The sequence below is a fragment of the Silene latifolia genome, chromosome 11, assembly GCF_048544455.1.
Source record: "Silene latifolia isolate original U9 population chromosome 11, ASM4854445v1, whole genome shotgun sequence".
Taxonomy (NCBI): Eukaryota; Viridiplantae; Streptophyta; class Magnoliopsida; order Caryophyllales; family Caryophyllaceae; genus Silene; species Silene latifolia.
This window is the reverse complement of record NC_133536.1, coordinates 195,437,372-195,509,460: the sequence shown is the minus strand read 5'-3', so window position 1 is coordinate 195,509,460 and position 72,089 is coordinate 195,437,372. Positions and strand designations below refer to the sequence as shown.

Genomic DNA, 72,089 nt, shown 5'->3' with positions numbered 1-72,089 from the left:
GACCATTGAGCTAATGGACTTGGTTGCGAGGATTGAGGACCCGCAATGTGAGTTGCTTCTACTTCGAGCCTGTACTGGTATTTCTAAGCTCTATTTCTCACTTCGTACTTGCTCCCCTAGTGTTTTTGGGTCTGTCCATCTTCCTTTTGATGCCGCCCTTCGTTCCAGCTTGGAACGTATTGTCACCGCGTCCGGCCCGGGGTTTGGGGATTGGCAGTGGCGCCTTGCTACATTTCCTTTTCATCTTGGTGGTCTTGGTGTCTATGCGGCGGGAGATGTTTTATTTTATGCTTTTATTGCGTCCCGTTTGCGGTCTTTGGTTTTGCGAGGCTAAGCTCCTCGGCCCTTCTGGTATTGTAGCTGCTGGCCCTGCTTTTGATGATGCCGCACAGGTTTTTACTGCTACTACAGGCTCTGGTATTTTAGGTAACCCTAGTGAAATTGCTGCCCCCAAACTTATGAAGAAATTGGCAGACATTTATTTCGCGACGGTTGCTGCTGCCTCAGAGTCTGTTTTCACCTTGACACCACGACTGCTAGCTTTATGGCAGTCTCAGCAGGGTTCTCACTCCTCTGATTGGTTACGTGCGGTTCCTATCTCGGGGTTGGGTCAGACTATGAACGGGAGGACTTACCGTAGTGTGCTTGGGTATCGACTGGGTGTTCCGTTATTCACGGTATCTAGGCCCTGTCCTGCTTGCTCTCGGGTTTTTGTTGAGGATGGGTTTGGGGACCACGTTGTTTCTTGTCCGGTATCGTGGGCGTTAAACATCGGCATAACCTTGTCCGGGACACTCTTTTCGACATCTGCTTTAGATCTGGTATTACTGCGGGAAAGGAGGTTGATATCGGTTTGGTTGATGGGCATGGTGGCTCTCTTCGTCCTGCGGATTTATTGCTTTATTCTTGGGACAGGGGGCGTGATGTGTGCGTCGACTTGACAGGTTCTTCTCCTTTGACTCAGACTGGGATGACGGATTTTGTGCCTGGCCGGGTTGTCGCTGATGCTGCTCAGCGAAAGTGTGCTAAGTATGGGGATTTGTGCGCGGTAGCGGGTTATGGTTTCCTTCCTTTCTCTTTCTCTTCCCTTGGGGAGCTGGGTTCGGATGCTGTTGCCTTGCTCAAGCGGATCCAGAAATTCTCGGTTTCTCAGGATGCAGGGGCTCGGGTGGCCGCTTACATTTTTACTAGACTTAGCTTTGCTGTTGCTAAGGGTGTGGGAGCCCAGCTTGTTTCTCGGCTCCCCACCAATTTCATGTAAACTTCTGTTTTTCTTTTAATGAAAGCTGCGCGCATCTTATAATAAAAAAAAAAAAAAAAAAAAAAAAAAAAAAATAATAATAATAATAATAATAATAATAATATATCAATTTATCTAGAAAAACATATCTTGTACAATAAAATATGGTTTAACTGAAAAAAAGAACCCTAAAAAACCTACATTAGCAGTTATCCTAAGATAAAACCCTACTTTTAGCCCTTAAAAACCCTACTTTTAAGTTGAGATTGAAAGCAACTTTACAGCCGTCTGTAGATACCTCATTTCTGCACCTCTCGCAAACCACCCGGTGATGATTGGGCCGCATGTTTGCTACGCGGAACGATTTGTGACAGTTCGTAAGTTTATCGTCAAGTGATTGCTCAAATACTAATGTCTACCTCTTAGTTGTCATCTACGTGCCGATACGGTCGTTTTGACAGTAATTAGAGTACATTTGGAGTCCGGGCCTAAAACCGTCTTCATTTTCTGATAACCGTTAAATCCCGAGTCAGAATGTTCTGGAATGTTCCGGATATTTCTATTCCATATTTTATCAATATTTCACAATATTTATCCTTTGGCAAACAATTTCCCGTAATATTCACATAAAATATTAAGGAAAACCAAAATATTCCGTCCTACCATAACTTAAACACGGAAATCTTTCTTCCGCATGAGGAAACCACTTGGGAACAGACGCAGCAGGTGCTGCGCCTCTTCCAAGAGACGCAGTGACTGCTGCGCCTCTTCCCTGATCCTTTTCTGCGTAATATTCGTATCTTTTTCATATCTTTCCGAGATTCACTTCCAAAGACTCTCCGAAACCCTAATTCCTTCACGTGATTAGTATAAATAGGAGCCTTCGCTCCTCATATTTCTCACGCGAGTGTCCGCCCTTCTCTTCTCCCTTTGCATTCTACACCTTGTTCTTACTTTTTGGCATCTACGTGCTTGAACTTTCGACCACGTAAGCTCGGATCCTTCTAAGTACCAGCCTCGTTTGCATGACCGACCGATTTAACCAACTCCACAATCAATCAATTTAATTAATCTATTCGTTTTCCTCTTACGAGGGCACTTTCTTTACATTCGAGTCGAGCATCACTAATCGATATCTTAGTCCTTCTCGTTTCGTCAAACATGTAAGTCTGAGGGTGTAAAAACTCTCTTTTATTATTGTTATTTACTTTTTGTACCACTAATGTAAGGTTTATGCCGAAAATACCTTTTGAAACCGATTTCTAAAACCGTGCTTTAAAACCTCTTTTTACGGATTTCCAGAAGACAAACCGTCGAGAAAGGACGCAACAACTGCTGCGCCTCTTCGAAGGATCGCAGTTCCTGCTGCGCCTCTTCGTGAGGCTGCCGCAGTTCCTGCTTCCTTTCTTCTTCCTTCGTCCTCTGTAAATTTGTTCGTTTTTTGTTTGCTTCGTTTGTTCTTGTTGATTCTTCAATCACATGATAATCTCACATGTATATTATTTCATCATCATTAACATGTTTAATTCATCGTTAATCCGACTTAAATCCCTTATAATCTCATATTTGCGGGTTTTCGTCATTAAATTCAATCTGGGTTGTAGGAATTCGATCTGTTCATATTGAGTTTCTGGAATTCGACCTTTGATATATTTTCATCTGTCTATTGTCATATTCATCGCATGTTCGTCATTAATTTGTCATTAATTCGTCATGTTTAGTCTATTTTGTTCACCCATGTCACTAATCAATCATTCGTTCATGTAAATAATTAGTAATATTCCGTCTCATCCATGTTTTGTTGCTTTTATGACCATCAATCACATGTAAACAACCTGATAATTACTTCCATCCGAGTCGAATATCATAATCAATCATTAAATTAACCAATTAACATTAACGATTTGCAGTTCCGGCTTCACAGCCAGAACTCACCCTTGGGAATGACGCAAAGCATTTTCGCGCCTCTTCAGGGGCGATCTGCTGCGCCTGTTCCAGGTTGATTTCTGTCTCTGAATTCCGTTGTTGCTTGACCTAGTTTAATTAGCTTACGTATAATTAACTATTATCCGTATTATCGCCTTCTGATTTGTTCGTTAATTCATTCTTTTATTCTTTTTCTCAAATTATCCGTTTTAAAGGTATTTTCGACATAAATCGCCTGTTCCATTGTAATTATTGTAATTTTCATTATCGTAATTTTCTTATTTTATTTATCCTATTTCTTGTATCATTTGTACGTTTTCACATGTAATTGAACATTAAATCCTACTTCGACCCAATTGTTTGCTAATTACGTGTTAACCGACTTAGCCTAATTCTCACATGCTAGGATTAAAACTTGGATGTTGCATTGCATGCATATAACCGACGATATATAAAGTATAGATGATGTCCCTAATCATTAGTAGAGGCCGCTATCGAGGCGGGCGGGATTAGGTGTTCGATCAAAAGAGCTTCCTAATACGTACCCTCACCCCTTACTCCAGATCTCTGTGAACATCCGTGTTCATTGGCATCCACGAGAGTCATTCTAGACATAGAATGCTAAGGGTAACGATTGCTTGGTGTTCATGTCTCTACTTTGTGTCTTGACATGACACGTGGTATTCGAACGGTTCCAATTTCCCATAAAAATTGGTGGCGACTCCAACAAAAATGCAAACGCTTGTTCTCTTCCTCCCAAGCGCCCCCGTGGGCCCCCCGCTGTCCACAGTTTGGCGACTCCGCTGGGGATAATACACTTACGTGTAGCCAAGGGTGAAACTTAAACAAGGTAAGGGAATAATTTGTACAAGACAATTGTCGGTTTTTTATAACTCGGTCTTCCTAGACCGTTTTATTCGGCCTTCCTAGGCCCAACCCAACCCATTCGACCAATCGTCCCGTCTAAACGGTCCTAATTCTTATTTGGGCCTAAGGATGGATAGCGATTGACGTCATCCATACCATGATGCTTACTCTTGTTTGTATCAAGGGCCTTCACTACTTGAGGAAATGGACTAGGAATCGGCCTTACTCTTGTTTGGTACGAGCCTCTCCACAGACTTCGGGTTTGATGGTTCGGTATGACAACCCACCCTTTAAACCAAAACCCTTTTAAATGCACTCAGCATCCCGTTATAATGCTTGTATAAATGTTTGTACCTTACGTGATCACCATTTCTAAACGAAACCATGACGATCTTTGTAAAAAACCAAAATCCTTTTTTTAATCAAAATTTCGAAAAAGGCCATTTGATTAGCGCAAAACCCAGTCGAAACTCTGTCCATTTGTCAAGTCAAAATCCGGGTCACAAGCCCATTTCAAAACCTCACTTCGAGTCCACTCCTACAACTACACTATAGTTGACTAGGATACACATTTTCAAAATTCTTGTCCTTTCTTCAAAGCTCACTCAACACAAGTGGCACACACCCACTTTACGAGTCAAAACATTTCTTCTTTTAGTAAGTGTGTTAGATTGGTCGATCGTGTTTTGATTCGTCATCGATCTCTTATCCAGTTGTCAAGATGCCTGGATCCAGCAAAACAAACCTCCACCAACTTTAAGATGGTAATGATCGAATCCTACCCGCGCTAGCCCAAATCCAAGTTACCCAAGACCAAGTTCATGATCGCCTTGAGATCATCGAGGGCCGAATCTATGCCGTAGAGGGGAGGTTGCCTCCTCGTGAAAGTGAAGTAATAGGTGACTCCGCGGATGAATCCAGGGATGAAAATCCTCCCATGGGACTAACTGTAGCCGAGAAAAGACTCCAATACTTAGAGGAGCAATTGATGTACCTTAAAGGGGATGACATTTATAGGGAGAATAACCGCAAGTATGAGGCCGTCAATTCCAAATTGCCAACCAACTTCAATATGACGGATATCCCTAAATTCAAGGGGCACGAAAACCCTTTGAACCACATCCGTGCCTTCAAGGATTACATGTCTATCAAAGGCATCAAACCCGAGATGTTCTCAAGGATCTTTCCTTCATCTCTTGACACCATCCCGAAGCAATGGTTCTACTCCTTAGAACACAAGAAGGTCGCTACTTGGGAAGATGCCGCAATCGAGTTTGCTAAGCAATATGCGGATAATGCCGAGATTCAAGTTAACATGCGTACTCTAGAGGTTCTTACCCAAAATGACAAAGAAGGATTCACCGACTTCCTAAGTAGGTGGAGGAAGACTAGTACCCAACTAGACGCCCGGATGAGGCTACCCTTGTGGAGAAGTTTGTGGATAATCTCAAACCCATTTATGCCAACCATTTGAGATACCAAAACATCAAGACTTTCAAGGACTTAACCGTACTAGGGACAAGGATTGAAGATGACATCCGTAAAGGGCTCTTGTCCAAAACGGTAGGTCGAGGTTATCAAGGCTCAACAAGTCGTTCATACGGCTCCACTAGCAAGACCGATGAAGTTAACCTTCTCGAGCCATCCAAGAAAAGTACCCCACCAAGGAAATTCACAAATCTTGGGGACACTTGCTCCAACGCTCTAAAAAGGTTAATGAAGCAAGGCAAACTTCAACCCATTGGACCTACTCCAGAACCCGAAAGGAAATCCAAGTTCTGGGACGAGGACTCGTACTGTGAATACCATTGGGGCAAAGGGCATGACACAGAGAAATGCTACAAATTGAAAAATGTGCTTCAAGACATGATTGAAGATGGCCGACTACCAATACCGCCGGGAGGTAAACCCAACAACACTCAAAATCCTCTTGGAGTTCTAGTGATTACAAGTGACGAATCTACCTTTGATTGCTCACACCTCATTTCTCTAATTGAAGATGAAATCCATGAAATCGAGAATGAAGGGTTCTACTCTACTATCTCCCCTACCATTTCCGACTTCATCACATGGGCAAGGAGTGTGGATAGACAAGTGTTGGAATATGTGTCCTCCGACAATAATGCGATCACGACTGTTGATCATGATGATCACATGTTTAAATCTCATTATAAAGAATACAATTGGGAAGTAATATTGTTACTGTCAACTGGTCAACATATATCGGTAATGATTGGCTGACTAGAGTTTGACATTACTGTCGTGCGACGGTGGTGATCAGTTGACCCCCTAGGTCATACCTATAGGGCAACATTCTTAATTGATTATTTAATTAATCGTATAATGTTACGAGTTAATTAAATTATTTGAAAATTGATGGACGATTTTGGAAGTAAAATTTACGTATCATATTGAAATGTGATTAAATAAGATACGGTCTGAGTAATTGAATCGTATCATTACTCGGATGAAATAATTGTTTAAGGTAACAATTAAATTTGAATGAATTATTATAAATACAATCTGTTGTGATTTATAAATGGTAAAATATTTTGGTACAAGTAATTATGATATTACTGAGTCGATTTTGTATGTGACGTATTTTTATTAATACGTTGATTTTTAATTTGTTAAAAATACATAACAAATTTATGTTACATGGGACATGTGACATATTGACAATTGACAAAAATTAATATGGACTCCATATTATGATTGTACCGAAATTAAAGAGGTATTAGGTTAATATTGTGTTGTTTAATTTATTAGTAAACACAATGATTACCTAATTGTCTAGCCATGCAACCCTATTAAACATTGTTAAGAGCAACAATTGCATGCATTGGCTCACCCAAAAGCCCTCCTTCCACCCGGTTTTTGAGAAGAGAAAACCATCATGGTTTCTCATATTATTTTGGTTCAATTTTCTTCAAATTAATATTGTACTAGTTCCTATAATATTAATTTTATTAAGAGAAAGCCTTGGGTATTAAGCTTAGGGAGAGATCCTATACTTGGATCTTGGTTCTTCCATTTAAGGAAAGCTCAAGAACAAAAGAAAAGGAGATTTCTTTTGTGCCCATAAAACCGAAACATCCAATGTAAGAACATGATTTCTCCTCTATTTTGCTCTTTTGTTTGCATGCATAAAATCCATATTTAATTTTATGACAAATTAAATTAAATCATATATGAATATTTAATTATATAAATATACTTTTTCAACAATTGGTATCAGAGCCATGGTTGTTTGCATGCAAATCGGTTAAAAGTTTTTCCGAGTTATAAGAATAACAAATAAAACTTGTAAAATTTGTGTTATTATGATATATCACGAAATTAATTCATGCATGTTAATATTTCTGGTCCTAAAATGTTTTAGGATTTTTTGGTTAATTTTACGGATTTTTATTGTTCATATTATACATTAATGGCATTTAAATATGATTTTATGAGTAAAAATGTCATTTTCGGTCTAAAATTAGCTATACTTCGAATTTTCCATTTATTTTTTGATATGTTGTCACATATATTATTTTGAGATAACCTGTAAATTTTCATAATTTTTGGACTTGTTATGCTCAAAAAATGGATTTTTCATTATTAAATTCGGATTTAGGTGAAAAATAGGTTAATATGAGTTAAATTTCGAATATGATCATAGAAAATTAATATGTTGTCACATAAAATTTTACAAGATGTGTGTAAAATAATTGGCTATAAAGAAGTCTTTTTGCATGATTTATGGATTTTTGAAGAAAAATAGCATAAATAGTGACATTATTAGTGAAAAATTAATAAAACATAATATATGACTTAGGAAAAACGTCTAATGTTGCATTTTATTATCTTTTTCTGATCTAAAATTGAAAAGTTTATGAATATAATTTTTCCATATTTTTATGATTATTTTAGTTAAAACCGATAAACCGCAACATTGTTTTTCCGGAAAACTTTCGAAATTTTTGACCTAAGATTTTGAATATTATGAGTGTCATGGTATTTTTCCAGATTGTTCATGAATTTAAATTTTGAATTTATTTGAAATTTTGTGATTTATTTGAAGTTTATAGCTTATTTTTGTAATTTTTGGTCCATTAATGAACAATTTTATAAATATGAGTTAATTATGGTCAAATTATTAGTGAAGACTAGATTTTGAGTCCTAAGTGGTTAGGGTAATTAAATTATGCATAAATATGAATTTATGTAATTTTTTGTGATTGTAAAATGTTGAAATCACGCAAATCCGTAAAAACCGAGTAATATACGATATTGGCTAATTAAAGGCGATTTAGCATAAAATTTGGCATGTTCATACATATTATAATGCTGCATTTTCTTTATGATTGTCATAATTTTAATTTATGTAATTTTTGAATTATGTAATTTTACTTAGTATGGCCTTAGATTTTAATTGGTATTTCCCGAAATGTATGGGAATATCGATTCGGTTGTAATTTTATTGTGATCTCTATCTCCGTTTTGTAATTTAATAGATTTATTTTATTTTAGTTACAAATGTATAATAGGAAATTATGTAATTTATTATGTAATTTTATTTATCTCGGAGTTCCCAAAGACGGATTTCTTCAAGAATGGCGATACATAAAGACGGTGTTACCTCGAGATGCGTGCCACAACCGAAGTTCAAGGGACCAATGGAGTTGGTTTCCGAATATGTAATAGTTAAATAGTTTTTCTATTTTAGGAAAGGCCATACTAGGATTTATTTATTTTTTATGCTTTTATTTTATTTTATGTCGCATGCATCGCTAAATCGCCATAACTAAAACATGCATCATCATCTTTTTATCGAGTTTATCGACCGTGTCAATTAGAATTATCGTAGTTCACCGCTTTAGTTCACTTAAAACGTGATAGATAATAAATTGACATGACCTCTCGCTAAAACAATCAATTGAGACATAGCCTTACCAAATAGTAGAAACCATGAAAACCTATTTCGCGAGGGAGTGCACTCGGCCCTACCGGGGTACAAACCTTGTTACGTAGGGGAAGTGGGTGATGAATGTTAATCCACCGAATTCGTGTTGATAAGGGATGAATCAGCCCTACCGTGCCCAAGTTGATATGGATTTGGATCATGGACACATTTATTCGAAATTTGGATTGAACTCAACAAAAGTTTTTGATAAGGGATGTATCGGCCCTACCGTGCCCTTGTCGAATGTGTTTTGGGCTAAAGATAATTGTTAATGTAATATTATCAACCAAGAGTTCTAAAAGTAGAATCGATTAAACGTTAATCCACCGAGTTATATTGATAAAGGATTAATCGGCCCTACCGTGCCTAAGTCGATATGAATTTGGGTCTTGGAATCATTTATCTAGTTGGGTAGAGGTCACTAGAAAAATGCATAAAACTTGTTTAAATCATACATTTTTACGAGTATTTTTAAAAACGACATTTGTTTTACTCCTTATATTTTGTTTTGTAGACCACTTCTTTTTTATAACAAATGGCAACACCAACACCAACTCCTAACGCCACACCTCTCGCTATTTCGTCATGGCTCCGATCCTTTATGGATCGATGTAAACTTGAAAAGAATGGGTCAAATTTCTCCGATTGGGATGCCCAACTCAAATTAGCCGCCGAAGGTGACGACAAGCTTCGTTACCTTACCGAGGCCTCTCCACCCGAACCTACTACTAGGTCCACCGCCGCTACTAGGGAAGCATATGAGGCTTACCAAAAGGAAGTCCGCCGCAATGAAAAATGTCTTAATATTTGCGATGGAGGCGGACCTCCAAAGGAGAGCCTTTAAAATGGGCAATGCTAATGAGATTTACTCCAAACTTGTGACAATGTTTTCACAAGCTCCGCGGATCGTCCAATATGAGGCGGCCGCGGCATTCTTTGATTTCGACTTCAAAGAGGGCCAAAAGGTTAGCCCTCATGTGCTCAAACTTATGGAGCTTGTCGAGACCTTGAAAATTCAAAAGGTTGAAATCCCCAAAGAACTCATTGTGGATAGGATTCTACACTCCTTGTCTAAAGTCAAAGCATATGTTCAATTCCGGGTGAATTTTAACATGCAAGACAAGGATGTGTCTCTTGAGGAGTTGCACAAGTTACTTGTGCAAGCCGAGAGGGACATGGGGTTAAATGTGAACCCTCCCAAGGATGTGCTTAACATAAGCACCAAAAGTAAGGGGAAGTTCAAGAAGAATGGGAGAAAGGGCAAGAAGCAAGCTCCCACATTCACCAAAGCTAAGACTTGTGAAGCTAGCACCTCAAAGATCAAGAAGGGTCCTCTTGATAAATGCCATTATTGTAATGGTATGGGACATTGGAAAAGAATTTGTTCCAAATACCTTGTTGATATTAAGGCTGGAAAAATCACTCCAGTAGGTAAATGACTATCCTTCTTTTATGTTTCTAATTCAACTATGGTATTATGATGCAAAGTTGTGATAATGTATCTCCCTTTTTATTGTAAATAGGGCCTCCACCAAGCAAAGACAAGGGAAAGGAAAAGCAAGCATAAGAAACCACCGTGAAGCTAGGGATAGCTTTTATGGAACTTTGCTTTTCATTGTCTTATTTTAAATTATGTTTTGGATTTTAGAACTTTAAGTTTCCGTGTTCGACATGGAAAAGTATTTTGGATAATGGGTTGTATTTTGGATAATGGTGACTTGGTTTGCAACCCAAGTCACCCGTTTTATCATTTATCCTTTTATGTTCTAAAATTCATCTTTAAATGCTTGCTCTTAGAAACATAAGATCATTCGCTTAAAGTGATCTAATAGACAAATATAATGACGGGTTTCATTATATGTCCACATGCTTAAGGCTTGTGTATGATCATTTATAAAGCAATTTTGAGTCTATGAACTCTCTTAAAGGGATGTTAATCACCAAGTACACATATGAAATCTAAAACTATTAGTCAACCTATGAGGTAGTTCTCCTTATACTTCAACATCATTATTTGTGTCTCATATGCTATCTTTGAATCTATAGTGTATTTATTCTAAAGATAGAGTGGGAGAAAAATGAGGACACAACACACAAGGCAAGATTAAATTGTGTACTTGTGTAAATAAAGATCTACGCAAGAGAGAATGATTTGAATGAAGGTATATCTATTTACATAGTATACCGAATAGATGAGATCTATGGTTTCGAGTAAGTTCTATATGACAAAAGAGACCAAGTGAAGTAATCGTAAGAGTATATTCTTAAGATAACTACACGAGGAGACCAAAAGAAAGTTTTGGAAGAAAAATGACTAATGTAAAGTCTTAACAAGTTTTTGACTAAGTTTTATATGATAAATTTTGACCAATAGTTTCAACCTTGAGATTTACTTAAGAGCCTAAATGAATCATAGTAACATACTAGTTATGATCGAGTTGCAAAGATGATATACCGATATCTTCAATGGCCAAAGTTTTAACCACGCAAATGTCATTTCTTAACCTCACTATGAAATGGTTAAACCTCCTTCCAAAAGGGTATTTGCGAAGGACGTATTCTAGATATTGTTTATATTTGAATAATGACATTGCTACACATCATTATGACATGAGTGTGTTGGAGATTTAAAATCTCTTTCCGTAAGGTTAAGATGAGACCACTTCAAAATAGGTATTTTGAAAGGATATGATGGGAACATATATGGTTTTATCCTAATAACTTGACAATGCAATTTATATTTCAATTCTTGATAAAGTTTTCGATTGAGAAGTCAATTTCGAAATGTGTGAAATTGAGTGGGAGTTAGGAAATTCTCATGTGAAGACATGGAATTTAGTGGGAGTTATCATCCTTTGAATGTTTACAACTCATCACTCATTAAAGAATGACGAGCTAATACCTTCTTTCATAAAGAAGCATTTGAGTTTTCAATTCTGGATGAAAATGGACCATGATGAATCCAATTACATCAAGGGATGTTGGATTAGTATTAAGAGATACACATCGTATCAACATTCACATAGGTTATTCATGTAGATGAAAATGGAATTGCCATTAGCAGTCATGGTCGTTCATTGAATCTATGAACGGTTGATCTCATGATTATTAGTAACTAATGTTTCCGCCATTAGAATGATCATGTACATGTCCAATTATGAATCATATGCATAAGAGCATGATGATTGATTGGTAAGCCATAATAGAAACGTCATGAATTCTCAAGTAGAATCCGATGAGCGATTTCGGTGTTTGACGGAATACTCCATTATGTGATAAGAGGTTGCGCATATTATAGAAAGTCCGAGCACATGTAAGAATTTATGAGAATCCCAAATCTTTCAAGCCTAGAAAGAGAAATAAGAAGTTTTGGAAAGATGCTTGGTTGAATAAGAGGTTATTCAAAAATAATCTTTTCTAGTTAAGCTAGGACTTGTGAGAAGTGTTAAGCTAATAATCTTGACAAATTGTTACAAGATTCTACAAAACATATACCTAGTGCATTGTGTGTGGATGGAGTACTTGATCAGTACAAGTTATATCATTCATCGCAGATTCGTTCGTTATGAGATAATCGATAAGAAAGTTCTTTCAAGTTAAAGAACCGAAACCAAGGTCGGGAACCTTGATGTGTACTTGGTAAGATTCATGCTATGAGAGAGTACATGAATGTAAAGGAAATTGCAAGTTTAAGAAGTTTGAACATATGGACACATGGCATGTTAAACTTCTATTGCAATTAATAAGTGTTTACACTTACGATATACATCACAAGGTTGAAATATGATATTGACTACCCGAGTGTGATGTCGACATTTGTCGTTTGAGTTATTATTAACTCACCTTGTACTTTGTTGTATCCAAACGGGTTGTGGAGACAATTGAACCCCGTTAAAGTGAACACGGATTAACATTGTATTTGGCCATAGTTACTTGTATGAGGTGACGTCTCGAAGTGACTAGAGTGTGATGCGATTGATGGCAAGTTCAAGTGCCATAAAGTCATGTGAGATGACTAGTCGATCACATAGGCAGACTGTTAGGAACTTTTTGTCGGGCCTAATGACCGCTTATAGAGTTCTGGAAATTTATATAGCCTGGTCGTGGCGAGAGCTACTATAGTATTCAAATGAGTCAATTCTTTTGACAAAAGACTATTCACCTAAGATGGCACAGTTTCAGATTAACTTTGATTTATGTTACTACGACCTTCGTAAATGGGGTCAAATGGGCATATTTTGGGTTATGATGGCTGTGGCTAGTCGAAGGGAATGAGTGCGATAGGAATTGTCCACCCCTAGTCAGGGTTATAACAATATCTCAGGGCCACTCGAGGAGTAATGAACTGGAAATGCGTGGCCACGCTCAGAAAGTATCTATGATAGATAAGTCCGGTCAATCAGTTATTCTCCAGATCGAGGAAACCACTCTCGATGTGATCACTTGCAAGTACGACCTGAAAGACACCTTGCATTGAGTGGGATATAGTAATAGGACAAGAGAATTGGTGACGCACACTTGTCGAGGACAAGTGGGAGATTGTTGGAATATGTGTCTTCCGACAATAATGCGATCACGACTGTTGATCATGATGATCACATGTTTAAATCTCATTATAAAGAATACAATTGGGAAGTAATATTGTTACTGTCAACTGGTCAACATATATCGGTAATGATTGGCTGACTAGAGTTTGACATTACTGTCGTGCGACGGTGGTGATCAGTTGACCCCCTAGGTCATACCTATAGGGCAACACTCTTAATTGATTATTTAATTAATCGTATAATGTTACGAGTTAATTAAATTATTTGAAAATTGACGGACGATTTTGGAAGTAAAATTTACGTATCATATTGAAATGTGATTAAATAAGATACGGTCTGAGTAATTGAATCGTATCATTACTCGGGTGAAATAATTGTTTAAGGTAACAATTAAATTTGAATGAATTATTATAAATACAATCTGTTGTGATTTATAAATAGTAAAATATTTTGGTACAAGTAATTATGATATTACTGAGTCGATTTTGTATGTGACGTATTTTTATTAATACGTTGATTTTTAATTTGTTAAAAATATATAACAATTTTATGTTACATGGGACATGTGACATATTGACAATTGACAAAAATTAATATGGACTCCATATTATGATTGTACCGAAATTAAAGAGGTATTAGGTTAATATTGTGTTGTTTAATTTATTAGTAAACACAATGATTACCTAATTGTCTAGCCATGCAACTCTATTAAACATTGTTAAGAGCAACAATTGCATGCATTGGCTCACCCAAAAGCCCCCCTTCCACCCGGTTTTTGAGAAGAGAAAACCATCATGGTTTTCTCATATTTTTACCTAATAATATACAAAAATGTTGTGTATCATTATTCATTCTAACACTCATCCAAAATATAATTCTAGAGAGAAAAATAATTCTCTTCTTCTTCTCTCTACAAAACCGAAATATTCAAAGTGTTACATAATATTTTGGTTCAATTTTCTTCAAATTAATATTGTACTAGTTCCTATAATATTAATTTTATTAAGAGAAAGCCTTGGGTATTAAGCTTAGGGAGAGATCCTATACTTGGATCTTGGTTCTTCCATTTAAGGAAAGCTCAAGAACAAAAGAAAAGGAGATTTCTTTTGTGCCCATAAAACCGAAACATCCAATGTAAGAACATGATTTCTCCTCTATTTTGCTCTTTTGTTTGCATGCATAAAATCCATATTTAATTTTATGACAAATTAAATTAAATCATATATGAATATGTAAGTATATAAATCTACTTTTTCAACAAGTTTGGGAATTAGAAATTGTGGTGACAACTTTACGTGATCCCAACGCAACACCCAAGGAGCATGTGCCACTAATCTTCTCTCAAAACACTACTATGCAAGAAATAGTCGCCATGGTTGATAGACTAGTCAACCAAATCATACAACTAGAAGATGAAATCATGAGAATGAGGTCAACGTCATACCCCTCAAAACGGCATACAAATTAGGCATGAAAGAGTCGGATTGGACCTCTACCAATCAAGGTATGCGTGCATACGATGGTACACGACGAAAGGTGGTAGGACTTGTTAACCTAACCATAGCCACAGGGCCAACTGAGCGAAAGGTTAACTTCCAAATAGTGGACATCGAAGCTTCCTTCAACATACTCCTAGGAAGACCTTGGATTCACGTTTCCAAAACGGTAACATCCACCCTTCATCAAAAGATCAAGATCCCACTAAATGGCAAAGTGGTGACGATCACTTCGTCACCCATCAAGGCAATAATTGAAAAGAAGACGAACAATCAAGTCCTTGCAGATCCCGTATACGAACTTGGGGGCTTCCAAAGCATAAGTGTCATAGAAAGCGAATTGGCACCCTTATACTATGATCCCTACTCCAACTTGGTGGTCATCCACATATTCAAAACCCAGGGATACTTCCCTGGAATGCCTTTGAACCCTACTCGAAGAAACACCTTCGCACCATACAAGGAGGGCAACTCAAAGAGGATACCCCTTGGACTAGGGTACAAACCCACCAAAGAAGAGGTTCTCGAGATGCTCGCTCAAGTCCAAAACCGTAAGCATGTACGAGTCCAAATGCAACCATATCTCTCTACCCTAAATGGGTACTTTGTTGAAAAAAGAAGTCTAGAACTCTTTCACGGCTTTCCCGAGCCTTGGCATTATCTCGAGAGGAAGCTAGCCGGAATCGAGATCTTTCACGATTGCTACTTCATCCCTCCAGAAACGGTTCCTGCCGTCAAAACCCGTCAAGCACCTTGCTTAGACGAACAAGCTGTTAGTCTATTGTTCGGAGAAGATTGATTTGTTAGGGCCACGCAGGATGAGATCATTACCATGATACTTCAAGACGATCGCTTCAACCCCACCGCGTTAATCACAGAAACCAACGCAAGTCAGCAGAAAGGATGGAGAAAATCAATCAAGTGGACCAACAATCAAGGAAGACTCTTCAAGCTTACCACTGGAGAAGGAGAGATGTTCAAAGGAGAACCAGAAGACGATGAATTCGAGTCAGAGTCGGAGTCAGAGTCGGAGTCAAGAGAAGTCATTAGGGAGTCTCCTCCTGTCGTCATCCCCATTCCCTCTGTTTCTCCTAGCTTAGCCTCGAGTAGTCACAGTAGTTCGGGAAATGCCCCAACCACTGTCCCTTTGCCGCCACTGACCATAGATCAGATGGCTTCTTTATTTCAACTTTTCTCAAACCTTAATATGAATAAATCAGGTTCTGCTTACTCTTTGTGTTATCTTGAGTGCATTGCATTTACGATGATACTGAGGATGACCAAGACCCAGACTCAATCGAAATACCTCCCTACATAGCCAAAGAAATGCTACAGGAAGGGGAAGGGGGACCAGTAATAGAGGACACCGAACCCATCAACGTAGGAACCGAACTAGAACCCCAAGAACTTAGGATAGGGACCACCTTGAGCTCTACCGAAAGGGCCGATTTCATAGACCTCCTACACGAGGTCAAAGACGTTTTCGCTTGGTCCTACAAAGACATGCCAGGGATCGACAGGGATATCGCCGGACATAGAATTCCGATTAAGCCAGGTTTCAAACCTGTAAAACAGAAGCTTCAACGAATGAGAACGGAATGGGCTCTCAAAATTAAGGAAGAAGTTTACAAGCAATTCAAAGCCGGTTCATCAAATTTTCTGAGTATTCTGACTGGGTAGCCAACATAGTACCTGTACCCAAAAAGGATGGGAGAATCCGGGTTTGTGTTGATTTTAGGGACTTAAACAAATCCAGTCCTAAAGATGACTTTCCTCTACCACACATCGACATATAGGTGGACAATACTGCACACCACGCATTACTATCCTTCATGGATGGGTACGCGGGTTATAACCAAATCAAGATGGCCATAGAAGACATGCATAAGACCGCCTTTGTCACTCAATGGGGAACCTATTGCTATACGGTCATGCCGTTTGGATTGATCAACGCCGGAGCTACATATAAACACACCGCAACTACACTCTTACATGACATGATGCACAAAGAAGTTGAGGTATACGTAGACGACATGATTGTCAAATCCAAGGATAGAGAAGGGAATATTGCGAACCTTCGCAAATTTTTCGCAAGGCTACGAAAATACAACATGAGGCTCAATCCTCAGAAATGCACATTCGGAGTAACATCTGGCAAACTCCGAGGATACGTCGTTAGCCAACGAGGTATAGAAATAGACCCTTCCAAGATCAAGGCTCTGATCGAAATGCCACAACCTCAAACAGAAAAAGAAGTCAGAGGATTCCTGGGAAAAGTGCAATATATAAGTCGATTCATATCGAAACTCACCATGATTTGCGAGCCTATCTTCAAGAAGCTCAAGAAAACAGACCACACCATGTGGGATGATGATTGTCAAAAGGCATTCGACCGAATCAAAGAAATATTGGCTAAACCACCAGTGTTCATGCCACCTCAACGAGATCAACCTCTTGGTTTATATCTCACAGTAACTAAAATAGCCATGGGTGCCATGCTAGCTCAGACCGTAGGAAGTGAAGAAAGGGCTATCTACTACCTTTGAAGAAGTTCTTGGAGTACGAGTGCAAATACTCACAACTCAAAAAGACATGCCTCGCTCTTGTGTGGGCGACAAAGAAGCTACGCCATTACATGCTTAGCTACTCCGTCAAAATATACTCCAAAATGGATCCAGTCAAATACCTCTTCGAGAAACCCGTCCTCAACGGACGCCTAGCAAGATAGACTTTGATGCTCTCAGAATTTGACCTCAAGTACGTGCCTCTAAAAGTTAGAAAAGGGCGCACCGTTGCCGAATTCTTCGCAGAAAATCCCATCAATGATGCACAAACAATAGACACTTGGTCATTTCCGGACGAGGATATACTCCAAACTGATGTAGACTCCTGGGACCTTTACTTTGATGGGGCATCAAACTTAAGAGGATTTGGAATAGGAGTGTTGCTCATTTCTCCTGAAGGCGAGCATACACCAATCGCTGTCAAACTCGACTTCGAGGTGACAAACAATGCTGCCGAATACGAAGCTTGTCTCATCGGATTACAAGCGGCAGTGAGCTTAGGCATTAAAAACCTCCGAGTACATGGGGATTCATCATTGATCATCAATCAAGTTACAGGATCTTGGAAAATTCGAAGCGAAAGCCTAGCACCTTATCAAGCCAGAATAGACCAAGTTGCCCAATTCTTTGATCACGTGACATATCTAAACCTACCTCGGGAAGAAAATCAATTTGCAGATGCTCTTGCAAAACTTGCATCTTTGATTAATATGCCAGATGACATGATGGAAATGCCTTTGTGCATCGAACGACGGTCAGAGCCGGCTTATGTACACCAAATCACCGATGAAGAGGAAATCGCACAGGAACCCTGGTTCCAAGCAATCCTGAATTTCAAGCTCAACGGTACCTATCCACCCGATATGGACAAGAGGGGACAACGTGCTATACGCCTACTAGCTTCCCAATACGTTCTCATGCAAGGAGAGTTATACAAAAGAACACCTCTTGGTGTAATTCTGTAGACACCTCGTTTCTGCACCCCTCGCAAACCACCCGGTGATGATTGGGCCGCATGTTTGATTCGCGGAACGATTTGTGACAATTCGTAAGATTATCGTCAAGTGATTGCTCAAATATTAAAGTCAACCTCTTAAATGTCATCTACGTCCCAATACGGTCGTTTTGGCAGTAATTAGAGTACATTCGGAGTCCGGGTCAAAAACCGTCTCCATTTTCTGATAACTGTTAAATCCCGAGTCAGAATGTTCTGGAATGTTCCGGATATTTCTATTCCATATTTCTTAAATTTTATCTTTTGGCAAATAATATTCCGTAATATTTACATAAGATATTAAAGATAAACGAATTAATTCCGTCCTACCATAACTTAAACACGGAAATCTTTCTTAAGCAGGAGGAAACCTCCTGGGAATAGACGCAGCAGGTGCTGCGCCTCTTCCAAGAGACGCAGTGGCTGCTGCGCCTCTTCCCAGGCCCTTCTTTGTATGATTTACGTATCTTTTTTATCTTTCCGAGATTCACTTCCAAAGAGTCTCCGAAACCCTATTCCTTCACGTGATTAGTATAAATAGGAGCCTTCGTTCCTCATATTTCTCACGCGAGTGTCCGCCCTTCTCTTCTCCCTTTGCATTCTAGACTTTGTTCTTACTAATTGGCGCCTACGTGCTTGGACTTCCGACCACGTAAGCTCGGATCCTTCCGGGTACCAGCCTCTCCGTTGCATGACCGACCAATTTGACCACTACACTCAATCAATCTAATTAATCAACTTGTTAAATCGTTTTCCTCTTACGAGGGCACTCTTTCCTTGCAATTCGCGTCGAGCATTCACTAATCGATTTTCTTAGTTCATCTCGTTCCGTCAACATGTAAGTCTGAGGGTGTATTAATCTCTCTTTTATTTATTGTATTTTATTCATATATCATCGTTGTAAGGTTTGTGTCGAAAGTACCTCATTAAAACCGATTTCTAAAACCGTCTTTAAAACCTTTTTTTGCGGATTTCCAGTAGACAGACGTCGAGAAAAGACGCAGCAACTGCTGCGCCTCTTCGAAGGAGCGCAGCATCTGCTGCGCCTCTTCGTGAGGCTGCCGCAGTTCCTGCTTCTTTTCTTCTTCCCCGTCCTCTGTAATTCGTATCAAATTTGTTTCTTTTGTTTTGTTCGTCTGTTAATTCTTCATCATGATAGTTTAATAATTCACATGTATATTTAACCATCATCATTAACATGTTTTAATTGTCATAAATCCGACTCAAATCCCTTATAATCAATATTCGCGGGTTTTTCGTCATTAATATTCAATTCGGGTTTTAGAGATTCAATTCGTTCATATTGAGTTTCTGGGATTCATTGTTGATATATTTTCACCTGTTCAGTCATTAATCCGTCGTCATTCATCATGTTTAGTTAATTAATTTGTTTAGTTTGTAATTATTAATCATTTATTAACATCGACCCTTCACATAATTAATCCGTTTATTTCCGTCTCTTCCATGTTTTACTGTTTTATGACCTCAATCATATGTAAATAATCTGCTAATAACTTTCATCCGAGTCTAAAATCGCAATCAATCCATTAATTTACCAATTAACATTTAACGGTTTGCAGTTCCGGCTTCACAGCCAGAACTCACCCTTGGAAAGACGCAAAGAATCGCGCGCCTCTTCCAAAGGGCGCAGTGCCTGCTGCGCCTGTTCCAGGATGAGTTCTGTCTCTGAACTCCTTTTTTGCTTGACATAGTTTAATTAATACGTATTAATCAGCTAATATTCGTATTATCATCTTTCTGATCTGTCGTGTTTTATTCTTTTGTTCCTTTTTCTCAAATTATCCGTTTTAAAGGTATTTTCGACATAAATCGTCTATTCCAATGTAATTATTGTAATTTCCATTATTGTAATTCGTAATTATTTCTTTTATCATTTGTATGTCTCACATGTAATTGAATATTAAATCCAACTTCGACCTAATTGTATGCCTAATTAATTGTTCACCGACTTAGTCTAATTCTCACATGCTAGGATTAATCAATGGATGTTGCATTGCATGCATATAGCCGACAATATATCAAGTATGAATAAACTCCCTAATCATTAGTAGAGGCCGCTATCGAGGCGGGTGGGATTAGGTGTTCGATCAAAAGAGCTTCCTAATACGTACCCTCACCCCTTACTCCAGATCTCCGTGAGCACCCGTGTTCATTGGCATCCACGAGAGTCATTCTAGACATAGAATGCTAAGGGTAACGATTGCTTAGTGTTCATGTCTCTACTTTATGTCTTGACATGACATGAGGTATTCGAACGGTTCCAATTTCCCATAAAAATTGGTGGCGACTCCATACAAAATGCAAACGCTTGTTTTCGAGCCCCTTCACCAAGCGCCCCCGTGGGCGGCCCGCTGTCCACAGTTTGGCGACTCATTGGGATATACACTTACGTGTAGCTAGGGTGAAACTTGAACAAGGTTAGGGAATAAGTTTGTACAAGACAATTGTCGGTTCTCATGACTCGGTCTTCCTAGATCGTTTATTCGGCCTTCCTAGGCCCAACCCAACCCTTTTGACCAATCGTCCCGTCTAAACGGTCCTAATTCTTATTTGGGCCTAAGGATGGATAGCGATTGACGTCACCCATACCATGATGCTTACTCTTGTTTGTATCAAGGGCCTTCACTACTTGAGGAAATGGACTAGGAATCGGCCTTACTCTTGTTTGGCACGAGCCTCTCCACAGACTTCGAGTTTGATGGTTCGGTATGGCAACCCACCCTTTAAACCAAAACCCTTCTAAATGCACTCAGCATCCCGTTATAATGCTTGTATAAATATGTAAACCTTACGTGATCACCATTTCAAAACAAATCATGACGAATTTTCAAAAATCAAAACCCAATTTCAATCAAAAATTTCGAAATAGGGCCTTTAATTAGCACAAAATCCGGTCAAAACTCCGTCCATTTGTCAAGTCAAAATTCGGGCCACAAGCCCATTTCAAAACCTCACTTCGAGTCCACTCCTACAACTACACTACAGTTGACTAGGATGCACATTTTCAAAGACCTTGTCTTTCTTCAAAACTCACTCAACACAAGTGGCACACACCCACTTCACAAGTCAAATCTTTTCCTCTTTTAGCTAGTGTGATAGAATGGTCGATCGTGTTTTGATTCGTCGCCGATCTCTTATCCAGTTTCCAAGATGCCTGGGTCAAGTGATGAAACGAACCTCCAGCAAATTCAAGAAAGTAATGATCGAATCCTAGCCGCGATAACCCAAATGCAAATCACTCAAGAACAAACCTATGACCGCCTTGAGCTTATCGAAGGCCGTATCTTCGATGTAGAGGGAAAGCTACCTCCCCCTAAAAGTGGAGAGCCACAATTTTCCGATGACGAGTCTAAAGATGAGAGTCCTGTCCTAGGAACAACTGCAGCTGAGAAAAGACTCCAATACCTAGAGGAGCAATTGATGTACCTTAAGGGGGATGACATTTACAGGGAGAACAATCGTAAGTATGAAGCCGTCAATTCCAAATTGCCCACTAACTTTAGCATGACGGATATCCCTAAGTTTAAAGGACACGAGAACCCTTTGAACCACATCCGCGCCTTCAAGGACTACATGTCTATCAAAGGCATCAAACCCGAGATGTTCTTAAGGATCTTTCCTTCATCTCTTGACACCATCCCGAAGCAATGGTTCTACACTTTAGATCACAAGAAGGTCGCTACTTGGGAAGACGCCGCAATCGAATTCTCTAAACAATATGCGGATAACGCCGAGATCCAAGTCAACATGCGTACTCTAGAGGTTCTTACCCAAAATGACAAAGAAGGATTCACCGACTTCCTAAGTAGGTGGAGGAAGACTAGTACTCAACTAGTTGAACGCCCGGATGAGGCTACTCTCGTGGAAAAGTTTGTGGATAATCTCAAGCCCATATATGCCAACCATTTGAGATATCAAAACATCAAGACCTTCAAGGACTTAACTGTACTGGGAACACGAATCGAAGATGACATCCGTAAAGGACTCTTGTCCAAAACGGTAGGTCGAGGATATCAAGGGTCCACGGGTCGTTCATACGGCTCTACTAGCAAGACCGACGAAGTTAACCTTCTCGAGCCATCCAAGAAAACTAGCCCACCAAGGAAATTCACAAACCTTGGGGATACTTACTCCAACGCTCTAAAAAGGCTAATGAAGCAAGGTAAACTCCAACCCATTGGACCTACTCCCGAACCCGAAAGAAAGTCTAAGTTCTGGGATGAAAGTTCATACTGTGAATACCATAGAGGCAAGGGGCACGACACGGAAAAATGCTACAAGTTGAAACACGTGCTTCAGGATATGATTGAAGATGGCCGACTCCCAATACCACCGGGAGGTAAACCCAACAACACTCAGAATCCTCTTGGAGTTCTAGTGATTACAAGTGATGAATCTATCTTAGATTGCTCACACCTCATTTCTCCCACCGAAAATGAAATTCATGCAATTGAGAACGAAAGACTCTACTCTACCATCTCCCCTACCATTTCCGACTTCATCGCATGGGCAAGGAGTGTAGATATACAAGTGTGGGAACTAGAAAACATGGTAACAACCTTACGCAATCCCAACACAATGCCTAAAGAACGTGTACCATTGATCTTCTCTCAAAATGCTACTATGCAAGAAGTAGTCGACGTGGTCGACAAGCTAGTCGATCAAATCATACAACTAGAAAGTGACATCATAAGAATGAGAGAACTAGCTGCAATCAACGGGGTTTGGGCCGATGATGATGAGGACGAGTATCTCATTGAAAACTCCGTAGTCAAGGAGATAGTCCAAAATGGCAAAGACCAAGATGTGGATCACCTAACTCGTTCGGGTCGTCCATACCAAAGCACCACTCAAAACGGTCCAACCAATGTCATCACACCAAATGACAACGAAGACGACCCCACTGATCATTTGCTCAAGCAATTACAGAAAACCAAGGCTGATCTTTCAGTCTGGCAACTAGTAGCAAGCTCATTTCCGCATCGCCAAGCTTTACTGCAAGCTTTGGCCAAATTAAATGTAGCACATAACTCTACTCCCGAAGATGTAGTCAACTTGGTCTTCCAAGAATCACCGAAGCTAAGTAATCCTATTACTTTCTCAGATGAAGACTTGCCAGCTTTTGGCGCTAGTCACAATCTTGCTCTATACATCACTGTCATTTGTTTAAAGAAGAATGTGCCAATGACCTTGGTAGATGATGGCTCCGCGGTCAACGTCATACCCCTCAAAACGGCATACAAACTAGGCATGAAAGAGTCGGATTGGACTCCCACCAATCAAGGTGTACGCGCATATGACGGTACACGACTTAAAAGTGGTTGGACTTGCTAGCCTAACCATAGCCACGGGACCTATCGAACGAAAAGTCAACTTCCAAATAGTGGACATCAAAGCTTCATTCAACATACTTCTGGGAAGGCCTTGGATTCACGCTTCCAAAGCGATAACATCCACCCTTCACCAAAAGATCAAGATCCCACTCAATGGCAAAGTTGTGACGATCACTTCGTCGCCTATCAAGGCAATAATCGAGAAACAATCGAACAATCAAGTCCTTGCGGATCCCATATACGAACTTGGGGGCTTCCAAAGTGTGAACGTCATAGAAAGTGAGTTGGCACCCTTGTACTATAATACCTACTCCAACTTGGTGGTCAACCACATACTCAAAAACCAAGGATACTTCCCTGGAATGCCTTTAAACCCAGTTCGGAAGAACACCTTTGCACCATACAAGAAAGGCAACTCATCGAGAATACCACTTGGGTTAGGATACAAACCCACAGCTGAAGGAGTTCTCGAAATGCTCGCTCAAGTCCAAAATCGCAAGTATGTAGGAGTCCAAATGAGGCCATATCTCCCCACCTTAAATGGATACTTCGTTCAAGAAGGAAGTTCAGAACTCTTTCACGGGTTTCCCGAACCTTGGCATTACCTTGAGAGGAAGTTAGCCGGAATCGAGATCTTTCACGATTGCTACTTCATCCCTCCAGAAACGGTTCCTACCGTCAAAACCCGTCAAGCACCTTGCTTAGACGAGCAAGCCGTTAGCCTATTATTTGGAGAGGAACGATTCATTAGGGCCGCGCAGGATGAGATCATTACTATGATACTTCAGAACGATCGCTTCAACCCCACCGCATTGATCACAGAAATCGACACAAAGCAGCAGAAAGGATGGAGGAAATCCATCAAATGGACCAACAACCAAGGAAGACTCCTTCAAGCTCACTCTTTGGAGAAGGAGAGATGTTCAAAGGAGAACCAGAAGACGACGAATTCGAGTCGGAGTCGGAGTCGGAGTCAGAGTCAGAGTCTAGAAAAGTCATTAGAGAGTCTACTCCTGTTGTCATCCCCACTCCCTTCGTTTCTCCTAGCCTAGCATCGAGTAGTCACAGTAGTTCGGGAAATGCCCCATTATCGTCGTCCTTTACCGCCACCGACCATGGATCGGTTGGCCTCTTTGTTTCAACTTTACTCGAATCTTAATATGAATAAATCAGGTTCTGCTTACTCTTTGCGTTATTTTGAGTGCATTGCATTTATGATGATACCGAGGATGACCAAGACCCGGACTTGATCAAGTACCTCCCTACGTAGCCAAAGAAATACTACAGGAAGGGGAAGGGGGACCAGTAATTGAGGACACCGAACCCATCAACGTAGGAACTGAATTAGAACCCAAAGAACTTAGGATAGGGACTACCTTGAGCTCTACCGAAAGGGCCGATTTCATAGACCTCCTAAATGAATTCAAAGACGTCTTCGCTTGGCCCTACAAAGACATGCCAGGGATCGACAGGGATATCGCCGAACATAGAATTCCGATTAAGCCGGGTTTCAAACCTGTGAAACAGAAGCTTCGACGAATGAGAACAGAATGGGCTCTAAAGATTAAAGAGGAAGTTGACAAACAATTCAAAGCCGGGTTCATCAAAGTTTCCGAGTATTCTGACTGGGTAGCTAACATAGTGCCCGTACCCAAAAAGGATGGGAGAATCCGAGTTTGTGTTGACTTTAGGGATTTGAACAAAGCGAGTCCAAAAGATGACTTCCCTCTGCCTCACATCGACATATTAGTGGACAATACTGCAGACCACGCATTACTATCCTTCATGGATGGATATGCGGGTTATAACCAAATCAAAATGGCCATGGAAGACATGCATAAGACCTCGTTCGTTACCCAATGGGGAACCTATTGCTATACAGTAATGCCGTTCGGATTGATCAACGCCGGAGCTACATATCAACGCACCGCAACTACGCTCTTACATGACATGATGCACAAAGAAGTTGAGGTATATGTAGATGACATGATCGTCAAATCCAAGGAGAGAGAGGGACATATTGCGAACCTTCGCAAGTTCTTCGCAAGGCTACGGAAGTACAACATGAGACTCAATCCTCAGAAATGCACATTTGGGGTAACATCCGGCAAACTCCTAGGATACGTGGTTAGTCAAAGAGGAATAGAAATAGATCCCTCCAAAATCAAAGCTCTGATCGAAATGCCACAACCCCAAACAGAAAAAGAAGTCAGAGGATTCCTGGGAAAAGTACAATACATAAGTCGATTCATATCGAAACTTACGATGATTTGCGAGCCTATCTTCAAGAAACTCAAGAAAACAGACCACACCATGTGGGATGATGATTGTCAAAAGGCGTTCGACCGAATCAAGGAGATATTGGCCAAACCACCAGTGCTCATGTCACCACAACAAGATCAACCTCTTGGTTTGTATCTCACGGTAACCGAAACCGCCATGGGTGCCATGCTAGCTCAAACCGTAGGAAGTGAAGAAAGAGCTATTTACTATCTAAGTAAGAAGTTCTTGGAATACGAGTGCAAATACTCACAACTCGAAAGGACATGCCTCGCTCTTGTGTGGGCAACAAAGAAGCTACGTCACTACATGCTTAGCTACTCCGTCAAGATATTCTCCAAAATGGATCCAGTCAAATACCTCTTCGAGAAACCTGTCCTCAACGGACGCCTGGCAAGATGGACCATGATGCTCTTGGAATTTGACCTCAAATACGTGCCACTGAAAGTAATCAAGGGTCGCGCCGTCGCCGAATTCTTCGCAGAAAATCCCATCAACGACGCACAAACCATAGATACTTGGTCATTTCCCGACGAAGATATACTTCAAACAGATGTAGACTCCTGGGACCTATACTTTGATGGAGCATCAAACATAAGAGGATTTGGGATAGGAGTGTTGCTCATTTCTCCTGAAGGTGAGCATACACCGATTGCTGTCAAACTCGACTTCGAGGTGACAAATAACGCTGCAGAGTACGAGGCTTGTCTAATTGGACTACAAGCGGCAGTAAGCTTAGGCATCAAAAACCTCCGAGTGCATGGAGATTCGTCACTAATCATCAACCAAGTTACGGGATCATGGAAAATCCGAAGTGAAAGCCTAGCACCCTATCAGGCTAGGATAGACCAAGTCGCTCAATTCTTTGATCACGTAACCTACTTACACCTACCTCGAGAGGAAAATCAATTTGCAGACGCTCTTGCGAAACTTGCATCTTTGATAAACATGCCAGATCATATGATAGAAATGCCTTTGTGTATTGAACGACGGTCGGAGCCGGCTTACGTCCATCAAATCACCGATGAAGAAGAAATCGCACAGAACCCCGGTTCCAAGCAATCTGAACTTCAAGCTTAGTGGTACCTATCCACCAGATATGGACAAGAGGGGACAACGAGCTATACGCCTATTATCTTCACAATACGTTCTCATGCAAGGAGAGTTATACAAAAGAACACCTCTTGGTGTAGTCCTACGTTGCCTTGATCATTCACAGGCACGAAAGGTGATGGAAGAAGTCCACGACGGAGAATGCGGTCCTCACATGAGTGGACCTATGATGGCAAAGAAAATCACACGTCTCGGGTACTATTGGACCACAATGGAATCCGATTGCATCAAATATGTGAGACATTGCCACAATTGCCAAATCTTCGGGAATGTACAACATGTCCCTCCTTCGTTGCTCTACACGATGACATCTCCGTGGCCATTCTCCGCATGGGGAATCGACATAATTGGGAAAATAACCCCAGCCGGAACAGGAGGTCACTGTTTCATCCTAGTAGCAATTGACTACTTCACCAAGTGGGTAGAGGCAGCTTCCTACACCGCTCTTACGGCCAAAAATGTAGCAAAATTCATACAAAATAACATAATCTGTCGATATGGTTGCCCACATGAAATCATCAGCGATAATGGGTCCCACTTCCAAGCCGAAACCGAACAATTGCTAGCCAAGTACAAGATCAAGCATCACCACTCTTCGCCCTATAGACCACAGACTAACGGCGCGGTAGAGGCGGCTAACAAGAATGTCGTCACAATCCTCAAGAAAATGACTGACAATTATAGAGATTGGCCAAGCAAAATACCCTTCGCTTTGTGGGGGTATCGAACATCCGTCAGGACGCCCACTGGGGCTACTCCTTTCTATTTGACCTACGGCATGGAAGCCGTGCAACCAGTCGAGCTAGAAATACCATCCTTGCGTATTCTACTAGAGAGTCAAATCCCGGAGGCCGATTGGAAGAAGGATAGATACGAAGAACTCATCCTCCTGGATGAATGTAGGCTTCGTGCCTTACATAATGTCCAAACATATCAAGCACGTATCAAACGAGCTTTCAACAAAAGGGTTAGACCAAGAAACATCAAAGAAGGAGACTTAGTACTCAAATCGGTCAGAGCTCTTTTACCTGTTGACCCAAGGGGAAAATTCAAACCTAATTGGGCCGGACCATATCTAGTCAAATCAATACTCCCAGGGGGTGCGGTTAGAATCACAGACCTAGACGGGAATGAATTCTCAAACCCCACAAATCTCGACCAACTGAAACGATATTATGCCTAGAACAGGAACAAAAACGCGCCTCGCGTAAACCTACGTGTCGCTCTTGTGGCACTAAATAAACGGCCCCTGGCCCTTTTGAATGTCACTATGCTCTTGCATCTTGACAAACTTGTCATCCTCATATCATCAAACAAACTAAATTCGCACCTCCAGAGTAAGCAAAAGCTCATGCTTATTTTCTATGTTCATTACAAGCTCTTGCTTCGAACAATTATTCTTTTACATTTACTCGAACTACGCGCAAGGGTTTGATTTCGCTTTTTTAAGTGAATACGTAGGCAATCCTTCACGGGATTCAACCCACAATTATATTTAAAATGTAAATAGAAGGACACTTGCATTGCATTTGAAATTCGACAAGAATAATTAAAGAAAATCACAACGGTTTCATAACCACTTAACCTTTTTATTTCATTCAATTTCTAATAATAATACGGCAAATAATAAAAATAGACTAGGCTAGGATTCTAAAAATCCCTCCTTTCTTATTACAACAATAAATAATAATAATCAAATAATAAATAAGACTTGGGCTATTCCTCCATCTTTCCCTTGCCCTTGTCGTTCTTGTCATATTTCTTGTCACGACCTCGAGCCGGGCGCTCTTGCACCACTTCAGACCTAATCACCAAAGGTCTTTCTCGAGGCCTGACGCTTCCATTCTTGCCAACCACCATCTCTGCGACAGGAGTAGCTTTCGATTTCTTCGAAGGATGAATGACTTGGAACCCGGCTTCTTCTTCTCCTTCAGTCAGATGCTTCTCCTTCTCTTTCTCTCCCTCGCGCACCTTGTAGTCCACGGGCTCGCGCTTCCTCAGTTTTTTCGCGCTCTTCCGAAGTTGCAGCCTTTCTCCACCTCAGATAAGAGTCCGACACCCACAAGGCATTGGCGGAGAAGCTCAAGAACCACATGTTTCTTTGGGCCCACCTCATAGCCCACTCTCTTCGGCTCTCTGTAGTAAGCGCCATAGCGGTCATGCGCGGAACGGTGTCAAGCCTAGGGATCATCCGCTTCAACCCGACTTGCCTCATCAATCTCTCGGAAAGATGCATACCATAAACTCCAATCCAGGAATGCGCACGGACCTAGTAGGATCCAGAGAAGACACTCCATGGATGAGACTTGAGGTGCCACCACGGTACAACCCACCCGATCGGCGGGCCATCATCATTCTTCAGCTTGTTCTTCCAATAGTCACAGATCCGGGTGAAGTCCACCATGTACAACCGCGTCCTCATCGCAATCATACGGGAATGATAGGAAAGTGCATGAACTGGGGGCTCGAGCAATCGGAGCCGTTCCATAAGCCAAACCTACCAAAAAACAGGTATTAGACACCCGCACAAAAAAAAAAACGAAAAAAAAAACGAAAGAGAAAAAAAAAAAAACGAAAAAAAAAAGACAAAAGAAAGGTGTCTTTTACCTGTAGGATAACGGGACTCCCCAGAAATGGAAGATCGCGGTTGGATTTCCTATTGTCCAAGCCCAAGATAATCTCCCCTAAGCATAAACAAGCTGGGCTCCTGCGCAGCTCCATTTGCTCAATAAGACCCAATAGACGGGGATCACCTCGCAGTTCTTCATCAACGTGTCCCTGAAAGACATAAACATGAAGCAAACAGAAGCCAAATGCTCTCCTCCTAGCAACATAAGAGACAGTAGGGTCGGCCCTGTTGATGAATCGGTCTACAAAATCCAACATCCTCACGCCCTTCGGAGTAACGAGACGATCTACCTCAAGTCTAGTAAGTCCAAGCAGATCTCTGAATTTGGTCTTATACCCTTGAGCAGTAGAAGGGATGGCAGGTAAATGTTCAGGGTCCCACCCACCAATAGCAGCAATCTCCTCCGGAAAAGGACAAATATCACCTCCTGGGAACGCAAAAACATGATAATTTGGGTCCCAATAATCAAGGCAAGCATCTAAGAACGGTTTTACAACCTTAATGAGTTTCAAACTCAACAAAGACCCAAGGTTATAAGCACCCATATCGTGCTTCTCGATGTTCGAGAATTCATTAGTCCATTCCTTCAAGCGAATCTCCAAAGTATTCATGATGATAATTTTCTCTTGAAAATTTATTGAGAGTTTTTATGTGTGGATCGACGAAGAAGAGACGGAAGAATTATATGATTTAAAGCTTCGTCGACGCTCCTATTTATACTAATTCTTTGTTTCCAAAAATCCGTCGAACCGACGCTTGGGAACAGCGCGGCACTGGCCTTTGCGCCTCTTCAAAGGGACGCAGCTCATGCTGCGCCTCTTCCCAGCCTCACCTTCTGTGATTTCCGCGTTTGGATCTTTCCTAATCCTAATAAACGAATAATTTCCTATTCCTACGGGATTTTATTTTGGTAAATCCGAGAAATTTACCATGCTTCAGGTTTCCTTAATCCGCGGGCACGCATTTCGAGGCGACATCGACACCTTCGCCATTTTTATCGCACTTAATTCTTCTTTTCATTGTCACAAAAATTTCATTTTAATTACATTTCATTTCATTTTCTTTTTAGGAAATAATTCTCTTTTGTTTTTTCATTTCAACATTTTCATTTCTACACTTACAGATTTCTATTTTTTTATTTTTTTAGGGGGTAACCCTCCCTACCGTCCGGTCGTTTCCGGCAAAATTTTTGCATTTTTGCGTTCCTCTTGAGTCTCATTTTGCGCTAAGTAAAGGCCTTATGTGAATATAAAATGTATGTATTGCGGATTTTCTATGTAAATTTCTGCAGCATGACGGTGTAAACCGTTGTCTACCAAACCTGTTCAAAAAACTAACCTGCAGGTACAATCAACACAACCCAGCGGCAAAGGCACTCAGGCCATCATATATACACCAAATGAAGCAAAAATCCAAGCAAACTGGGGGCTTGCGCCCCGAGCAAAGTCCAAAATCCAAGTAAACTGGGGGCTTGCGCCCCAAACGAAGTCCAACATATCCGAATCAGAAGTCAAAATATACAAGTCTACAAAACTACACAAAACTACTGCTGGGCACCCTCCAACTCAGCAACCCTTGCCGTGAGAGCGGCAATCTCGGCATCCCGAAACTCGAGCTCCCTCAACAAGCGGGCTGTCTCCTCCCGAGCCTGAGTCAACTCTCGCTCCGACTCACGGCCAGCCTGTAAACAACAACAAGTTGGCTCATGTCAATCAATTCAAACAAAATTGGAAATCAAAAAAATCAAAAGAAATCAAACGAGGTTCATACCTGACGACCTCGACCACCGACAAGTGCCTCAATGGCAGTAGCTCGCAGCCGGTTGGCCACCCTCCATAGTGCCACGAACCGAGATGGCGCGACCTGCATTTCAAAGAAATTCTCAGCAAATTGAACAAGTTTAATCAAATGTGTTCTTACACGAAAGATAAATAAGCTGGAGGCTCACCCTCCGAATCAGATGCTGCCATTCGTCTAGGCCAGCGTCCGCCACCGCTACGTCAAAGTCACGCAGCTCGGAGATCGTCGTCCTCCCGGTCGCGTCAGTGTACTCGAGGGTCTCGGGATACACTGGGGGCTCGATGCCCGCCGCCTCAACCTCCTGAAAAGACAGATAACTCTCATTAATCGATGATCTTTCGTCGTAATTCCCGAAGTCAATCAAAGAAAAGTAAAGGATACTCACCACTACCGGCCAATACGCCAACCTCCCGTAAAGGAACGCCGAGTAGTCCTCGCAGCGAGAGAAGAAGGTCGTCGCCACGGCACCGCCCAAGTCCGCCTCCTCTCGGCCTCGCAGGCTCCCTGAACATCGTCCTCGGAGGATCAACGGGAACCGTCAACGCGCCCCGAAAGCACTGACGAGCTAGCCGCTCGCCCAGATACCATACAGGACCCATCGACGTCCACAGCAGCAGCCTGCTCGAGCTCCTAGGTCGAAGGACCTCAGCAACGAAAGGAGGCGCCTCAGCGTACTCCGCCCAAGGTCTGGGCACCCACTGCGGCAAGATATGAAGACAGAGATCATTCCTATGATCAATTTAAAACAAAGTATGAAAAGAATAAATGCATACAAATGGGATGCTTACGCTGCTCAGCTGAAGGGCGTTCACGTCCCGCCGGTAGACATTGTGAGAAGAACGCTTGCTCTTCGTCCGGCACATTACCCAATCCCTCACCACGGGATAGGCCCTCTCCAGCGGCTCCGTCCTCTTCGGCGCGAGACTCGGGAAGTAAAAGTACACCCACGCCTGTAAGCAGAATAATCAAGAACGATCCTTCGTAATCCGATAAAGAAAAGAATTTTGCTATTAAAAGGAAGGTTCATACCTCCAACAGTAATCCAGGTCCGACGGCACCAGGAGAAGTCCCCTTCTCCATCAACTCCGGACGGACCATGGCCCTCATAAAGCGGATGAGGACCGCAAAGCCAGCAGTGACCCAGTCCCAACGCCCTAGGGAGCTCAGGTCAGAAAGAAAGGGGAGAAGCTTCGTCGACAGCCTCTCACCCTTGTCTCCGAGGTAAATCGAAGACAAGAACCACCAAAGCCACAGACGAGCCCTCGCCGTTTGTACAAGGAGGGGGAGCCGTCTCCCTCCCATCGATCACCACCGATGCCGGGGTCTTCCCCGCAAAGTAATCTCGAACGTAGGTACTGGGTACCAAACCCGGCACCGCAACAGCCTTCGGCGACAGGTTCCAGCCGATCAACCTCCTCGCCTCGGCCGAATCCGCTCTCATGCCAGTCTCCGGCCACACCATCTCCTCGGTCCCGCACGGCAGACCAGAAATCATGCCGTAATCCTCCAGAGTGACTCCCACCTCACCAAAAGGCAGGTGAAACGTGGAAGTCGTGTCCCAAAATCGATCCAAGAAAGCGCGGACCAGGCTAAGGTTGGCCCGCAACTTCCTCTTCACGATGTCCCTCCAGACCTGAACCAGAGGACCAAACGCTCCGCGCTCGATCATGGCTCTCTCCTCCGCCGACAGCCGCTCGTAGTGCTCCATCGCCGTCGTGTACCCCGAGAACGACCTGATGTTCCCAGCCTCCTATTATGATTTGAAATAAAGCTATCTTTAGTTTTGAGTAAATTTGAAAGGAAATTTGAACAAAAGAACGAAAGGAATAGGTAATGAGTTAGGGAATTCCTATTTACCAAGCTCTTCACCGTCCTATAGGACAAGTGACCCTCTGCAGCCCACACAAGGTGCCTACTCTCCCGTGTCTCGGCCCACGCGGAGCTCCTCTCGGTGACGACCCCCTCGTCCGAGGTGGGTCCGTCTCGGAATCTCCTCCTCATCAGCAGCCTCCTCCTCGGGAACCTCGTCTGCAGCAGCCATCACCGCGTCGGTGAAAGCCTGCTCCAAAGCCTCCTCAACCACACTAGCGTCTACATCCATGGAATCCCTCCCAGAAGTAGAAGCATCGTCACCTGCAACGTTGAAGTAAATTTAGGCCGCGTCACATGACGGCGAGCCTTTGTTAAGAAGTTTTCGAGCCTTCGGAGCCCTGAAAACTGTACATTTCTGGCCATCCTTGGCCATGTTCTCACCAACCCGATCACTCATGTGACAAATTGGATCAAGTCAAGTCCGAGTCAAAGTCTAGTTCCGGGTTCAAGTCGAAAATTCAGCAGCATTTCGCTATAATGGCGGTTATGCCCTAGAAAAGTGTCCTGAAAAAGTTGTCACAAACCAAACTTCCGAGATGACAGGAAGTTTACCCATCATCCAAGGATTCCAAATATCAAATTTCATCGCAAATGGGTAATCCTAAGGCTATTTTCGAAGCAATTTGGGGTTTAGCTGTGAAACCGTCTCAAAATTCGCTCAAGGGCTCAAAACTCGATGAAAATTCAAAGTAAATACATGGTTATGTTCCTAACATTACCTATTATCCATGTCTAGCATCAATTTGGCAAAGCAAATCCATTTGGGGGAAAAGCCCCAAATTTTCGATCAAGCGGGTCGAAAACCCTAGTTCTTGCGGCTCGAAATTCGACAAATACGGATGATTAATGCAAGATTAAGACACATACCTCGATTAGTCATATTTCAAGCAAGCTTTTGAATCCAACCTTGACGGAAATGGTGAAGATTTGAGAGAGAAATTGAAGGAATTGAGTTTCGAATAAAATGAACATAAACCTTCTGATTTCGCGTTTTTACGCAGAAATTGCCAAATTGGGGAAAAGACGCAGCAGGTGTTGCGCCCCTTCCAAGAGACGCAGCTCTTGCTGCGCCTCTTCCTTTGTTTCCCTCCATACGGATTTTCAAAAAATCCGTTATGAGTTCGTTATTCGTGGGCCCATCTTTGGTGCGCCTCTTCCTCGATGACGTTTTATCATTTTTGGTCCGTTTTGACGATTTTCTTTCGTTCCGGCCCGCATTTTATCCAACGCAGCAGTATTTTGCAGTATTGCTCGAATCCTTATTATCCGACGCAGCAGTATTTTGCAGTATTGCTCAGTTCCTTTTATCCGGCGCAGCAGTATTTTGCAGTATTGCTCAGGATCATTTTATCCAGCGCAGTAGTATTTTGCAGTACTGCTCACTCAAGATTTCTCCCACGACGATCAAGATGTTCCTAGTCGTCAATTTAATCATCCAATGAGAGTTTGTTTGAGGACAGAGACAAGCAGATTCCCCAAAGTCATCGCTATATTCCCTAGCAAGAGTTCGCTTGAGACCAACGCAAGCAGATTCAACCTCAAATTTTGCCAGAGTTCGTTTGAGACCGACGCAAGCGGATTCCCCAGCAGTTTCTACCAACGTCCTGCTGCTTTCAACATTTCTTGTTTCCCGCGAAGTTCGATTAAGTCTCGTGTATGATCTCTTCTTGTGGTGGCGAGCTTCCTTACGTAGTCTAATGGACTTTAAACGACCCTCCCGATAGTCGGCAGACTCTAAAATGTTCCGACGACGGTCCTTGGCTCGGACCCCTTGAGCGCCTCGCGTCGCCATAGTCGTAAGGTTGTAATCTTCGATTGACTGATGGCTATACTTTGACTTTCGCCTTGTCCAAGCCTCGGTCAAAGTGGGGGCTCTGTAGACACCTCGTTTTCGCACCCTCGCAAACCAGCCGGTGATGATTGGGCCGCATGTTTGATTCGCGGAACGATTTGTGACAATTCGTAAGATTATCGTCAAGTGATTGCTCAAATATTAAAGTCAACCTCTTAAATGTCATCTACGTCCCGATACGGTCGTTTGGCGATAATTAGAGTACATTCGAGTCCGGTCAAAAACCGTCTCCATTTTTTCGATAATCGTTAAATCCCGAGTCGAATGTTCGGAATGTTCCGGATATTTCTATTCCATATTTCTTAAATTTTATCTTTTGGCAAATAATATTCCGTAATATTTACATAAGATATTAAAGATAAACGAATTAATTCCGTCCTACCATAACTTAAACACGGAAATCTTTCTTAGCAGAGGAAACCTCCTGGGGAATAGACGAAAGTGTTGCGCCTCTTCCAAGAGACGCATGGCGCCGCGCCTCTTCCCGTGCCCTTCTTTGTATGATTTACGTATCTTTTTTATCTTTCCGAGATTCACTTCCAAAGAGTCTCCGAAACCCTATTCCTTCACGTGATTAGTATAAATAGGAGCCTTCGTTCCTCATATTTCTCACGCGAGTGTCCGCCCTTCTCTTCTCCCTTTGCATTCTAGACTTTGTTCTTACTAATTGGCGCCTACGTGCTTGGACTTCCGACCACGTAAGCTCGGATCCTTCCGGTACCCGACCTCTCCGTTGCATGACCGACCAATTTGACCACTACACTCAATCAATCTAATTAATCAACTTGTTAAATCGTTTTCCTCTTACGAGGGCACTCTTTCCTTGCAATTCGCGTCGAGCATTCACTAATCGATTTTCTTAGTTCATCTCGTTCCGTCAACATGTAAGTCTGAGGGTGTATTAATCTCTCTTTTATTTATTGTATTTTATTCATATATCATCGTTGTAAGGTTTGTGTCGAAAGTACCTCATTAAAACCGATTTCTAAAACCGTCTTTAAAACCTTTTTGCGGATTTCCGGTGAGAGGGGACGTCGAGAAAAAGACGCAGAATCGCTGCGCCTCTTGAAGGAGCGCAGATCTGCCGCGCCTCTTCGTGAGGCCGCCGCATTCTCGCTTCTTTTCTTCTTCCCCGTCCTCTCGTAATTCGTATCAAATTTGTTTCTTTTGTTTTGTTCGTCATTAATTCTTCATCATGATAGTTTAATAATTCACATGTATATTTAACCATCATCATTAACATGTTTTAATCGTCATAAATCCGACTCAAATCCCTTATAATCAATATTCGCGGGTTTTTCGTCATTAATATTCAATTCGGGTTTTAGAGATTCAATTCGTTCATATTGAGTTTCTGGGATTCATTGTTGATATATTTTCACTGTTCGATCATTAATCCGTCGTCATTCATCATGTTTAGTTAATTAATTTGTTTAGTTTGTAATTATTAATCATTTATTAACATCGACCCTTCACATAATTAATCCGTTTATTTCCGTCTCTTCCATGTTTTACTGTTTTATGACCTCAATCATATGTAAATAATCTGCTAATAACTTTCATCCGAGTCTAAAATCGCAATCAATCCATTAATTTACCAATTAACATTTAACGGTTTGCGATTCGGCTTCATGCCTGGAGAACTCACCCTTAGAACAGACGCAAAGAATCGGCCGCGCCTCTTCCAAAGGGCGCAGCGTTTCGCGCTGTTCGGATGAGTTCTGTCTCGAACTCCTTTTTGCTTGACATAGTTTAATTAATACGTATTAATCAGCTAATATTCGTATTATCATCTTTCTGATCTGTCGTGTTTTATTCTTTTGTTCCTTTTTCTCAAATTATCCGTTTTAAAGGTATTTTCGACATAAATCGTCTATTCCAATGTAATTATTGTAATTTCCATTATTGTAATTCGTAATTATTTCTTTTATCATTTGTATGTCTCACATGTAATTGAATATTAAATCCAACTTCGACCTAATTGTATGCCTAATTAATTGTTCACCGACTTAGTCTAATTCTCACATGCTAGGATTAATCAATGGATGTTGCATTGCATGCATATAGCCGACAATATATCAAGTATGAATAAACTCCCTAATAATTAGTAGAGGCCGCTATCGAGGCGGGCGGGATTAGGTGTTCGATCAAAAGATCTTCCTAATACGTACCCTCACCCCTTACTCCAGATCTCCGTGAGCACCCGTGTTCATTGGCATCCACGAGAGTCATTCTAGACATAGAATGCTAAGGGTAACGATTGCTTAGTGTTCATGTCTCTACTTTATGTCTTGACATGACATGAGGTATTCGAACGGTTCCAATTTCCCATAAAAATTGGTGGCGACTCCATACAAAATGCAAACGCTTGTTTTCGAGCCCCTTCACCAAGCGCCCCCGTGGGCGGCCCGCTGTCCACAAATTCTACGTTGCCTTGATCATTCACAGGCACGAAAGGTGATGGAAGAAGTCCACGATGGAGAATGTGGTCCTCACATGAGTGGGCCCATGATGGCAAATAAAATCACAGGTTTGGGATATTATTGGACCACAATGGAATCCGATTGCATCAAATACGTAAGACATTGCCACAATTGCCAAATCTTCGGGAATGTACAACACGTCCCTCCTTCATTGCTCTATACGATGACATCTCCTTGGCCATTTTCTGCTTGGGGAATCGACATAATCGGGAAGGTAACCCCAGCCGGAACAGGAGGTCACTGTTTCATCCTAGTGGCAATCGACTATTTCACCAAATGGGTAGAAGCGGCTTCCTACACTAGTCTTACGGCTAAAAATGTGGCAAAATTCATACAAAACAACATCATCTGTCGATACGGTTGCCCACATGAGATCATTACTGATAATGGATCACATTTCCAAGCTGAGACTGAGCAATTTCTAGCCAAATACAAGATTAGGCATCACCACTCTTCGCCCTATAGACCACAGACTAACGGCGCGGTAGAGGCAACAAATAAGAACGTTATCACAATTCTCAAGAAAATGATCAACAACTATCGAGATTGGCCGAGCAAGATACCCTTTGCTTTATGGGGATATGTACATCTGTTAGGACACCCACTGGGGCTACCCCTTTCTATTTGACTTACGGTATGGAAGCTGTACAACCAGTCGAGCTAGAAATACCATCCTTGCGTATTTTACTCGAAAGTCAAATTCCAGAAGCCGATTGGAAGAGGGATAGATATGAAGAACTCATCCTCCTGGATGAACGTAGGCTACGCGCCTTGCATAATGTCCAAACATATCAAGCACGTATCAAACGAGCTTTCAACAAAAGGGTTAGGCCAAGAAACATCAAGGAAGGAGACTTAGTACTCAAATCGGTTAGAGCTCTTTTACCTGTTGACCCACGGGGAAAATTAAAACCTAATTGGGCCGGACCATTTTTAGTCAAGTCCATACTTCCAGGGGGTGCGGTTAGAATCACAGACCTAGACGGGAATGAGTTTTCCAACCCGACAAACCTCGACCAACTAAAACGGTACTATGCCTAGAATAGGAACAAAAACGCGCCTCGCATAACCTCACGTGTCACTCTTGCGGCACTAAATAAACGGTCCCTGGCCAAGCTGAAATAAGCTAATGTCACTTTGCTCTTGCACTTTTGCAATTTTTGTCGTCCTCACATCATCAAATAAACTAAATTTGAACCTTCAGAGTAAGCAAAAGCTCATGCTTATTTTCTAAGTTCATTACAAGCTCTTGCTTAGAACAATTATTCTTTTACATTTACTCGAACTACGCGCAAGGGTTTGATTTCATTTTTTAAGTAAATACGTAGGCAATCCTTTACAGGATACAACCCATTATTTTTTAAAAATGTAAATAGAAGGACATTTGCATTGCATTTGGAATTCGACAAGAATAATAAATAGAAAATCACAACGGTTTCATAACCATTTAACCTTTTTTATTTAATTCATTTTCTAATAGTAATAGTACGCTACATAATAAAAATAGAATAGGCCAGGATTCTAAAAAACCCACCTTTTTATTATAACAATAATAATAATAATAATAAATAATATATAAAGACTCAGGCTATTCTTCCATCTTCCCCTTGCCCTTGTCATGCTTGTCATATTTCTTGTCACGACCTCGAGCCGGACGCACTTGCGCCACTTCGGACCTAATCACCAAAGGTCTTTCTCGAGACCTAGGTTTCCCATTCTTGCCAATCACCATCTCTACGACAGGAGAGGTCTTCGGTTTCTTCGAAGGATGAACAACTCGAAACCCGACTTCCTCCTCTCCCTCAGTCAAATGCTTTTCTTTCTCTTTCTCCACCTCGCGCACCTTGTAGTCAACGGGTTCGCGCTTCCTCAATCTCTCGCGCTCTTCCGGAGTAGTAGCTTTCCTCCATCGCAGATAAGAATCTGACACCCATAAGGCATTAGCAGAAGAGTTCAAGAACCATACATTTCTTTGAGCCTATTTAATGGCCCACTCCCTTCGGCTCTCTGTAGTCAGCACCACAGCAGTCTGCGAGACAGTATCAAGCTTCGGGATTGTCTGTTTTAGTCCAACTTGTCTCATCAGCCTTTCCGGGAAAATGCACACCATAAATTCCAGGCCAGGAATACGCACGGACCGAGTAGGATCCAAAGAAGACACTCCAGTGACAGATTTGAGATGCCACCACGGCACAATCCACCTAATCAATGGGCCATCGTCACTCTTCAGTTTGTTCTCCCAATAATTGCAGACTCGGGTGAAATCCACCATTTAAAGCCTGGTCCTCATGGCAATTGAACGAGCATGATAAGAAGGAACATGAACTGGGGGCTCGATCAATCGAAGTCGTTCCATAAGCCAAACCTACCAAAAGCGGGTATTAGACATAAAAAAAAACACGAAAATAATACGAAAAAAAAACGAAAAAAAAAAGGAAATAAAGAAAGAAAAGTTCTTTTACCTGCAGAATGACGGGACTTCCCAAATACGGTAGGTCACGATTGGCTCTCCTATTATCCAAGCCCAACAGGATCTCTCCTAAGCATAAACAAGCTGGGCTCCTGCACAGCTCCATTTGCTCAACAAGGCCCAGAAGACGGGGATCACCTCTCAAGTCTTCATCAACATGCCCTTGGAAGACATACACATGCAACAAACAAAACCCAAATGCCCTTCGCCTGGCAACATAAGAAACGGTGGGGTCAGCCCTGTTAATAAATCGGTCAATGAAGTCCAATATTCGCACTCCCTTCGAGGTCACTAGACGGTCCACCTCGAGTCTAATCAACCCAAGCAAGTCTCTAAATTTTCTCTTGTACCCTTGCGAAGTAGAAGGAATGACAGGCAAGTGTTCAGGGTCCCACGCACCAATCGCAGCAATTTCTTCAGGAAATGGGCAAATATCGCCTCCAGGGAACGCAAAAACATGGTAATTCGGGTCCCAATAATTGAGACAAGCATCCAAGAACGGTTTGACAACCTTGATAAGCTTCAAACTCAGCAGTGATCCAAGATTATAGGCGCCCATATCATATTTCTCCATGTTGGAAAATTTGTTGGTCCATTCTTTTACGCGAACCTCTAAAGTATTCATGACGAAGGATTATTTGAGAGTTTTATGTAATAAGACGAAGAATAGACGGAAGAATTGTGTGAATAAAAGCTCCATCGACGTCTCTATTTATACTAATTTCTGTTTCCAAAAATCCGCCAGAACAGAACAACCTGGGAACAGGCGCAGCACCTGCTACGCCTCTTCAAAGGGACGCAGCTCATGCTGCGCCTCTTCCTCAACCTAATTCCATAACGAATAATTTCCTATTCCTACGGGTTATTATTTTGGTAAATACGTGGAGGTTACCATATTTCGGGTTTCCTAACTTCCGCGAGCACGCATTTCGAGACAACATCGACATTTTCGTCATTTCACCACACTCGTACAAATTCATTTTAGGAAATAATTCTCATTTGGATATAATTCATTTTAAGAAATAATTCTCATTATAATTCATTTCAAAATTTAAATTTATTTCATTTCTTTTTTTTTAATCATCTCATTTCTAACTTATAGATTTCTATTTTTTCTTTTTTTAGGGGGTAACCCTCCCAACCGTCCGGTCATTTCTGGTAAAATTTTTGCATTTTTGCATTCTTTTGAGTCACTCGTTTTGCGCTAATCAAGGCCATATGTATGTTTTGCGTGATTTCTATGTAAATTTCGGCGGCATGACGGCGTAAACCGTCATCTACCAAACCTGTTCAAAGCTAACCTGCAGATACAAGCAGCACAACCCAGCAACAAAGGCACTCATGCCATCTCATATACAACCAAAAAGGGGAAAATGTACAACAAACTGGGGGCTCGAGCCCCAAACAAAGTCCAGAATGTTCAAAATGAAGGTCCAAAATGTACAACTGTGCAAAATACAGCCAACAAACAAACAAAAACTAAAACAAAACTACTGTTGGTCGCCCTCCAGCTCTGCAACCCTTGCCGCAAGAGCAGCAATCTCGGCGTCTCGAACATCGAGCTCCCTCAACAAGCGAGATGTCTCCTCCCGAGACTGGGTCAGCTCTCGCTCCAACTCGCGGTCCCCCTGAAAACAACAAAATTGGCTCATGTCAATCATTCCAAGCAATTACAAGAAAAGTTGGAAATCAAAAGTCAAAAATGAAACAGGCACAAGGTTCATACCTGACGGCCTCGACCACCGACAAGTGCCTCGACGGCAGTAGCTCGCAGCCGGTTGGCCACCCTCCATAACACCACGAACCGAGACGGTGCAACCTGCATTTTCAAAAAGAAGCTCTCAATAATTGAATAAACTCAATCAAATGTATTCTTATACAAAAATCACACAAAATTAGAGGTTTACCCTCCGAATCAAATGCTGCCAGTCGTCCAGGCCAGCATCTGTCACAGCCACGTCAAAGTCGCGTAGCTCGGAGATCGTCGTCCTCCCGGTCGTGTCTGTGTACTCGAAGGTCTCGGGGTACTTTGGGGGCTCGATGTCCGCCACCTCAACCTCCTGGAAAACCAAATGTTTCTCATTAATCGGTGATCTTTCATCGTAGTTTCAAAAAATCAAGTAAAGAGGAAGAGTAAAGATGCTCACCACTATCGGCCAGTACGCCAACCTCCCGTAGAGGAACGCCGAGTAGTCCTCGCCAGGAAGAAGGAGGGCGTCACCACTAGCGCCAGCCAAGTCAGCCTCTCTCTCTGCCTCAGAAGGCTCCATGAACATCGTCCTGGGAGGATCGACGGGAACCGTCACTGACGAGCCAAGCGCTCGCCCAAGTACAACACAGGACCCATCGACGTCCTCAATAGCAGCCGGCTCGAGCTCCTAGGTCGAAGGACCTCGGCCACAAAAGGAGGTGCGTCAGCGTACTCCGCCCAAGGCCTAGGCACCCACTGGGACAAGATAAACAGAGGAATCATTCTTATGATCAATTTAAAGGCAATATAGAAGCAAGTGAACATAATTGAAATGCTTACGTTGTCTAGCTGAAGAGCGTTCACGTCCCGCTGGTAGACACCGTGAGAAGAACGCTTGCTCTTCGTCCTGCACATCACCCAATCCCTTACCGCGGGATAGGCCTTCTTCAGCGGCTCCGTCCTCTTGGGCGCGAGGCCCGGAAAGTAGGAGTACACCCACGCCTGTAAAGCAAGATAGTCAAATAACGATCTTTCGTGTTTGGATAAAGAAAGGAATTGATTTTGGTCTAAATGAAGGATCATACCTCCAGCAGTAGTCTAGGTCCGACAGCGTCAGGAGAAGTCCCCTTCTCCATCAACTCCGGATGAACCATGGCCCTCACGAAGCGGATGAGGACTGCAAAACCAGCAGTGACCCAGTCCCAACGCCCTAGGGAGCTCAGGTTATAAAGGAAGGGAAGAAGTTTCGTCGACAGCCTCTCTCCCTTGTCTCCGAGGTAGATCGAAGACAGAAACCACCAGAGCCACAGACGAACCCTCTTCTCAGATGTACAGGGAGGAGGAGCCGTCTCCCTACCGTCAATCGTCACCAGCGCCGGGATCTTTCCCGCAAAGTAGTCTCGAACGTACGAGCTGGGCACCAAACCCGGCACTGTGACAGCCCTCGGCGACAAGTTCCAGCCGATCAACCTCCTAGCCTCGGCCGAGTCCACCCTCATGGCAGTCTCCGGCCGCTCCACGCCCCTCGGCCCCGCACTGCACGTAAATCATGCCGTAGTCCTCCGAGTGACTCCCACCTCACCAAAAGGCATGTGAAACGTGGAAGTCGTATCCCAGAATCGGTCCAAGAAAGCGCGGACCAGGCTAAGGTTAGCCCGCAGCTTCCTCTTCGCGATATCCCTCCAGGCCTGCACCAAGGCACCGAACGCTCCACGCTCGATCATGGTGCGCTCCTCCGCCGACAGCCGCTCGTAGTACTCCATCGCTGTCGTGTAACCCGAGAACGACCTGATGATTCCGGCCTCCTATTATGATTTAAAACAAAAGCTATCTTTAGTTTTTGAAAAAATTGGAAGAGATATGAACAAATGAAAGAAAAGAAGATGAGTGATGAGTGGTGAATTCCTATTTACCAAGCTCTTCACCGTCCTGTAGGACAGGTGACCCTCTGCGGCCCACAGCAAGTGCCTACTCTCCCAGGTCTCAGCCCACGCGGGTGCTCCCCTCAGCTGATGACCTCCTCGTCCAGCGTTGGCCCATCTCGGGGCCTCCTCCTCCTCAACAGCCTCCTCATGGACCTCGTCCCCAGCAGCCATCACCGCAGCGGTGAAGGCCTACTCTAAAGCCTCCTCGATCACAGCAGTGTCTATCTCCATGGGAGTCCTCCCAGAAGTAGAAGCCTCATCACCTGCAACGTTAAAGCAAATTTAGGCCGCGTCACGTGACGACGAGCCTTGGTTAAGGGATTTTCGAGCCTTTGGAAGCCCTGAAACCGCTCTTTTCTCGTCATCTTTGGCCATATTCTCACAAACCCGATCGCTCATGTGGTAATTAGGGTCAAGTCAAGCCTAAGTTGAAACCTAGTCATGGGTTCGAGTCGAAATTTCGGCAGCATTTCGTTATAACGGCGATTATGCCCTAGAAAAGTGTCCTGAAAAAGCCGTCACAAACCAAAATTCAGAGATGGTAGGAAGTTTACCCATCATCCAAGGATCCCCAATATCAAGTTTCATCGCAAATGGGCAATCGTAAGGCTGTTTTCGAAGCAATTTACGGTCTAGCTGTGAAACCGTCCCAAAATTCACTCAAATGCTCAAAATTCCACGAAAATTCGAAAAAAATACATGGTTGTATTCCTTATATTACCAATTATCCATTTCTAATGTCAATTTTACAAGGCAAATGCATTTGGGGGAAAAGCCCCAAATTTTTGATCAAATTGGGTTGAAAACCCTAATTTTTCGATCCAAATTAAAGCCGATATGGAATATTAATGGAAGAATGAGACACATACCTTGATTATTCATGATTAATGCAAGCTTTTGAATCAAACCTTGGCGGAAATGGTGAAGATTTGAGAGAGAAATGTGTGAATTATGTTTCGAACAAATGATTTGCAAACCCTCTGATTATCGCGTTTTTACGCAGAAAACACACCCTTGGGAACAGACGCAGCAGGCGTTGCGCCTCTTCCAAGAGACGCGGCTCTTGCTGCGCCTCTTCCTGGACTTCTCTTCATACGAATTTTCAAAAATTCGTTATGAGTTCGTTATTAGTGGGCCCATCTTTGGTGCGCCTCTTCCTCGATGACATTTATTCTTTCTGGTCCGTTTGATGATCATTCTTCGATCGGATCCACGTTTTCTAAACCAACTGCGGACTATTATACGTTATTTATCACTTCCAAGACTTTACTTGTCGCAACGAGCAAGTATTTCTCGACAGGTGTTTCGACACGCCTTCTCTTCATTATCTTGCCCCCAAGCGAGAGTAAGCGGATAAACTTTCCCTCTCAAGGCACAGAGATAAAATTCCCGATTACGTTCCCCACACGAGAATTCACGACCGACATGGAGATAAACATTGTTTTCTCTCAGCAGTTCCCGCCTGTGTCCTGCTATTCGCAATTATTTCTCGAAGACTACCCAAGCAGTTTTCTCTCAACAGTTCCCGCCTGTGTCCTGCTACTCGTAATTATTTCTCGAAGACTACCCAAGCAGTTTTCTCTCAGCAGTTCCCGCCTGTGTCCTGCTACTCACCTTATTTAGCTCCCACGCTTGACCTTAGCTCCTATAGCTCCTATGCACCTCCGGAAGCGTCTCTTAAGAAGTTTCAGGTATGGTCTCTTCTTATGGCTGGCGAGCCTCCTTACGTAGTCTAATGGACTTTAAACGACCCTCCCCGATAGTCGACAGACTCTAAAATGTTCCCGACGACAGGTCCTTAGCTCAGACCCCTTGAGCCGCCTCGCGTCGCCATAGTCGTCAGGTTGTAATCTTCGATTGACCTGATGGCTATACTTTGACTTTCGCCTTGTCCAAGCCTCAGTCAAAGTGGGGGCTCAGAGATACCTCATTTTCGCACCTCTCGCAAACCACCCAGTGATGATTGGGCCGCATGTTTGCTACGCGGAACGATTTGTGACAGTTCATAAGTTTATCGTCAAGTGATTGCTCAAATACTAATGTCTACCTCTTAGTTGTCATCTACGTGTCGATACGGTCGTTTTGACAGTAATTAGAGTACATTTGGAGTCCGGGCCTAAAACCGTCTTCATTTTCTGATAACCGTTAAATCCCGAGTCAGAATATTCTGGAATGTTCCGGATATTTCTATTCCATATTTTATAAATATTTCACAATATTTATCCTTTGGTAAACAATTTCCCGTAATATTCACATAAAATATTAAGGAAAACCAAAATATTCCGTCCTACCATAACTTAAACACGGAAATCTTTCTTCCGCAGGAGGAAACCACTTGGGAACAGATGCAGCAGGTGTTGCGCCTCTTCCAAGAGACGCAGTGATCGCGCGCTCTTTCCCAAGTCCTTTCTCGCGTAATTTTCGTATCTTTTTCATATCTTTCCGAGATTCACTTCCAAAGACTCTCCGAAACCCTAATTCCTTCACGTGATTAGTATAAATAGGAGCCTTCGCTCCTCATATTTCTCACGCGAGTGTCCGCCCTTCTCTTCTCCCTTTGCATTCTAGACCTTTGTTCTTACTTTTGGCGTCTACGACTCTACGTGCTTGAACTTTCGACCACGTAAGCTCGGATCCTTCTGAGTACCAGCCTCGTTTGCATCACCGACCAATTTGACCAACTCCACAATCAATCAATTTAATTAATCTATTCGTTTTCCTCTTACGAGGGCACTTTCTTTACATTCGAGTCGAGCATCACTAATCGATATCTTAGTCCTTCTCGTTCCGTCAAACATGTAAGTCTGAGGGTGTAAAATCTCTCTTTTATTATTGTTATTTACTTTTTGTACCACTAATGTAAGGTTTATGTCGAAAATACCAAAAATAACAGAAGTCAGCGGTAAGTAGGGTCGATCTCCACAGGGAGGCGGTGTACTATCTATTTGTCTATTTATCTGTCTAAATGTCACAAATGGGGGTTTTGATTGATTTAACTAAACTAGAGATTAAGGCAAGGGAAATGAATAAGAGAATTAACAGTAAGAGAAGGGAAGTATGTTAAGAGTCGATCCACCGTGGCAGCTATCAGATCTTATACTATCGGGATTACTAAGGCGAATAGACTATTGATAAGAAGAACTATGGTCGTCACCTTTCGGTCCTTAAACCGCCCTAGAGCGTAAACAGCTTAACTTTCGCCCTCACTGCAATTCCCTATTAAAATTAAGCAAGCCTTCCCTTTCAATCTTTCGATCTAGGTCGGGGTTAACTAAATTTATGGTCTCCTGCATGCATTCATTCAACCGGATAACAATTATATTGCCTAATACAATTCTTATCGCAAGACTAATCTAATCAAGTCAATTAAAACATCGCTACCACGGCTTCCCTAATCCTAACATACTACGGGGAATTAGCTACTCATAATAAAATAAGCAATGACAATAATTAAAGAAGAAATAAGCATTAAAAGAGAATAAGGGAAGAAATTACTGAATTAAGTGATCCGGAAAAGAAAGAGCAAAGTAACAGTGTAAAAGTGACAGAGTATTAAGAGTAATTGGAGAGGAGAAGCCCCCTCATTATGTCGACCTCCTATCCTATTTATAAGAAAAATAGGATTATTAACCTAATTGCGGAAAATAAAGCTTAAAAGCCCAGCCCGTCAGCAAAATCCACTCGATCGAGTAACTAAATCACTCGATCGAGCAAAGGCATAAAAGGAACTGGTCGATCGAAAGGAAACATAGTCGATCGAGTACTTATTCATCCTAAAACCACTCGATCGAGAAGAAGTGGCTCTCGATCGAGCAAATGGGCTCTCGATCGAATAGAAATAGTTCTCGATCGAGCACTTCTCAGCGCGTAATTCCTGCTTCGCGCACTGAACTTCAAACAGCTGCCATTTCTTCGTTACTTGGACAAATAGGGCGTGGTTGGTGGCGTTGGAAAGCTAAGAGGATAAGCTTTCACCTCCAACTGGAATCACCTTAATAACTGTTGTAGAACTCGAGATATGGCTCTTACAAGCAGGAACTAGCAAATTGAAGCACTCTCTTGGCTCGCCTAACTTCCTTACTCCAATGCGCATCTCAAAATAGTACTTTCCAAGCTCCGACTCAACTCATCTCCTAAATGCGTGCGTAGGGACATGTTTTAGGCTTGTTTTCACTCCTTTCGGGTTCATCCCTGCAAATAAGACAAAATAACCCAAAGTAGCATATTCGGGGCATTTCGTAGCATAAAACCACGGTAAAAGCATAGAGATGCGTGCATAAAATAGGCTAAAAAGACTATATAAAATGCACGTATCAAATCTCCCCAAACCAAACCTTTACTCGTCCCCGAGTAAACTAAAATGCAACTAAAGGAACGGAAAAAGATAACTCAGAGCCAGCTACAAATGCCCACTTAAGCCAATTTAATGCAAGCAAACTAACACTTATAGCAGACAGTCAAATGCAAACGAGTTGTAAGATGTTTATAATAAAGCTGAACCGTCGACCTTGCAAGACCTTTAACAATGGACTCTCATGGGTCACTCTTTCTCTCATGAAGCAAAGGGTAAGCATATGAATGTAAGAGAGAGGGAGAAAAATAGTCGCTCACCTAGACTACGACCCACATAAACATGCATGCAACTAATATGATAGACAATTCTATCTACCAAACGTACATTCCAACCAACAAGGTCCTGTCACAGCCGAGGGCTTACAAAAATATGGTAAAGTGAGGCAATGGGTAAGAAAAGGCAAAACAATTATGGGAATGTGGAGGTATAGGTGATCAAGCTAGTACCTAAACAGAACCATATATCAACATCCATTTCCAACTCAATTATGAAATAAACACATGCCCTTCAATTGGCATAAAATCTCACCAAACCAAACTGAACTAACTCCTCAAAAGATATAGATAAAGCATAGGAGTGAAACCGACTAACAGACAACATTTTTTTTTCTTTTTCTTTCTTTTTCTATTTCTATTTTTTTTCGGTTTCTGTTTTTTTCTTCAACTTCTTTTTTTTTTCATCTCACGTCTTATTTTTCTTTTTCATTTCTTTTTTTCTCATCCTCCTTCTCTTCATAAATTACCAACTCCGAATCAATAGATATAAGCCAAACTTGATACAATAGACAATATACCGCAGAAACAATCTAAACTAGCTTGACAAGGCAGGCTAAATTTGGATGTAGCTAAGGGTCAACTGGCAAATTTGGCTAATGTGGAGTTTATGGGTAAAAATGAAAGAAAGGGAAATGTAAGCACCTCCCTGCATGTGACACCAACCACTAACCCGAATGTATGCAGGCAAAAAGCAATTGAATTTCATATACGTGCAAATTGATCAACATGTTATGCAAGGAGTAACTACTCACAATCCTACATGAAATCGGTCATAAATGACACCGACTTATAAGGCTCTAAATCTTAGAAATTATAAGTAGGTTGCCAAAATTTCATGTCAAGTCTATTCGTTCAAATGAAATTAAACATTAACTCGTAGATTATGCAAAAGACAAAGCTAAAAGATAACAGTTTAATGCAAGGCTTAAGCAAAAAGACAATCGCAGTGCAATATCATCATTGAAATCTACCGTTCCGACTCAACCTATATGCTAAAATAAACGTGAAATTTTTTGAATTTTAACAATTTTTTTCAATTTTTTATGAGATTTTTGATTTTTATGAAAATAAACAACAATGCATACTGAAATTGAACGTGATAACAGAAATGCAATAAAAACAAGATGCAGACACAGATATGGATGCATAACCTCCCCAAACCAAACCGTACAATGCCCCCATTGTACCAAAACATGGAAAGGAAATGCAAACTGAAGGAGAAAGAGAGTAAATGCGGAAAACTCACAAGATTGCGCGAATAAGGGGACCTCCCCAAACCGACCATGAAATGGGAGGTTGCTAAGGGCCTGGAAAACCGTCTCAGGAAGCTAATCCAAGTCAATAGCACTCGATCAAGAGGAATAGTAGCTGATCGAGTGAACTGGGCATTCAAAAACTGCTCGATCGAAAGGTAACTAGGTCGATCGAGTGGTTCTCCTTTTGCAGGTGGTCGATCGAGTAGAGGAAATGCTCGATCGAATGGATTTGGCAACAAAAGTGCTCGATCGAGTACAACAAGTACTCGATCGAGTGATCCTCAGCGTATTCCTGCAAAATGCAATGAAAAACAGCCCGCAATCGACAAAAACAAGCATATCGAGATAGTCTATGGTATAAAAACCATTTACTACAATCGAAATTAAATAAAAGCAAAATAAAATCGCCGGGTTGCCTCCCGGGTAGCGCTAGCTTCGTCAGTCCCAAGCTCGACCTTCTTTTTCTTCGAGCCTCTCTAATTAGTCACAATCAAAAACAGCTCAAAGCGCAGAACTGTCAAAAAAGCTGCGCATGTGCTACACAAAAGAGTAAGTAGCACCAAAGTGGAACAGAGAAGTAGGAAATAAAAATGTTTAACTTTTTAAGCCGCACAAATTTCCTATGTGAGCTCCTAAATTTATCCACAAAATAAAGGAGCGGCGGAGCAATTGACGATAATATAGGGCTCCAATTCGATTAACAATTTTATAATGATAAGGACGGTGAAAAATCGTTAATTTGTGCGTCCACATATGAGGGGGTATAGCTCAGAAAGAGGAAGCGTGAATAAGACGAGGCAATTTACAAACAATAATAAAATTACCGTTTACTACCTCAAAGTTGATCACTCTTAACGACGGAATCATAGATAAAAGAATGCATTACCTCTTCCGTGCTAGGAGTAATTACCGACTCATTTGTCCTTTTTCGCCCTCGGTGGAATTCGTCCCGTAAATCTCACCTCAAGCGCATCCATTCGGCCTTGAATAGGTAAGATTCACCGTGAATCGTTGTCATAATCAAAATCGTCATCTAAATCAAGCCCAAATGACGAATCATAGTTCCCAATGGCCAAATCATCGATCGAGCGAATAGCCACTCGATCGACCAACTTCCTCCTCGAATTCCACTCGATCGAGTAGCAATTTCACTCGATCGAATAAGTTTCTCCGGCAAATCACTCGATCGACCTATATAAGTCACTCGATCGAGTGATTCCTCCCGTCTGGGCTGAAATCTTCGCGTGGGCAAGTGAAATATGATAGGAACTCGTCGTCCGAATCATAGAAGTCATCTTCAAAGATTGGGCAACACGGTTTCTTCAGGGAAAACCGCTCTCAAAGAAGGTATACCTTTTCTTCTTGCATCTCACCGCTAATCGAGCAACTACTGACCTCGAGCTCATGGAATCGAGCGTCCATATTTTTGTTGCACTCTTGCATTTGTGATACAAGCGTCGCCATTGAATATGTCCACTCCGCGATCTCTTCTATCTCCATCTCACCGCTAATCGAGCAATCGCAGACTCGAGCTTATCAATTCGCGAGAAGTATTCTTGCGCTTGGAATGCAAGTGTCTCCATCAAGGATTTCAGCTCCGCAATCTCTTCTTCTTGTATCTCGGGAGGATCTTGTTGCGGTGGCCATTGATAGGGTGGATGTGGCGGCACAACTACATACCTGCATTGTGCTCGCAGACCACATCTCTCCGCAGCAGATCACCATTGTTCCATATAATGGGACATCGGTGATGGGTCAAAGGTACTCAAGCCTTCCCTTTGACGGTCTTTCACCTAGAACTGTCTAGGTAGTACCTATAAGGCCTATCAAAACAGCACTCAAGGAAAAAGATCAGAACGGCCTCAAGGGAAAAATCCCCTGAGGCTAAAAACAGATAAAATTTAACAAATAAATAAATAGATTGCCTCCCCGGCAACGGCGCCAAAATTTGAAACGACCGTACCAAAATTTGATACGGTCGTTTCGTACCAAAAATAAAATACCTAAGTACAACTAACAGAAGTCAGCGGTAAGTAGGGTCGATCTCCACAGGGAGGCGGTGTACTATCTATTTGTCTATTTATCTGTCTAAATGTCACAAATGGGGGTTTTGATTGATTTAACTAAACTAGAGATTAAGGCAAGGGAAATGAATAAGAGAATTAACAGTAAGAGAAGGGAAGTATGCTAAGAGTCGGTCCACCGTGGCAGCTATCAGATCTTATACTATCGGGATTACTAAGGCGATTAGACTATTGATAAGAAGAGCTATGGTCGTCACACCTTTCGGTCCTTAAACCGCCCTAGAGCGTAAACAGCTTAACTTTCGCCCTCACTGCAATTCCCTATTGTAATTAAGCAAGCCTTCCCTTCCAATCTTTCGATCTAGGTCGGGGTTAACTAAATTTATGGTCTCCTGCATGCATTCATTCAACCGGATAACAATTATATTGCCTAATACAATTCTTATCGCAAGACTAATCTAATCAAGTCAATTAAAACATCGCTACCACGGCTTCCCTAATCCTAACATACTACGGGGAATTAGCTACTCATAATAAAATAAGCAATGACAATAATTAAAGAAGAAATAAGCATTAAAAGAGAATAAGGGAAGAAATTACTGAATTAAGTGATCCGGAAAAGAAAGAGCAAAGTAACAGTGTAAAAGTGACAGAGTATTAAGAGTAATTGGAGAGGAGAAGCCCCCTCATTATGTCGACCTCCTATCCTATTTATAAGAAAAATAGGATTATTAACCTAATTGCGGAAAATAAAGCTTAAAAGCCCAGCCCGTCAGCAAAATCCACTCGATCGAGTAACTAAATCACTCGATCGAGCAAAGGCATAAAAGGAACTGGTCGACCGAAAGGAAAAATAGTCGATCGAGTACTTATTCATCCTAAAACCACTCGATCGAGAAGAAGTGGCTCTCGATCGAGCAAATGGGCTCTCGATCGAATAGAAATAGTTCTCGATCGAGCACTTCTCAGCGCGTAATTCCTGCTTCGCGCACTGAACTTCAAACGGCTGCCATTTCTTTGTTACTTGGACAAATAGGGCGTGGTTGGTGGCGTTGGAAAGCTAAGAGGATAAGCTTTCACCTCCAACTAGAATCACCTTAATAAATATTGTAGAACTCGAGATATGGCTCTTACAAGCAGGAACTAGCAAATTGAAGCACTCTCTTGGCTCGCCTAACTTCCTTACTCCAATGCGCATCTCAAAATAGTACTTTCCAAGCTCCGACTCAACTCATCTCCTAAATGCGTGCGTAGGGACATGTTTTAGGCTTGTTTTCACTCCTTTCGGGTTCATCCCTGCAAATAAGACAAAATAACCCAAAGTAGCATATTCGGGGCATTTCGTAGCATAAAACCACGGTAAAAGCATAGAGATGCGTGCATAAAATAGGCTAAAAAGACTATATAAAATGCACGTATCAAATACCTTTTGAAACCGATTTCTAAAACCGTGCTTTAAAACCTCTTTTTACGGATTTCCAGAAGACAAACCTTCGAGAAAGGACGCAAAGAATCGTTGCGCCTCTTCGAAGGAGTTATTCTCTTTGCGCCTCTTCGTGAGGGCCGCAGCAGCCTCGCTTCCTTTCTTCTTCCTTCGTCCTCTGTAAATTCGTTCGTATTTAGTTTGCTTCGTTTGTTCTTGTTGATTCTTCAATCACATGATAATCTCACATGTATATTATTTCATCATCATTAACATGTTTAATTCATCGTTAATCCGACTTAAATCCCTTATAATCTCATATTTTCGGGTTTTCGTCATTAAATTCAATCCGGGTTGTAGGAATTCGATCTGTTCATATTGAGTTTCTGGAATTCGACCTTTGATATATTTTCATCTGTCTATTGTCATATTCGTCGCATGTTCGTCATTAATTTGTCATTAATTCGTCATGTTTAGTCTATTTTGTTCACCCATGTCACTAATCAATCATTCGTTCATGTAAATAATTAGTAATATTCCGTCTCATCCATGTTTTGTTGCTTTTATGACCATCAATCACATGTAAACAACCTGATAATCACTTCCATCCGAGTCGAATATCATAATCAATCATTAAATTAACCAATTAACATTAACGATTTGCAGTTCCGGCTTCACAACCAGAACTCACCCTTGGAACAGACGCAGCATCTGCTGCGCCTCTTCCAGAAGGCGCAGTCCTGCTGTGCCTGTTTCAGGTTGATTTCTGTCTCTAAATTCCGTTGTTGCTTGACCTAGTTTAATTAGCTTACGTATAATTAACTATTATCCGTATTATCGCCTTCTGATTTGTTCGTTAATTCATTCTTTTATTCTTTTTCTCAAATTATCCGTTTTAAAGGTATTTTCGACATAAATCGCCTGTTCCATTGTAATTATTGCAATTTTCATTATCGTAATTTTCTTATTGTATTTATCCTATTTCTTGTATCATTTGTATGTTTTCACATGTAATTGAACATTAAATCCTACTTCAACCCAATTGTTTGCTAATTACGTGTTAACCGACTTAGCCTAATTCTCACATGCTAGGATTAAAACTTGGATGTTGCATTGCATGCATATAACCGACGATATATCAAGTATAGATGATGTCCCTAATCATTAGTAGAGGCCGCTATCGAGGCGGGCGGGATTAGGTGTTCGATCAAAAGAGCTTCCTAATACGTACCCTCACCCCTTACTCCAGATCTCTGTGAACATCCGTGTTCATTGGCATCCACGAGAGTCATTCTAGACATAGAATGCTAAGGGTAACGATTGCTTGGTGTTCATGTCTCTACTTTGTGTCTTGACATGACACGAGGTATTCGAACGGTTCCAATTTCCCATAAAAATTGGTGGCGACTCCAACAAAAATGCAAACGCTTGTTCTCTTCCTCCCAAGCGCCCCCGTGGGCCCCCCGCTGTCCACACCGTCAAACTTCATACTTCGAGTTTTCTAGTGTTGTGATATTGAAGAGTTTAGGATTCTAAGTACCTAAGAAGGGAGGGATGAATTAGGTACTATTTTAAAATTTTAACTTCAATCTTTATTGTTTAAAGATAAGTTGATTGAACAATGTGAAGAATAAGTGGATACATCAATTAAATTAAATGACTAAATGTGTATCACGAAAGCTCTAGGAGAAAAGTGAAGTTTGGAAGTGACAGTTGTTCTGACTGTTACCTGATGGTCTTAGTTTATGAAGTAAAAACTGATGACCAGGAGTGACAGTATTCAGGACTGTTACTGACAAAACCATAAAAGAAGAACGAGTACGTAAATTGCAGCGGAATTAAAAGCGAAGAAAAGATCAACACAGTCATTTTGAATTGGTTCGGCCGACACTCTAAAAGCCTACGTCCAATCTTCTTTTAATTATAAGTGAAGTGATCTACTCCGACTACTTAAGACACCTACAATAAAAGGACCAACAACTTACTCCGGCTGCGATACGTGTTCAAACACTACTCTGTCTATGAACTCTACACTCTAACTAGAATGTTTACAAACCAAGTTTCCTTAGACTGATTCTTATAAAGAATTGAGAAGGACAACTTATTGTTACAAGATGGCCATTCCATTATCATCCAAACTGCAAGCCTCTCAAACTCACCCATCTGATATTTGCAGATGACCTGCTGATGTTTTGTAAAGGAGACCCTCCTTCTATCATGCTGCTGATGAAAGCTTATACTTCTTTTTCTAATGCATCTGGTCTCACAATGAACAATACTAAATCTGAGATTTTCTTTAATGGGATGCAAGAGGAGATCAAGGAAGGTATTAAATCAGTGACTGGTTTTAAGGAGGGGGTCATGCCGTTTAGGTACTTAGGGGTGCCTATACAACCTGGTAAGATATCCAAGAAGGATTGCATCTCTCTTACTGAAAAAATGGTCTCTAGGATAAGAGGTTTGGGAGCAAAGAAGCTATCTTATGCTGGCAGGATCACCTTAATCAATTCTGTTCTCAATACATTGTATAACTACTAGGCTCAAATGTTTGTAATTCCTCAAAGTGTCATTAAACGTATTGAAGCTATATGTAGGAATTTCCTATGGGATGGCAGCCTTGATTTCCATAGGGTTCCTTTGGTAGCTTGGGACACAGTGACTACTTCAAAAAAGGAAGGTGGTTTAGGGATCAAAAAAGCAGGCATTTGGAACATTGCCACTGTTGGGAAACTTGTCAACTGGATACACTCAAAGGCTGATAGACTGTGGATCAAATGGATCAATGCTATATACATTAAAGATCGAATCGGCGGACTACTCCCCTCCCGCCGACAAAGATTGGGTTTGGAAGAGCATCCGCAAAGTGAAAGAGAAGTTAAAGGAAGGGTTTGTGAATGGCAACTGGGATCACCACCCTAAGGGATATACCATTAGAAGTGGATATGATGGTTGTGCTCGAATGTAATACAGATCGGTCACTGTGGTTTGGAACAATTGGAATGTCCCTAAGCATTCCATTGTTACTTGGTTGATGATGCATAATGGGATGAATGTCAAGGAAAAATTGTTCAAGTATGGTTGCTGTGATGATGATTTATGTGTGATGTGTGAGTCCCAAACCGAGACCGTACATCATGTGTTCTCTCGAGTGTGTTTTGATTCTGAGAATTAAAGCTCGGCTAAGCCAATGGTTTGGAGGACTGTTCGATACGATACTGACTAGCTATGGTGTATCGTAAATCGATCCTTTGGAAGGCAAGAGCTGCTTGCCTAACTGCTTACCATTACCATGTTTGGTTCCAACGAAACAATGCAAGATTAAACTCTTGTTTGTTGCGCCCTGAAGTGGTAGCCAGGAGAATTGGGGAAGAAGTCAGCAGAAGAGTAACAGCTAAGCTAGGAGGAGCCAATGTGAATTTAGATTGCCTTGCTTTGATTCAGGGACATCAGGCTTAGTTTGTTATATGTTTGTGTTTTTTTTTTGTCTTTGAAGGGGCTTGAACCGTGATCAGTTGTGTATTTTTTGTATATTCCTTGATATTTATATATTATATTCACATTTTCACCAAAAAAAAAAACTTATTGTTACAAACGTTTCTAGATGAGAGAGTATAATACTATGAAGTAACAGTGTTAAAGACTGACACACTTGAAGACTTGGAAGATTTTTTTCAAGTGAAAAGGTTTTGAGTTCTTAAAACTGATTTTGCAAAAATGCTTTGATTTCCCAGTAAAAGTCTTGTTTTCAAAGTGAAGGGAGGTGCTCCTTTTATAAGGAAAAAACGAGTGGGTGCATGGGGTTTTTAGTCAAAACGTTTGGTCATGAGACAAAAATGTTGACCTTCCCAAATTAGCACCAAAAGGACTTTTTTCTAAGAAGTATAAAGAAGAAAAAGAGGTTTGTAATTATCCTTAAAGAGCCATGTATTTTTCAGAAACAAAGTGAAGAGGATATTAACAAGAGGACAACTCTTGATAATAGAAGGAAAGAGCTAAACAAGATTTCATAAAAGACAAGGCAAAGTTGTAGCATAAAAGAAGAAATCTTTTGAAAGCAAATTACAATCTCTTTACAAAGATCACCTACCCTTCCAATATTTCAAGTTTAAAAGCTGATGCATGAAAGCCCATTTGATAAAAGGTGAAATATTCAAAATGAAAGATTTGCTTCAAGTGTGACGTGTCAAACGTGACAGTCAAACACACTACTATCCGTGATAGGTAACGGTATGCTTGACTGCTACCATTACATGTATTATACCCTTTCATCTTTACATAGATTTACAAAACGACTCTACATCTTGGGTAGCAAGCAATTGACGAACCTTGATTGATTAAGACTTGCAAATTACTCGATTAATCCTGAAATAGTAAACTAAAAAGACACACAAGTTAAATGGATATATCATCATCAATTAAGAAAACCAACAGATATTACTCCGTAACATAAGAGTTGTTGATTTTTATTCTAAAAATTCAAGAACATGTTGATGATAGACTTTAATTGTGAATAACACGTGTTTGGCAATGAGCACTAGTTTGATGGGATTATTGTAACACTGACACATACTTTAGATGTAATTGCTGTAAATCTGCCACTAGTCATATCCCTATTTTATCTAATGGTATGTTCTACTCCGTACATCATAATGATTTAATGCATGATACATCATACATATACCCCGTTAAAATGAATAAGTAGTAAACGTTCAAGTGCACACAAAATGATACGCACGTCGAATGGTATATAAATGATATGTTCGGCAATCGGCATCAGTAATCAGTTGTACAATAAATATTGTTAAGAATATCGTGGAATGCTTTCTCTATTGTATCTAATGCTTGATAAATACGTATTTATTTCAAGGGCTAGTAATGTTGATGGAACACAAGAAAATGTTAATGAGCAAGTTGTAGAAGATGATCAAGTGCCTCGTGGTGATGACGGGAGAAAGTTACGAAACTTATGATCAATCGTGTGGAAATATTTTGAATGATATACGATAAATAGACAAAGGAAGGCCGTTTGTAAGGCATGTGATAGCAAATTGACTGCTAAAGGGAAGAGCGGTACTTCACATTGAAGTTCACATCTACAGAGATGTTTAAAAATTAAAAATAAGGTAGATGTGTAACAACTCCTCCTAAAAGTGGGTGCTTGTAAAGAAGGGGTTTTTACTCTGACTATGGGAAATTTTAAGTTTAATGCACAAGTCTCTAGAAATGAATTATATAATATGATTGTGTTGCATGAGTATCCTCTTGCCATAGTTGATCACATAGGGTTTAAGAGATATTCAGCGAGTTTAAGCCATGAGTTTAAGGTAGTTACTCGAAACACTTTGAAGGCCGATATTCTAAGAGCTTATAAGGAGGAAAGAGCTTTTTTGATGAGAGCACTGGCTGAAAATGAGTCGTGTTGCTATCACCACCAATATGTGGACGTGTAGCAACCAAAAGAAAGCTTACATGGTTGTTACAACACATTTTGTAGATGATGAATGGGTCTTGCAAAATAGACTCATAAGGTAATTCTACTTTTACTTATTTAGTTTTAAGTTTAAGGTCGTGTCAGTTTTATAAGAATTAAATGGTATTTCGTTATTATTGTTAGGTTCATTTATGTCCAATGTCCACATAATGCTGACACAATCAGTAAAGCTATTGTAGCAAGTTTAAGAAGTTTTGATCAGGATGAGAAAGTATCAACGATTACGGTTGATAATTGTTCGACTAATGATGCTATTATGGATGTGCTCCCCGAAAAACTAGAGCCTAATAAGCTTATTTGAAAGGCTCTCGTTTACACAAGAGATGTTATGAATATATTTTGAATTTGGTTGCCAGCGACGGGTTGCAAATTATAGGCAAAGCAATTGAGAAAGTTCGTAATGTGATTCCTTATTGTGTAGAAACACCAAATAGATATGAAAAATTTGAAGATGCTTGTAATTATTGCAAAATTCAAGTAACGAAAAAATTGGTGTTCGATTGTAAGACAAGATGGCATTCATGTTACGAAATGTTACAAGTTGCTCTTCTATATAAGGATGCATTTAGCATATTGTAGTCAAAAGTGTGTAAAAGTGGGAAGGATAAATTTGTGGTGCCTAATAAAGAAGAATGGCAAATGGCTGGTGACATATGTGAGAGACTAGCATTATTTAAAAAGGCCACTGACGCTTTTTTAGGAAGAAACAATCCCACTGCAAATTTGTACTTTCAAAGAGTTTGTGAAATTAGACTTGCATTAAGAAAATAGTTATCGTGTGAGAACAAAGTAATTGAGTCAATGACTACAAATATGATTGAAAAATTTGACAAGTATTGGAGTGACGTAAATGGGATTTATATGTGGCATCTATCTTGGATCCTAGAAGAAAATTAAAGTGTCTCTCTTTTAACTTTGGTCACCTATATGGTAATGGTGATGATGAATGTGAAAGGGTAAAACGCTTATTGCTTGAATTGATTGAGGATTATGAATCCAGAAATGATTCTAGTGATAAGTTCTTGGTCGCTGAAACTGCTTCTTCTGTGAATGATAATGGGAGAAGGCCGATGATTGGCTTTGATGATGTTGGGGGCTTATGGGAAAAACATGTTTCAAAGGAGTCACAAAACCAAGCTCGTGAATATGTGAGGTGGAAACATACTTAACAGAAGATAGGATTGTTGCGGATGATAGTAAGTTTGACCTTTTAGGATGGTGGGAAGCTGAATCTTACAAGTATCCTAATTTCTAAGGTAGCTCAAGATCTTCTTGCAATTCCTCTTTCTTGCCTCAGAGGGTGTTTTAGTGGTGGTGGTAGGATTGTTGGACCACATCATAGTAGATTTCTCCCGGACACCGTCGAAGCATTGATGTGCCTACAAAGTTGGAGGCTTCCTCAATTTAAAGATAAGTACCTTAATAATTTTACTAGCTATGATATTTTTATACAAACCACTAATGTAGAGGATTAAGAAAACAATGAGTTCGGTATGCAATTGTGTCAAGTATTACTGAATATTAATAATATGAGGATGTAGAGATAGAAAAGGATTAGGAAAACAATGACTTCGGTATGTATACTTTCTTAGATTACTCCAATGAACATTGTGTCAAGTATTACTGAATACTAATACTTGGATTTTGTTATAGGTTTCTGCTCTTGATATCATGTGCAATAATAAAGGATGCAATTGAAAGCTTGGAAGTCGAAGGCCTTATTTCCTCATTTTGTTATCATTTTATTAACAAGGTCAATATTTGAGTGTTTGACTTATTAGTTATAATATTGTACTTGTATTTAGTAGACAATTCTGTTTAAAACTAAACTTATTACAAGAGATTGTTGTTTATTTAAGACATATCATTAGCCATTTTATTTTTGGGCAATTATATTATATTTTTTGAGAGTCGGCTAAGTAGAAAATATGAATACCGAACTTTTTTGCATCAGTCCTGGATGCAAAAAGACTAGAGAAGCGCAAGAAAGATCATATATAGGGGAAATGTTTTTACAATTGGATCAGGTCAATTTCAAATGGTCGGGGGGGGGGGGGGGGGGTAAAATGGTTATGGGTCGGGTTTCAAATGGATATGGATAGTGTTTTGGATAGGATAATAATAAAAAATAAGTGGAGTGGATTTGGATCCAGGCCGCTGGACTGGGAGCTTGTTATCGTAGCTCATCAATCTGGGCCTGGAGGAGATTATTATCTGCTTCCATCTGAGATCTCATGCTCCTATTTTCACTTTGCATCGTTCTGATGGTCCTCGCTAGAGTATCTAGTCCGCTTATCATGATGTTGGTAGGACTTGGTGAAGTCGGACCCTACTGCCTGGACTGCCCTCCTTTCTTCAGTTGTCCCATCCCTTGTTTACCTTGGCTGACACCCAGGTCTCTGGTCCGCGTCCTTTCCGGTTGGTGTTGATTCACCGCTGTCTGGGAGCTATGGCTCTGCTTGACAGCTGGTACTGGTACTATTCCTTGTGTAGGTACAATATTGGGTGGTTGCGTTGGGGTTGTGTGTACCGCTACCGTGGAAGGAGGTGGTACTCGCGTTGCAGGAACGCCGCCCGTCTTGCTCGGATTTGCTTCTGATTGTCCTGACATGCTTCTTGTTCTTCGTATACTAATTAACGGAGACGACCACTATACCCCACGGTGGGCGTCAAACTGTTTTAGTAAATTTCCACCAATGTAGGGTTAAAGTGGTCTTAGTGCCTAATCAATATTACGATTTGTTGATGATTGTACTTTGTGTGTATGTTGAATTGTATGTAAAAGTAAATAAAGGACACAAGCGATTTTGGTTACGCGGAAAACCCGATATGGGAAACAACCGCGGGGGGAGACGAAATCCCACCAATATTTGTACTATAATTCGGTGGAGAATACAATGTAGACGATATAGCTAAATTGCGGAAGCTAGGGTTCTTCTGCGTATTTCTGGATGATCCTTAGGTCTTGCGTTTATGCCCCTTATATAATGATGCTCTTCCTCCTAGGGTTCTTTGCTTTCTCATCAAGTATTCCTAATTTGGCACAAGATTGAATTTTCCTTATTCAGAATACAGTAATAAGTAGGATTTCCTTATTTTATCCATGAATATGCGAGTAACCAAGTCAGGGTCCATGTCTTCAATGTACGCCACTCTAGCTCTGCTTCCGATCTGCCTCCTTGGCTCAGCCCATATCCAGAATTTGGGCCTAACACCCTCCATGGGCCTGTCCATTGAGCACAATTGAGAAAGTAGTGGTTGTTACACATTCCATCACGAACTGAGTATACTTTGGAGAAAAAGTTATTTCGTCTTTTGGATCAATTAGAGTTTATGTTTGGTTGGGTCATTTTCGGATTGACTCGTATCAGATCAGGTCATTTTGGATCGGGTATTATGGGTCAAGAAAGTTCAGGTCATGTTTGAGCTGGATCGGGTCAATTTGGATTTCAGATCATATTCGGGTGATGAAATACGGGTCAAATTCGGATCTCGAGTCAATTTTTTGGGTTGGGTTAACAATTAGTCTTACTGAAGACGGGTCGGAGCAAGTGACGGATAATGCCACTCACAAAACGGATAGGAGGGACAAGGTGGGGGCACCCCCATGTGCTTCCCTCTCTCCTCTATTTGGGCCATTTGTGAGGGAAAATGGTATCCGTCACTCCAAAGTGACGGATACGTGCCGTCACAAATGAGATTTTGTGTTGGGTTAATCGGGTGGGATAGCTTTTGGCGGCTCTAATTAAGGGTAAGAAAGAAATCATGATTTCCTTAAAAAAAAAAAAAAAAAAAAAAAAACTCGAGTCTTGCTATCCTAAAACTATCAACTCGATTAGATTTTCAAAGAGACAGTAGAGCTTGTTCAATAACATCTTCAGGTTTGTTCTTCCTCTTCTTGAGTTCTTCTCCCTCTCCTTTCTCTGTTATTATCCTTTTGTTTTCTTAATTATTATAATTATTATTACGGATTACTGCTGCTGTTTTCCGTTTTGCTTTGACGAATTGCGGATTATTCTTCGTATTTTTGATGTCTAACTGAGGTCTTATGCTTATGCTTGTCTAATTGTATTTGCCTTTTGTTAATTAAAGTCTGAACTTTGGGGGTTTTTTTAATATTTGAATATAGTAGTTGAATCTTACTGCTGCGAGGAGATGGCTGCAACTGCAAATTGGTCTTCATTGCCTCTTGACCTACTTACTCTCATTGCATTCAAATTGGAAACTTTTGAAGATTTTATTTATTTTTCTGCGGTTTGTCGATCCTGGAATAATGTTTCGTCCTCAATTAAGCACCAATGGAGGCCTGCAATAGCACTACCATGGCTTTTGCTTGCTGAAAACACCAATGATAATCCAAATTGTGCTCGAAAGATTGTTAATCTTAACAATAACAAGTGTTATAAATCGAACCTCCCAGAGACGTTTGGAGCAAGGTGTTGGGGTTCACCTTATGGTTGGGTTGCAATCGCTAAAGGTGATCACACCATTCAATTAATTAATCCGATCACCAAGGTGAATATTAGCTTCCCATCTTTGGAAAGCATATTAAACTTACGTGAAACTAACGCCCAACATTTCATGGATTATAATGATTGGTGTCTTACGTACTTTTTGACAAAGCTCGTTGTGCTCAAAGTGTCTCATGGTGGTCGAAACGAGTTTGTTATTATGATAATTTATAATAAGAATGACTACTTAGCCTTTGCTAAGCAAGGGGATCAATCGTGGACTGAGGTATTGTTCAAGGAAACAAGTATTAAGATTTTCGATGTTGTGGCCATGGATGATCTTGTATATGTTCTCTATGATGATGGAGCAATTGCGTATTGGAATGTGAAGGAATTCTACAGTCTGGAAGCTGTTAAAGCAATGGATTTTTCACCCGGTAAATATGAGATTTTCGAGCAGCTGTCTAATCTATTCATAGGAAAAGTATATTTGATTCAATCGGGCACCGATCTCCTCATGGTGTTACGGTATATGGAAGATGTGATGAATGGACTCAATGAAGGTGATCCTGGTTACGATTACGATTATGACATTTGTTATAGAACAATTAGTTTCCAAGTCTACAAACTTAATTTGAAAGAGAGAAAATGGGAACTCACCCTAGATTTGGGTGATGTTACGTTGTTTGTAGGTGGTAACACTTCTATGTTGGCACATGATAAAAATTTGCAACGTAATAGTATATATTTCACGGATGATGAAAACAATGAGTGGTTTATGGTGACGGAGTTGGGAGGACATGATATGGGTGTATATGACATCAAGTGTGATGAAGTAATACGGCGCTTTTATGAAGGCATTGATACACGCTCTTCATTTTGCCCACCGACATTTTTTATTCCTCAATTTTAAGTTATTAACATTCCGAATTATGATATTAAATAAGTACAATGGTTGGAGTTTACTTTTGTGTATTTTTGAGTCGTTTGTTAGTTTGTTTGGTGTGTTACAAGGGATATTGATATGTTATATATCCTATTATTAAGAATAGGAACTGCATTGTTATATTGTATTAGTAGAAAAATTACAAGGATAATTTGCTGTCTGAATGCTACTCACTCACCTACTGAATGCTCTTCATTTTTGATTTTTTTCATTGCTAAAGGGTTACCACCCCAGCTAGCCACCCTTAGTTCAGCTACTGAATGCTACTCACCTACTCGTAGACATTTGCTGTCTGAATTGATCGACTTAATTGGCTAAGACACGAATAATATAAATCATGATATTCAGGTTCAAACCTTTGCTAAGTTATGTCTGTTAAATTAGCATCACTGCATGTTTCTCCATGTCTGTCTACCTTAAATGCTGTTAGAATGCAGCTAAGCTTTGTTCTTAGATTCTTACCTCTTCTTCCTGCTCGTCCGTCCCCTTTCACTGTTACCGCTCCTATTTATCAGTATTATTGTCATTGTTATTATTATTGATATTACTGTCATCATTTTTCAGATTGGACAATTGTTTTTTTTTTGCAAGATCATGGCTGATGATTGGTCGACATTGTCTCTCGATCTTCTTGGTGACATTGTAATGAAGTTTGAAACTTTAGAAGATTTTATTTATTTTTCAGAGGTATGTTGCTCTTGGAATCGTGTTTCATCCTTCCTTTGTAAAGCACCAGTGGAAGCCACTACCAAAGCCATGGCTTTTACTAGCTGAAAACACTAGCAATAATAAACGTTATAGATTGAATCTCCCAAGCTTATTGGAGCAAGGTGTTGGGGTTCAGACTATGGTTGGATTGCAATTGTCGACCGTAGCCTCAATGTAAGTTTGTTCAATCCAATCACTAAGGCCAAAATTCGTTTCCCATCTGCGGAAATTATCCCAGATCGACCCCCATATGTTCAGATGAACAGAGAGATGGGATCAAGAAGAGTATATTGCCTGGGTTTTGAGAGTGTTTTTGATCAGGCGCTCATTGTGCTCAAAGTGTCAGAAACTGAGTTTGTTCATGGACATCAGTGTTCATCAGGCAAGGCGATGGTGCAATGTTTGATGTCATGGCAATGGATAGTTTATAAAGCCAATGGATTATTTGTCAAGTGAATTTGAAATGCCTGCTAAGGAGTTCACCACAAAGTGGGATAGGAACACTATATTTGGTACAATCAGGTTCTGATCTCCTCATGGTGGTACGATAGAAGGAAGAACCGGTGAATTCAGATGAGAATGATTACGATTTTGACATTGTTTATGAAACATCTGGTTTTTCAAAGATGGGAGGAAATTGAAGATCATGAGACATTGTTTGTAGGTGGTAGTTCAACTATGTCCGTTTCAGCCAAATGCTTGCAACCTAACTCTATATATTTCACCGATGATGAATATGTGCTCTCTAAATTTGTGAGAGGGCTTGGTGGACATGATATGGGTGTTTATGACATCAAATGTGACAAAATATAGCGATTTTATGATGGTGATGGTATCCGCTCTGTATATTGTTGACCAGCTTGGTTTATTCCTCGACTTTAAATTATTGAAAGTGACTGACCATATAATGTGATGTTCAGGACTAATATTTGGGCTATTTGTGAGATCAAGATATAAAGGGGCGTATATTTTTGTTCACAAATTCTTATGTGTGACGAGCATATCCGTGTTTAGCTGCTGTGTGAGATCAATATATAAGGAGCGTATTTGGGCTATAATGTTTACGGGTAAGTAATGTTGTTTTGACGTGTTATTTTTGTTATAATTGTTTCGGTTAGCAGAACTAGTAGTAGGGTTCGATTCAACCCGTGATAACGACTAACGACCTTGTTTAGCTGCTTTTTATGCTGTTTTGTTTTAATTGAGGACTAGCTTGTATTGAGATAAACTGATGATTGGTCATAGCAGATTTACGGAAGAAGAGGAATGGCCATAGTGATTTATTTCTCGTTTATGATGATATTTTAGCGTTGTGTAATAGGTTCGAGTGTGTTGCTTTTTCTTTTGTTCGTAGAAACTTAAACAAAGTAGCTCATGAATTTGCTCATGTTTCTCCGTGGTTGGTGGGTCGGTGTAGATGGGTGGATAATTTTCCTCTAACTATAACGGCTTTAGCGGAGGCGAATTTAGTTAATATATAATATGCCCCTGCGAGTTTTCCAAAAAGAAAAAGTATAGTAGAATTTAGGCAAAACCTCACAGATACTCGTGTAATGTGTTCCACTTGCAAATCGTGTTCATTAAATTTTAATTTTGCATATTTATACATCTCTGTCTATTTATTAGGAAATATTTATTTCTAAATATTTTCAATCACTATCCAGGATAGTAATTACGTTTCCTAAAGAAAAAAGGAAATCATAATAAGTAAAATAAATTTGACTCGATTTCTAACCTAAAACCTTAGAGACCCCCGTATGAATAGATAATCAAACCGAACAAAAACTACATATTATAGTATTACTAATAACAAATAAAATAAAAACACAAAAAATGTTGCTGAACATAATACAATAATCAACATCTACTCGATTGCCTATACTTTTTTCTTATATACTTTAGATTTTCTCGGCAGTATCCGTCTTAAGCTTAAGGTGAGTTGAGTATCTTACAACTTTTGTTCGATTCACTGCATGTTTCCTTTTGTTTAATATTTTTTGTTAATTATAATTTAGTACGGAGTACTGCTGCTGCTGTTATTCTTATTGTTTTTATATAAATATTATTATTATTATTATTCGTATTATCATCATCTTCATCATCTTGTGAGATTATGTGTTTGTGTGTTTGATATGTTTAACAGAGATCTTTCAATGTTTGCCTTTTCTTAATTTTAATACTCTTCTCTTATATCTCAATTCTAAACTTTCAGCTTTTTTAATATTTGAAATTTAATACTGCTGCTATTAGATGGTAACAGAGGTCTCTGTTTAATTGTGTTTCTTACTGCTGCTATTAGATCGTAACCGAGGTCTCTATTTAATTGTGTTTCTTGCTGCTGCTGCTAATAGATATGGCTCCAAACTGGTCTACATTGCCTTTTGACCTTCTTACTGCCGTTGCATTCAAGTTGGAATCTTTTGAAGATTTTATTTATTTTTCTCTTGTCTGTTGGTCTTGGAATCATGCTTCGTCCTCAATTAAGCACCTATGGAGGCCTAAACCCGTAGTACCATGGCTTTTACTTGCCGAAAACACTCAAGATAATCCACATTGCATTCGAAAGATCTTGGATATCAACAATGAAAATAAATGTTACAGACGGAATCTTCCAGAAACGTTTGGAGGAAGGTGCTGGGGATCGCCTTATGGTTGGGTTGCAATGGCAAAACGCGACCTCACCGTTCAACTATTTAATCCAATCACCAAGGCGACTATTAGTTTCCCATCTTTGGAAACTCTCCCATACCTACCCAAAAATACCCCGGCATATAATAATGAACAAGAAGATTATTATCATTGGTGTTTGGGGATCTATTTGACAAAGATAACTGTTCTCAAAGTGTCTGAAAAAGGTCATGACGAGTTTGTTATTATGATAATTTATGATTTCCACGAACGCCTAGCTTTTGCTAGGCAGGGAGATCCATCCTGGACATCAGTATTGATAAAGGAAACGAGTGTTCATATTTTTGATGTTGTGGCCATGGATAATCATGTATTTGCTATATATGATGATGCAGCAATTGCATATTGGGAGATTAAGGAATTCTTCGGCTTTGAGCGGCTTGTTAAACCAATGGATTATTTGTCAGGTGATCATGAAAATTTTGCTGGGTTCTACAGAGATGATGTACAAGTATATTTGATACAATTAGATACTGATCTTCTCATGGTGTTACGACACACGGGTGAGGAACATTCTGGTTACCGAACAGGTAATTTTGAAATTTTCAAAGTTAATCATATAGACAAACATTGGGAGAATGTTGAAAATTTGGGTGATGTCGCATTATTTGTCGGTGATAACTCTTCTATGTCTCTTTCTGTAGCACATGCCAAATCTTTGCAAAGCTCCTCTATATATTTTACTGATGATTTAAGTGAGTTTTGGTTGAGCACACCCGCGCTCGGTGGACGTGATATGGGTGTATTTGACTTCAAATCGAGTCATATATCGCGATTCTATGAAGGCGATGATACACGTTCCTCATTTTGTGCACCAACATGGTTTATTCCTCAATTCTAAAATCATATATTAAAATTTTCTCCGATTGGTTCGTAGGGTTTTAAAGGTTCTTATGATCTCACTTTGTACGGAATCGGCTATATTATAGTGCGACGACTAAAGTGAGGATTCAATAACCACATTATCTCTTTTATACCAAGTTTGTTTTGCTTGGCAACGATTATTTATCTTTGTTGACATTATATACTCAACTACTGGATTACATGAGTAAATGTTATAGGTCAAACGCAGTGTGTATTCTGGGCTCTCAATTGTTTTTCAAAGCTTTAGTTTTTGGTAATCTAGGCTTAATTTTTTTTTTTTTTTTTTTTTTTTTTTTGATAGCAACAAATAGCATAGCTTACACAAGAGATTCCTGAACAAAATTATGAGCTATCTTATTCACTCCCCTAGGACAGAAACTAAGAGAGCAACAATGAAAATGAAACGCAATAGACTTAATATCTTGGATAATGCAGTTGATAGATGCAATCGGCTTCTCCGCTCCTGCAGCCTGCAAACCCAAGTTAAGACAATCCGTAACAAGTCTAACATGAAGGTACCTTCGTCCAAGGCCCATTTGAGCGCCATGAAAACTGCATGTCCTTCGGCATGCAGGGCAGAAGAGGCAAATCTAGGCTCAATTTTAGTGTTAACAAAGGTCTCTGTTTAATTGGCCACAAAAATGCGTACTGCGAAAATAAATTCCGAAGATTTACAGAAGAAGAGGAAAGGCCGCAGTGATTTATTTCTCGCTTATGATTACCTATTACACAATGCTAAAATGTCTATGACCAATCATCAGTTGGTGGTTCGGCATAGATTGATGGATAATTTCCCTCCAACTATAACGGCTTTAGCGGAGGCAGATTTGGTTAATATATAATATACCCCGGCGGGTTTTCAAAAAAAAAAACAAAAACAAAGTATAGTAGAATTTAGGCAAAATTGCACAAATACCCGTACCTGCTAAACAATTCTCGTACCCGTACCGCCCCACCACCCATAGCGGGTACAAGTTTCCATACCCATGCCCGCCCCGGCGGTAGAAATCTAGACCCATACCCGCCCCATTTACCCACCAACCACTTATGTCAAATTTTTTCGATACTTTTTTTTTTTTATTATAATGTAGTTTAATCTCAATTTTTTTTATAATTTTAGTTTAAGATTTTCTATAAAAGTAGTAATAAATAACATTATAAAAAGTCATAATAAAAAATATATTTTATTATTATTGGTGGGTAGGCGCCTAGGCGGGTTTTAGGAGGGTATGACGCAAAACTCATCCCCGCCCCACCAGGCCACCACCCATGAGTCATGACGAGTAGAATTTTTGTATTCGTACCCGCCCCACCACTCGCAAAAGCTCTACCTATACCCGTTCCAACTGGGGCGGATGCGGGGCGGTATAGCGGCCCCGTTAACATTCCTACATGTAATGTGTTCAACTTCCAAATCATGTTCATAAATTTTACTTTTGCATATATCTACTCTGTCTATTTATTAGGAAATATTTATTTCTAAATATTTTCAATCACTTTCAAAGAGTAGAAATCACTTTCCTAAAGAAAATAAATTTGACTCTACTTCTAACCTAAAGTCCTAAAACCTTAGACCCCCCGTATGAATAGAAATCAAATCTAACAAAACCTACATAAGAGTATTATATTACTCATAACAAATAAAATAAAAACACAAAAAACCTTGTTGAAGATACAACAATCTGGTAGCTAGCAAGCTTCACTGCATGAAGCTGGTTGCTGAAGAAGGTATGCTGTGTGTTTTATATGTCTAGCAGAGATCTTTGTTTAATTCTGTTTCTCTGTTTTATACGTCTCTGTTTAATTGTGTTTCTTACTGCTGCTAGTAGATCGTAACCGAGGTCTCTGTTTAATTGTGTTTCTTACTGCTGCTATTAGATCTCTGTTTAATTGTGTTCTTGCTGCTGCTAATAGATATGGCTCCAAACTGGTCTACATTGCCTTTTGACCTTCTTACTGCCATTGCATTCAAGTTGGAATCTTTTGAAGATTTTATTTATTTTTCCCTTGTCTGTCGGTCCTGGAATCGTGCTTCGTCCTCAATTAAGCACATATGGAGGGCTAAACCAGAAGTACCATGGCTTTTACTTGTTGAGAACACTAAAGATAATCCTGATTGCGTTCGAAAGATGTTGAATATCGACAATGAAAATAAGTGTTACAGATGGAATCTTCCAGAAACGTTTGGAGGAAGGTGCTGGGGATCGCCTTATGGTTGGGTTGCAATGGCTAAACTTGACTTCACCGTTCAATTATTTAATCCAATCACCAAGGCGACTATTAGTTTCCCATCTTTGGAAACTCTCCCATACCTACCCAAAAATACCCCGGCATATAATAATGAACGACGAGATTATTATCATTCCTGTTTGTCGGGTTTTTTGACAAAGCTAATTGTCCTCAAAGTTTCTCAAAATGATCATCGTCATGAGTTTGTTATTATGATAATTTATGATTTCCACAGACGGCTAGCTTTTGCTCGGCATGGAGATCCATCTTGGACATCAGTATTGATAAAAGAAACAACAAGTGTTCGCATTTTTGATGTTGTGGCCATGGATAATCATGTATATGCTATATACGATGATGCAGCAATTGCATATTGGGAGATCAAGGAATTCTTTGGCTTTGAGCTTGTTAAACCAATGGATTATTTGCCGGGTGATCCTGAAACTTTCAATGATTTATACATAGATCAAATAAAAGTATATTTGATACAATCAAATACTGATCTTCTCATGGTGTTACGATCCAAGGTTCATGTGTCGAATGCAGATAATACTAATTACGATTATGACATTGTTTACCGAACAAATGATTTTGAAATTTTCAAACTTAATCATATAGACAAAGATTGGGAGAACGTTGAAGATTTGGGTGATGTGGCATTGTTTGTGGGTGATAACTCTTCTATGTCGGTTTCTGTAGCAGATGATGCTAAATGTTTACAACCTTCCTGTATATATTTTACCGATGATGAAAGTGGCTCTTGGTTGACACCAAGAGAGTTCGGTGGACATGATATGGGAGTATTTGACTTCAAAACGAACGATATATTGCGATTCTATGAAGGTGATGATACACGTTCCTTCTTTTGCACACCAACGTGGTTTATTCCTCAATTCTAAAACCATGTCGGATTACCGTGTTAGACTATGATTTTCTCTGGAGGGTTCGAAGGTTATTATGGTCAGAATGTGGAATGGACTACATAGACTACATTATAGTGCAATGACTGTTTATTTTTGCGGCACTATACACTATATAGTATGAGAATTTGATTACATGAATAATTTTTCTAGGGGTGAGTTATTTATCAAAATTTAAATTTTTATTTGGGCATTTGTTTGAAACAGAGTTTGCCTTAACTTGAATCAATTAGACCGATCAAACATGTCGGGACAATAGTCTGTTTGTGTCACTCACACAGGTCACGGGCGGCTTAATGTCGAAATTATGGTCCAAAAATAATTTCTAATGCCTCTACGAAATTTAAAATAGAAAACAAAATTCCGAAATTAATCATATTTATTAATATTAATATTTTAATTCTATTCTA

General features: G+C 40.7%; 1 protein-coding gene across 1 annotated transcript; it reads left to right on the top strand.

The window, feature by feature from the left end:
• The first annotated feature begins 62,632 nt into the window (after nt 1-62,632).
• LOC141614568 (uncharacterized) lies at nt 62,633-71,819 on the top strand. The gene is made up of 7 exons (XM_074433313.1): nt 62,633-62,754; nt 63,003-64,231; nt 64,835-64,957; nt 65,072-65,430; nt 65,605-65,777; nt 67,330-68,196; nt 70,445-71,819. Exons 2-7 carry the CDS (start codon nt 63,029-63,031, stop codon nt 71,656-71,658), a joined length of 3,939 nt encoding a protein of 1,312 aa, XP_074289414.1. The 5' UTR covers nt 62,633-62,754; nt 63,003-63,028; the 3' UTR covers nt 71,659-71,819.
• Nucleotides 71,820-72,089: the final 270 nt, after the last annotated feature.

Excerpts from the sequence above, each read along its gene's own strand:
- LOC141614568 (XM_074433313.1), top strand. The coding sequence starts at position 63,029 with ATGGCTGCAACTGCAAATTGGTCTTCATTGCCTCTTGACCTACTTACT. Across the intron at positions 64,958-65,071 it reads ATTTTATTTATTTTTCAGAG|ATTGAATCTCCCAAGCTTAT; the intron begins GTATGTTGCTCT and ends TAAACGTTATAG. Across the intron at positions 65,431-65,604 it reads GCCAATGGATTATTTGTCAA|ATGGGAGGAAATTGAAGATC; the intron begins GTGAATTTGAAA and ends GGTTTTTCAAAG.